General features: G+C 44.0%; 3 protein-coding genes across 11 annotated transcripts; 1 reads left to right on the plus strand and 2 right to left on the minus strand.

The window, feature by feature from the left end:
- The first annotated feature begins 1,135 nt into the window (after positions 1-1,135).
- On the plus strand, positions 1,136-13,657 carry ZYX (zyxin). 6 transcript variants are annotated; one of them, XM_071558482.1, is made up of 10 exons: positions 1,136-1,402; positions 5,010-5,270; positions 8,590-8,786; positions 9,739-9,831; positions 10,129-10,632; positions 10,934-11,075; positions 11,160-11,329; positions 11,485-11,663; positions 11,930-12,050; positions 12,470-13,657. In XM_071558482.1, the coding sequence occupies exons 1-10, from the start codon at positions 1,147-1,149 to the stop codon at positions 12,578-12,580; spliced, it is 2,034 nt and encodes a 677-aa protein (XP_071414583.1). In that variant the 5' UTR covers positions 1,136-1,146; the 3' UTR covers positions 12,581-13,657. The 6 variants fall into 6 exon arrangements, with proteins under 6 accessions (XP_071414583.1, XP_071414603.1, XP_071414593.1 ...); XM_071558492.1 differs by lacking the exon at positions 1,136-1,402 and adding an exon at positions 1,430-1,716; XM_071558522.1 differs by lacking the exon at positions 1,136-1,402 and adding an exon at positions 1,904-1,920.
- Positions 13,658-17,282: 3,625 nt separating this feature from the next.
- EPHA1 (EPH receptor A1) lies at positions 17,283-50,332 on the minus strand. Of its 2 annotated transcripts, XM_071558457.1 has the most exons (18): positions 50,005-50,332; positions 46,985-47,052; positions 35,229-35,504; positions 33,210-33,600; positions 28,078-28,233; positions 26,830-27,162; positions 25,493-25,617; positions 25,234-25,393; positions 23,744-23,837; positions 22,959-23,014; positions 22,562-22,684; positions 22,273-22,458; positions 21,764-21,825; positions 21,159-21,368; positions 20,456-20,605; positions 19,600-19,793; positions 19,143-19,298; positions 17,283-18,314 (listed from the first exon to the last, which is right to left on the minus strand). In XM_071558457.1, exons 1-18 carry the CDS (start codon positions 50,090-50,092, stop codon positions 18,236-18,238), a joined length of 2,907 nt encoding a protein of 968 aa, XP_071414558.1. In that variant the 5' UTR covers positions 50,093-50,332; the 3' UTR covers positions 17,283-18,235. The 2 variants fall into 2 exon arrangements, with proteins under 2 accessions (XP_071414558.1, XP_071414568.1); XM_071558467.1 differs by lacking the exon at positions 46,985-47,052 and having other exon boundaries at positions 50,005-50,072.
- Positions 50,333-60,982: 10,650 nt separating this feature from the next.
- On the minus strand, positions 60,983-66,935 carry LOC139679825 (olfactory receptor 10AC1-like). Of its 3 annotated transcripts, none has more exons than XM_071571923.1 (3): positions 66,919-66,935; positions 64,176-64,288; positions 60,983-61,993 (listed from the first exon to the last, which is right to left on the minus strand). In XM_071571923.1, the coding sequence occupies exons 2-3, from the start codon at positions 64,188-64,190 to the stop codon at positions 60,983-60,985; spliced, it is 1,026 nt and encodes a 341-aa protein (XP_071428024.1). In that variant the 5' UTR covers positions 64,191-64,288; positions 66,919-66,935. The 3 variants fall into 3 exon arrangements, with proteins under 3 accessions (XP_071428024.1, XP_071428016.1, XP_071428034.1); XM_071571915.1 differs by lacking the exon at positions 66,919-66,935 and adding an exon at positions 66,660-66,690; XM_071571933.1 differs by lacking the exons at positions 64,176-64,288; positions 66,919-66,935 and adding an exon at positions 63,992-64,065.
- Positions 66,936-70,644: the final 3,709 nt, after the last annotated feature.

Here is a 70,644-nt window from a genome sequence, read left to right on the forward strand (position 1 = left end):
GCTAGTCTAATAGTGGCAGAGTTCTCTGACATCAGGCTGATTGTGTAAAGGGTGCTGTGACGTTCCAGAATTTGCTTAGCAATTGCGCAGTGAAATCTTTTTAGATCTGCAGTGGTATCTTTACCTAAGCAAGAGGAAAAAGGACTCAGTGCACTAGAAAAGTGACAGTGTTAGAAGACCCAGCAGAGAGATACCTTCCTTATCCTATATAGTTACTTTGTGCATTAATCATGGCAGGTAACTGAGCTGATGCCATGCCTACAAAAGCAGCAGAAACTTCAGGATTCTTTAGTACCCACAGAAGAGCTACGTATGTCTAAGAAATTCACAGCTATACATCAATGGTTGCAGCTATGTGAGTAGTGAGATGCTTAGTGCCACACATTGCTGTGGGTGGCATTTTCATATGGTATGTAACACTGAAAAACCTCAGCCACATTTTGCCAATTGTATTGTCTGGTTAAATAAAAGATGTAACCCGTTTGTACAAACCTAACTTGTAAAATTAATGATTGGTTTATACTGGATTTAAGCCTTGGATGAATCTCGTTGCATAGCCCCCTAATTGTGAGCGTTTTGCAGCAGTGCAGACTGGGAGGCTCACTGGTGTGATCTGTGGCTTACTCACCTGTGAGTAAATTACTAGTACTGAAAGGTATCTGTGTTAAGTCTTAGGAGCAGACAAGCCCCAAATCCCCTGAGCATTACCAAATACAGTAATTCTCCAGGGCATTTGCAACAGTAGGGGTATTAACCCCAATATTAAGGCCAGGTTCCAAAGTACAAGTATAATGATTGCACAAAACAGAGGAATTCTGTTTTTATTAGTGCTCCTCCTCCCTGGGAGGCTTTGAAGCAAGAAGAAGCAGCAAACGCAGGGACTGAAAATTACTTGTTCTGTTGTGCTGGGTCAGGTTGACCCCGTTGTACAGCAGGGCTGAAACCCCAGCCAGCACTGGGATAAAAATAAAACCAATGTTCAGCACTGGCAACCCAACACTGTAATTCCTATGGATAGTATTTGATATAAACCAGCTTATAGTGTTTGCCTTGCAGCCAGTGCAAGGAGAACAAGTCGCTTTTCTGCATGGTGGAGTCATCTGATGTTTGCTTTAATTTCTGGCAGACTGGGGGAGCGTGAGTCAGATGCTCTCACAGCTGGCTCGGCCAAGGAAGAGGCCAGCAGGGACCCTGACTCACCAGAACTGCCGCAATTCTTCTGAAAATCCAGCTCAGCGACTGGAAGTGAAATCACGGGCCGGGGGCAGCTCCAAGGTTAGGGAAGGCGGGAGGAGCACAGGGCTCTGTAGGGGGGGCAGTGAGCGAGCCCAGCCCAGCGTCGTGCCGAGGGGAAACCCCGACAGAAAGACAGACGACACGTCTCGTTCGCGACCGCCAGCAGGTAGAGAACAACCCCCTCCCCAGCCGACACAGCCCGAGGCCACTGCCCCAGCAAGCCCCGTCCCCCCGTTACCTCATTGCCACATTCCCCAGCGAGTGAGCTCAGCTGTGCGCGCAGCCTCGCGCCTTTTATGGTCAAACAACTTTGCCTGGGCGAGGCTTTTTTCGCGAGTTGGGAGGAAGCGCCGGGGCGCAGCCTCTCCCCCGCCTCCAGTGCTACTGCCTCTCCCGGCAGGCGGGCCGGGGCACTCGAGGAGCCCGGCCCGAGCTCCGGCAGCCCTAGTACCGGAGGTGGCATTTCCCGCTCCCCCAGAGGTGAGTCTCTCCGCTCGGCTTAGCGACACGGCTTTTGTCCTTCGCCCTGGGACTGGCGCGGGGCGTGCAGGGGTGTGCGGGTTTCCTGCCGCTTGCCCGGCTCTTCGTCTCGGACATAGCCCTTCGCTCTCTGTGGGGCTGACTTACGGCTGCGACTCGGGCGGGCATTTGCCCCACCGCAGAAAGGAGCTTTGCGTGTGTGGGGTGGGTTTTCTTCTCTCCTGGCGCAATGGAGGAGGCTCAGCGTTCCCGCACAGCCAAGAGTGGGGGAGAGGGAGGGGGTGCTGCCCGGCTTTACTCGGGACAAGCTCTCTTTTGTGTGCGCATGGATGAGCGAGACACCTCGGGAGCCTTTTTCCAGATGTGCTGGAGAGAGGAATCTGGGGCCCTTTGTGCATGAAATTTGCTTAATTTATGAGTTTCTGTCTCTCTGGGAGTGCCCTGAGAAAGCGAAGACTCAAAGGCTTGCAAAGTCGTAGAACTTCCTAACGTTTTACATATGTTTGCATAGATTTTGGAGTTTTTCCTCGCTTTTTTCCTCCCTTGGCAGAGGGAGGAGGCAAGCCCAGCATCTATAAGAGAAGTTTGTCTCTCCGAATGCCCCCCTCCCCCAGCCTGGCTGATTTAAGATTCTACCTTGCAGCTTGCATAGCTGACAGACTTTGCTCTCTTTGAAGCTTTGTGACTTTGGGGCAGGCTGGGAGAACTTTCTGGATGAAAATAAGCATAACTCCTAAATCCGTTGAATCTGTTCTTAATACTTTCTTTTTTTTTTCCCCTCCTTTCTGTAGTTCTCTTTCTGACCCCCTCAGCTGGGAGGAAGTTGGGAAATAGGGGAAGTATGGATGCCGTGTGTGGAGCCACGGCGCTGGGCTGGGTTTTATGGGGGCTCCCACTGTGGCTGGAGCCAAACTGCTTTTATCAGCAAAGGTGAAAAACGGCGCTCAGCTCTGCTTCTTCAGGTCCTTTCTGCTTTTCCCCAGGAAAGGAGCAGAGCGGTTGAAAGCGGTGTCATGGGATCAAGGAACGGAAAGCTCTCTGGGTGCATAAGTGGTGCCAGACCCACCATGGCACCTTTTGGGAGGTGACCCTGGTGAGGGAGGTGTCACTTTGGTTCTGTCCTCCTACTTTTCCTTGCTCTCAGAAACAGTGTATGAGGCAACAAGGTATCCCAGCTGTGTCCTTTGGGGGCATCTTTCTTCATAGCTCCACTTGAGTCATCTTAAATGCTATTAGAGCAGGTAGAAAAATCTTTCCCCTCAGGGAAAACATGAGGACGAGAAGAATTTAGGTCTGTTGGCGGGACACTCCCTCTCCCAGAGCTTTCACAAACTGCACCACAGGACTTGCATGAGCTGTGTGTTTCTGCAAAGGCTTAGATGGCTTTGGCAGTGCCCCAGGGTTGGGGGGGAGGTGATTCTGCAAGACCAGCCTTTCTCAGCCCGTTTGGTTTGTGTGGGGGTGGACTGACAAACAGAAATAAGGATGAGCAGGGGCAGCTGTTGGATGGAGACAGCCCTGTGCAGAAAGAGCCCTAAGCGCAACGTGACATACCAGGAAATGGGCTGCTTTGGGTTGCAGGAGATAGCAGCTGCTGGTAGCAAAGGCAGTGGGTTTTTTTGTGAAGCAGTCAGTGTCCCAAGACGGTATGTTGACTAACTCTGGTGTGGATTGTGGTTAGAAGTGACATTGTCACTGTAGCATTCTGCTCATAATGCTGTCAAAGCTGGTAGAACGCCTGTTCTACCACGTGGTTCACTACACCATACTGAAATAGTGGAGCACGAGGCAGAAGTATCTAAAGAAAAGCTGGAGGTCTTTTTAATAGCTTCTGTAGCTCGGCTGGAAGCTGTAGTATGGAGAGAGCTGCTAAGTTCTTTCTGACTTGCAAGTCTACTGACCCCTACAAGTTTGAGGGGTTGAGGACAGGCGTTGCCAATTATTCTTCTGCCTTGGCCTTTTCCTCATACTGGATGAAGTGGGAGATGCTCAGTACTGCTGTTTCAGCCTCTTTCTCCCTTTGAAAAGCCCAGAAGAGTTTGTCCAAGCGTGTGCAACTCACCAGCCCTTCACAAATGCAGCAGCATGGATCTTGTGTTCGTCTGTGTTGATGCACGCTTGTGACCTGGGGAAGCTGTGACAGGTTACTGTATCGTGCCACGCTGCACTGAGTCATGGGAACGATTAGAATGGGGCGTGCAGGTCTTATCAGCATCCAGGGGCTAATCGGGGGTGGGCGGATGTTTGTGGCACCAGGGCTGTCCGTCCTGGCAGCTGTTATTGTCCGTGAGAGAGGCCGGCAGTGTGGAGGGGCACTGATTTGGACATGCCAACGTGAAATGCTGGCACGGAGCCCCTGTGCTGACGGCAGCCCTATTGTGCTGTGGTGTTAGAAGGGCTATAGGCATGCCAGGCTTTACAACAAAGCGTCTGGCTCCATGGAGGCTTCTCGCACGAGTGACATTGCTGGCCTGGACCGTAGGACTGGGGGAATCCTGGAGATACGCCTCTCTCTCCTCAGGAGACCTGCGGTTCCCCCCGCAGGCGGCTCGGTGCGGGTATACCCCGGCTGCTCGAGCCGAGCGAGCAGGTTGGCAGCCCCGCAGGAGGCTTGGCCAAGGCGAGCCGCGGGTGCGGTGCTGCCCGCGCCCCTCGCAGCCCGAAGGGGCGGGCGGGGGCGGCGGCGGCATCCGGGGAGCGCTTCCTGGCGGGGGCGGAGCGGGCGGCGGAGCCGCGGCCAGCCTGGCCGGGGGCAGAGAGCAGGGACAGCGGGGGCTCTGCCCGGGGATGTGACACCGGGGAGACCCCCACCCACCCCCTTGTTCTGGCTCTGCCAGCATGGAGAGGCCTGGAGGTAAAGGGTGGGGATGCCGTGGGTTAGGGAGGGTGAGGGGCTGTGACAGCCAGAGGTCCAGAGGAGCTGTCTGGCGTCATCGGCTGAAGGGGGAGAGGAAATGCTCCCGGTTCTGGGAGCACCCCTTGATGCGGGGGATCGCTCTCCTGGCCAGCACAGTCCCTGCGGCGTGTGGGGCTCTGGTGCAGCAGATATCTGGGTTTTCTCTGTCGAGAACCCCTTTGTGGTTAATGCCATCCTGAGTTGAAGTGGTGAAGTATGATGGCTCGTTTGAGCTGTCCACAGTTTCTCTTCCTCCTTTTTCTTCTGCTTAGGCACCTCAGCCTCTGGCCTGACTTAAATTCCTATATACCTCTGTTTCACATATTCCTCTCTGTTAATTTCCACTCTGGCCCAAGGATGACTTCATGTAGGTTTCCTCCCTCTTCTCTCCTGCCAGGTGCTGAGAAGATGGCCTCCCCTGGGGCCCCAGGGACCCGCATGACGTCCACAGTCAGCATCAACATTTCTACCCCCTCCTTCTACAACCCGCAGAAGAAATTTGCACCCGTGGTTGCCCCTAAACCCAAAGTGAACCCCTTCAAGTCTGGGGGAGCATCAGAGTCATCACTGCCACCGCCTCCTGGACCTGGTGGCCAGCGTGCTCAGATAGGAAAGGTGGGGGAGATTCCATCATCATCCATGCCCCTGCTGGTGGAAGGTAGGTGAGGGTTGGCATGGTAGATGTGAATATGGATTTCTAAGTTCTGAGGATATGAGGTCTGTAACTGGGCTAAATATGAGAACAGGGGCATAACTGCTATCAGTGGTGGATATTTGTGCTGTAGAGAGAGGCTGGCAGGTTCCAGAACAAGACAAATGAATTGGAAAGGGATCTCAAAGTACGTAGTATTTCCATTAGGAAAGGGGGTGGGAGTGCAGTCCTGCATTGCACTAATGCTGGAGGAACGCAATGGATTTTCACAGTATTCCCTGGGTGCATGGTTGTGTAATTGCAGCCAGTTTCTGTCCAGCATTTCTGAGAGCAAGTATGTTGCAGGAAAGTTGACCCTGATAGAGATGAATCATGCTGTTCTTGTTGATTGGTTCCAGCTTAAGTTGGTTATCTCTGACTGTGGAGATCCTTTTTTTGGACTCTGCAATTGCCATCTTTGCTTCTGAAGAAGAGGGAGCAAAAATGCATGAAAAAATGGTAGTAGTGATCATAAACAGGAAGTGAGACTTCGAGTTTGTATGGCTTGTACAGTTTTGTACTTTTTCATAGTGATTTGGGTTGGGTGTGTTTTCCTGTGTAGAATGACTTCTTGATTCGCTGTGGTTTTCTTTTTTTCTTTCTTTCTTTCTTTTTTTTTATGTGTGTTATTTTTATTTCCTGTGCTGGTGGTGTGTTTCTTTTGTTTCATATTTTGTTGCTTGTTTGGTTTTGTGTTCTCTAAGACGCAGAAGGTTACTGGTTGTGTGGCTCTGTAATTGGAACTGATCAGCATGGGGCCATCAGAAATTTCTCTGGGGATCCCTTGCTAATTCTTGATGCTGCACATTACCCCAAGGCTCTGTCAAGTCTAGTGTCACCTCAGTCAGGACACGCATGTTCAGATAATACTGTTTTAAATTTCTTTCACTGTTTAGCGTAGACTGTGCAACACTGATGTTTTCTAGGTTAGCATGCTAGGTTAGTGGACAGCTGACCTGATGGTAGGAAGCCTGTTTCTGTGCTTAGAGAAGAGAAATTAAGCCATTTTTCCCATTTCTCAAGCCACAAGGGTATGCTGGTGCTTGTGTCTCCTAGAATTGTACCAGCTAACTGTGGTGACCTGTTTCCTGTATGTCGTTGGCTGGAATCTTGTATCTCTGGAAACCAAAGCCCCATCTTAGGCTTTATAGTCTTCTGCTATAGTTGTATGGATTAGGGATGTGTCTATCAGAAGGTCTCAAGCTGACACAAATACATTACATGAAGTACAAAAGTGGGCAGATGTTAAAGATTATTTTTCAATATATAGCACGAGTGGAACCTTGGATGTTGTTTGCTCTGCTTCTTTGTTTCTTAAAATGTGTATTGTGAAGGAGCTAGGCAGAAAGATTAGCAAAAGAACCATTTGTCATAGACTGCTATGTCATCATCATTTGAGGGCTGCCAGTGAGACATCTGAAGTACAGATGAGCGACCAAAACTCAGTCATGAGAGAAATGTGTCTGATTTGATCGTTCTCTGCCTTTCTCATACACTCCTCAAACAAAATGTAGTATAATATATAGCTGTAGCAATTGGTCTCTTTGTCTTAAATGACAGGATGGCTAAGTTAGTATTGCTGTAGGAATATTATACTTATATTGATTATTCTATAAATCTGGTATAACAACTTTGTGGGCAGCTTTTTTTGTTTCTATGAATAATTCATAAAACAGGCTTTTAGTGTATCTGAAACAACGTGACAACAGATCAGAGCTTTGTTTCTGCAATATTCTTTATGATTTCAGTAAACCAACAGATAGGTATGTATAATCTTGATCCCAAACTGTAATTTCATAGAAAAAGTACATAGTATTACTCCTTCCCCCAAGAGAATTTCTGTGTTGCAAAGGCTTGGAAGAGGTGTTGCATACCAGGGCAGTTTATGCATTCCACAGGCTAATAAGATTTTGGCTTTCATTTTCTGAAAGGTCAGTATCGTCTCCCTTAGGTTACAGATAAGTCCTTATAAAGCCTGTTGACAACAGCTGGATATGAAGATGAGACAATTCAATTACTTCTGTTAACATTTACACTTGGAGTAGCTGGAATGAAAACTTTGGTCCTTTACTGTACTGCTCTTTGGGGCTAGCTAAGAAAAGAGGTGGATGTCCAGAAGAAGGGATGTGGAAGTTACGCTGCCTTGCCTTTGGTGTTCTTTGCTGCATGGTTGATAAACTTCTCCCATAGAGGGTGAAAGGAAGAGGATTCACATTTATTTGTCTGTGTTGTAGTAGAAAATGTCTGGTTTTGCCTGTTCCACATCTTTGACAAGTATAAATAGGTGGAAGCAATGGAGTTTTCTTCTAGAAGACTGAGATGCTGTGGTGCTTCTTTTAGCCTGCTTAAGAAGGTTCTGGAAAATTTCACGTGTCCTAATACGCATTGGGTGTGAGGACATCTTGGCCTTCAAAACGAAAGCTGTTTTCATCCCCCAGAAAAGCAAATCAGTTTTAAAGAGCCTTCATGCACAATAATGGGCATTTTCTTCCCCTCGCTTGTTTTTTGTAGTGCTTACTAGCCTGCTGTGGGGTGCCAGCTAATTTTCCTGTAGAAACACTGACTCCTCAGGGTACTGGGTTGTCCAGTGGCACTGTGTCTGTGCTGGTCTGTATTCAGTAATCTGAGCAAGGGTGTGACCAGCAGGTTGAGGGAGATGATTCTGCCCCACTCTTGTGAGACCCCGCCTGGAGTGCTGCATCCAGCTCTGGGGTCCTCAGCACAAGAAAGACATGGACCTCTTGGAGTGGGTTCTGGGGAGGGCCACAAAGATGATCAGAGGGTGGGAGCACCTCTCCTATGGAGACAGGCTGAGAGATCTGGGATTGTTCAGCATGGAGAAGACTCTGGGGACACCTTATTGTGACCTTCCAGTACCTAAAGGGGGCTTACAAAAAGGAGGGAGAAAAACTTTTTATGTGGGCAGGTAGTGACAGAACAGCAGGCAATGGTTTTAAACTGAAACCAGGGTGAGTTTAGATTCGTTTAAATATTAGGAAGAAATTGTTTACTCAGTGGTTGATGAAGCCCTGAAACAGGTTGTCCAGAGAAGCTGTGAATGCCTCATCTCTAGAAGTCCACATTGGATGGGGCCCTGAGCCACCTGATCTAGTGAGTGGCATCTCTGTCCATGACAGGGGAGTAGGAACTAGATATTCTTTAAGGTCCCTTCCAATCCAAACCATTTTGTGATTCTGTGATTCTAGTTGCTGCAATACCTTTAAGAACCCATCTGGACAGGAGTAAGAAATAATGCCAACTTGCCTTTATTCTCATTCTTTCCCAGATCTGCCACTTCCACCTCCTCCTCCACCTGGAGAGGAAGACAGTTTCTCCTCAAACTGTGCATTTCCACCACCCCCACCACCCTTTGAAGAACCTTTTCCACCAGCTCCAGAAGAAGCTTTTCCTTCTCCGCCTTCTCCTCCTCCTCCACCACCAATGTTTGACGAAGGACCTGTGAGCAAGGTACCTGCCCCACAGGTGAGTGAGGTCAAAGGAAGTATGGTTTCTTTGTTGCTCTGTCAGTTGGGACAGCTTCTCATTACTCTCTGAACTCAGCAGCAGGAAGCCTTGAGATCTGGGAAAGCAGAAAGCACTACCACACCATGGACTAGCATAGGTTAGGGTCAGCTGGCTGGGCTGCAGCTCTGCAGATGAAGGAGCTGTGGTTCCTGGTGGACAGAGTTGAATGTGGGCAGCAATGCGCCCTTGTGGCAATAAAGGTCAACCACATGCTGGGCTGCACTTGTGAGAGAAGGACAAGGACAGTGATGAGAAGACTGTATCCAGTGGGGCTCTTCAGTATAACCCCAGTGGAATACTGAAGGAGATGCAATCCAGTAAAATGTCAGAGCAGTCACTGGGGGTTGGAACAGAAAAAGCGGCCAAGGCAGGGATCTAACTGCAGTCTGCAATACCTGAAGGAGGGCTGGACAGAAGACAGATTCTTCTTAATGGGACACAACAAGAGACAATGGACGGAAGTTGTGGCAAGGGAAATTCCTCTTGGACAGAAGAAAACCCTGTTCCACTCCAAGGGTGGCTCAACACTTGCACAGATGCCCAGAAAGACTGGGGAATCTGCATCCTTGGGAATGTTCAGAAATCATCTGGACAGGGCCCTGAGCAATTTGGGGTATCTTTGGAGTTATGCCTGCTGTGAGCAGCGTGTTGGATTATAGACCTCCAGATGTCTTTTCCCACCTAAATCTGTCTGAGAGCTTCTTTGGGCTGTGTGTTTTCCCACTGTTTGTAGACCTTGGAGACTGTGTCCTGTTCATCTTCACCAACTTGTTATCCACTCAAAGCAAGGAGCAAGATCTGTACCACAGTCTAAAGTATCAAAATCTGCTATTGTGAGGGGATACGCCCATTTCTCTGGCTGTTTCTGTAACATGCTCTGCTCCCTTTTTCCTCATGGATGGCGGTATAGGTATGTGGCAAGATGAGCAGCATTGATCTTGAGATTGACTCACTGTCTGTAATGTTGGATGACATGGAGAAGAATGATCCCTTCAAATCCCGGGTGAGCTCTCTGGAATGTTGCAGGTGGAAGAAGAAATGACTGGTTTGCCAAACAGAGGTAGTGAGAAGGGTGCTGCTGAAGATTAAAATGTCTGAATAAATCATAGCATGGAATTGTTCATGAAGGACCAGAAAGCACAGATTTTGCAACATGTCACAACTACTAAATATGTAACAGTGTGGGAACTCCTCGTATTCTGGGTCTGGGATAGCTGCTGACTTACTACTGTAGACAGCATATTTTCTCTTCCACCTTGCTGATAACTGCCTGTTTTTTTTCTGCTGCTTCCTTTCACAGATAACCCCAGGTTCCACAGGTTCTCTGGAGAAACCATTGGCCCCAAAAGCCCATGCAGAAATACCATCTGCACCCAGAGATACTCCTCATTCCTTTCCTTCTAAGTTCACACCAAAGCCAAGTGGAAGCTCATCTTTCAAACCCCCTGCAGTGGATTTGAACCCCAGTCCAACTCCATGGACAGCCCCACAGCAACGCAAGGAGCCCCAAGCAGTCTCTCCACCCCCCTCCCTCCCTCCTGCGCAGCCTACCCCTAAATTCACCCCACCTTCTATTGCTGGCTCTCCTAAGTCTGTGTCCAAATCAGATGCCAGTGTTCCCATGGCTCCCTCAAACTCTACAAGATATCCTACCTCCCTTCAGACTCAGTTCACAGCCCCTTCACCTTCAGGTCCCTCGTCTCGACCACAGCCTCCCAATTTCACATATGCCCAGCAGAGGGAAAGACCCCAAGTGCAGATGAAGCCACATCCAACAGAACAACCTGCTGCTGCAAAGGACATGGTAAGGGAAAGAGCCATGAGTGTCTTTGGACAGGCACAGTGAAAGGGAAATCACAGGATGAGGGAGGTTCTGCCCCAGTCTGGGGGAGACTGTTACTCATCTGAGAGATGTAACTGTAGAGATAGTGGTGAAGAGGGATAGGACTTCTTGTAAAGCTGGAAAGAAGCAAGCACAGTGGATAGCAGATTGTTCCCTAGAGAGGGATAGAGAGGACCAGTAAAACTGAGAGAAGTAGCCTTATTAGGGCCAGGGTATATGTGTATATATGTCATTTGGAACTGAATGTTTCTTCTTCCTGCAGCATAGACCCACAGGCTCCAGTGTAGATCCACCTAGAGGGAATTCCTGTCTGACCATGAAGGAGGTTGAAGAGCTGGAGAAGCTGACCCAGAAACTAATGAAGGATATGGAGCATCCGCCTCCAACAGAGGCTGCTACTTCTGGTGCGTCCCCTCGGTGGACAGCAGTAGGACAAAGACTGTGTTGAGTTTCTATTTCTCCTAATCCCTTTTTTCTTGTATTGACAGAGCTGTGTGGCTTCTGCCGGAAGCCCCTGTCACGAACCCAGCCAGCTGTGAGGGCCCTAGACAGCCTCTTTCATGTGGAATGCTTCACCTGCTTCAAATGTGAGAAGCAGCTTCAGGGGCAGCAGTTCTACAATGTGGATGAGAAGCCCTTCTGTGAAGACTGCTATGCTGTGAGTCACTGGGGTAAAAGCTGCTGGAGAGAGCTGAGCTTGCTGTAGTTGCTCTCTTGCTTTCTCTTCCTCCTTCCATCCTGGGTCTCTGTGGCCTAGCCTTGCATGGGTGGGAGATTGAATTAATATGTATTTCTTGTTTCCTTTGGGCTCAGGGGACCTTGGAAAAGTGCAGTGTCTGCAAACAGACCATCACAGATCGGATGCTGAAGGCCACTGGTAACTCATACCATCCCCAATGCTTTACCTGTGTGATGTGCCATACTCCTCTTGAGGGGACCTCTTTTATCGTGGACCAGTCCAACCAGCCTCACTGTGTAGATGACTACCACAGGTATGGAGAGAGCACATGCACGTGGTATACGCGAGAAAGATTTCTGTTTATTTTTGCTGCAATATGGGATCGGGTTGCCCATGTCATTCATTGGACATGAAGTTAAAAATGAGTCAGCAGCATATCTTGTAGCAATTAGGTCTCTTCCCACCTAAACTAACTTGATTTATAATTCTCATGCTGCTAATACTATTGAACAGCAGTGAGAAGCTTGCCTTCTGTCACCATAGTGGTCATGGTGTCCTCCATGTTTTTGTTTGTTGCAGGAAATATGCTCCACGCTGCTCAGTCTGCAGTGAGCCTATCATGCCAGAGCCTGGAAAGGATGAGACTGTGCGTGTGGTGGCATTGGAGAAAAATTTCCACATGAAATGTTACAAGTGTGAGGTAAGCCTGGTGGCCCCAGTCCTCCCATCTGTCCTGTGCCCATCACAAGCAACTGGGCAGCTTTGTTGTCTTTTTTGACCAAATACTAAAGTTGTTTTGAATGAATCTGGAGCATTTTTGGAGCAAGTTGAGAAGATTAGACATTAACAGACCATGGGTCCATGAATGAGGACTATGCAGGGTGGCTGTATTCTCCACCACCCCTCATACAGCAGTTGTGGATACCAGGGAAATATGCTGGGATCACAGAAGGGGCTCGCTCTTCCCTCAAAATAGCATCTCCCATTAGCACAGTAAGAGAAAGAGCAGTGGGCTGTGTGCCATTGTCCTGATACACTGTGGGTGTTTCTCACATCCTTGAAGGCATTACTTCGCTATTGGCTGTTGTTGAGCTCAGTCTCTCTTCTTTCCCTGTTTAGGACTGTGGGAAGCCCTTATCCATTGAAGCAGATGAGAATGGGTGCTTTCCACTGGATGGGCACGTACTGTGTATCAAGTGTCACACTGTTCGTGCAAAAATGGCACGCTGAAGAGCTTGGAGTGGGCATATCCTTGAGGCCCCCCCCACTCCATTATTCCTCCCCTTCCTGCCATTGTCTTACCCTTCTGCTCAACAAGGCAGATTGCTACCAATGGAGACTATGCCAGTGCAGTTCTTTATTCATGTAGGATTCATTGCTCCTAGACTTCACTCTGCACACCCACCAAGGACCACTTCTCCTGTCACTGCGTCCTGGCCATAGTATATTCCAGGCCAGGGGCTATGATGAAGATGAGTGCACAATCACTATTCTCTCAAGACTCTGGAGGAGAAAGACCAGACCTCCACCACCTCCTGGTGGAAGTAGCAAGAACAACCTGGTGGCAGGTGCTGGAAAGGGCTGAGCATTCTTCAGTTCCATGGAGCCAAGAATGATGATCGGAGTTTAGAAGGTGGAAGTCTACATCTCAGCACCACTTCTGTCTTCAATTTTATATCTTGTGGCACCTCATTATCAGGATGTCTTCCCCTGCTCTGTACCTCACTCATTGGTTAGAGCGTGGAGGCAGAATGTGTTGGGAATCTGTTACTGTTGCTGGAAAAAGCTAACCTGCTATAGCTTTCTTGTTTTTAATGGATTTTACTGATTAACTGTCTTGCCTTTTTTTTTTCCTTAGCCAGACTAAGCTGGCAATATTTGAATTACTACTCTGTTCCTGAGTTTGGAAACTTTTTTTTTTTTTAAATCCTTTTCCCTTCCAAAGTGAATTGTTTCCCAGTGTGGTTTCTGGACAGCCAGGCTGGGTGCCAGAGTAGCAAAGCAGTCCAAAGAATGCATGTTTACAAATAAAGACTGTCAAGGATGGGCAGCACACAAAGAGGAGATGTCTCAGTGCACAGATGAGGATTCAGCAGACTGAGGAACGTTTCCCCATTCCAGTAAGGATTCTTTCACTGCTGTCAGCAAAAGCTGCGGTGTAATTGCAATGTACTGTCTGGCTCTAAGTGTTACTGCACTGAGCACCATTTCTGGACTAGAAACTATCAAACTGAACAGACCTTTCAAATAATAACACTGTCCAGCCACTGTTTGCATTCAATAAAATGTGTGGTTTTTTTCCATTAACCTGTGCTTGCTGTGTTTGTTCAGCTACCCATGAGAATTGCTGTCTTTGGCAGTAGAGAATGTATAGCTGCTCTTCCACCTGGCCTCCAGAGATGAGGAGTCTGAACATAGCTTTTCTCTCTCTGCATCTTGGACTCCTTTCCAGATGCTTAGTTTCCACTTCTCTTCGCCTGAAGAGTAGCTCTCATTTAAAGCAGTGGAAGACTGCATTTCAGTACAGCAATATTGTAGTCTGCTTGATGTGTCACTGGGAAGTAAGTATTCTAGTCTGATGCAATTGGATTGTAATAAAAGTGGTTAATTTGCTTGCTTTCCCCCAACTATTGCCACTCTGAAGGTGTTTGTGCTTGATGTTTATGGTTTTAAGCGTGGTACTGTAATGGTCACTGCAGGTGAAACTTCTCTTTGTGGTAGGCAGCAAGGTTTCTACACTTCAAAGACCTGAACTCTACTCTTGATGTCTTGCCAGTTTTTGGGAAATTTTTAATGACTCCTTGCAAATTGATCCAGTAAATGCTTTGAGGTTTTCTATAGGATGAACAAAGAATAAACAAATTGTACCTTTGATTTTTGTTTTTCTTACCTGAGTTGCTGCTGGTTTCTAGACATTGTTCTGAGAAGCTGTTTCTTGACTATGTAAAATTACATGTAATTTATATGTAAAACTTTTATATAAAAGCTTGCTCCACCCACCAAGGAGTGTGGAGGAGAGAAACTGTGATGAGATGAAGCACTCTAACCTAGCTTCTTCCAGAGCTATCAGAGGACCATAGCCCTGGTGTCTGGATAGGAAACCTGTCCCAACAGACTCAGTGGGAAGGACTCTCTGGATTACCTTGTAGAAAAGGGAGGTTAGTCCTTCTGAGGAATGTGGGGTGCAGGGAAAGAGCATTTGATGACCGTACAACACTGTTATAGGATGTGTAGGGGTGGGATTGAAGGCAGGAAAAGGGAGTGAGTAAGGACAGGAAGGACCATGGGAAAACTGAGGGGAAAGGGGCACAGAAGGAGGTGGCAGCACGTACAGAATGCACTTGTCTGGCCATGCCCTGTGCGTCATCAGTGCTGTTTGTCCTGCCTTTGCAATAGCTTTCTTTCCCCTGTGAATGGACTCTTCTGTGCATGTGGATCTAAGTGCCAGCAACTGGGAAATACCTGAGTCCATGCATATTGAGTGGGTGTGTATGCCCTTGTGTTACTGCTAGCAAACTCAGGTCAGAGTAGCTGGTGAGTTGGGAAAGAAACATGAGAGCTATGACATGATATGGCTCTGAGTTTGGCTAGAAGCTGTACAGATGTGTCTGAGAGGTAACTGCTAGAGCTCCTTGGAGGTCCAAGGCAGCTACTCTTGGGTCTGGAATTCAGCTACTGGACCAGCAACAAGAACAGTTTTCATCTGTGTGTGAGGTGACTGGGAGATCAGGGCCAGCTGCTGGGTAGAGCTAAAGTATGAGGGTAACTACTGGACGGCTCCAGGGTGTATGTGGGCATGTCTGAGTGCCCACCACTGCAGCAGGGCTGCCGGCCTTGATTTGTATGTCCTGGTGCCAGCAACTGAGAAGACTAGCTCACGCTCCTGGTCCTGGAGCCAGCTACTGGATAGCTGGTCTTGGACGCTAGAGGGATTCATAGTACATACGTATTTCCCTCTTAACAGGTTCATCCTGATCAGCCAGAGAAGGGAGTGGGATCAGGCTGGTTGTGCTGTGCTTGCATGACTGCTGTACTCTCTGCCTCAGGCCAGTCATGTACGCTGTGCGCTTTTATATACATGTACATATTATATACTTGTATTTTGTGTGCATGAGTGCCTATTGGGAATACATGCTTAGGCTTGCTGCTGGCTGTAACCTGAGGACATGGAACTGAACAGCCTCTTCTCTATCAGTCCAGCTGATTCAGCAGCTCCTAACAGTTGAATTTGGAAGGGACCTCCCTGCTTAGAGCAAGTCAACTAGAGCGGGTTGCTCAGGAATATACCCCCTCTATTTTTTAATACCTCTAAGGATGAGAACTTTATAGCATTCCCAGATAACCTGTTCTAGCTACTCTCAGTAATTATTTTTCTAACATTCAAATTTAATTTACTGCATTTTGATGTGCTCTTACTGCTGCTCCTTTCACTGGATACCACTGAGGAGTGTCTGGCTCCTTTTTCACTCTCTCCCATTAGGTATTTTATACACAGTAACAGCAACCCAATCCTTCTTAAGGCTGAACAGTCCCAGCTCTCTCAGGCTCTCCTTGTATATCATTATCCAATCCCTTCAAAATGATAGTGGCTTTTCACTGTACTTGCTCCAGTAAATCCATGTCCTTCTTTGTACTGAGGAGCCTAGACCTGGACGTAACACTCCAGCTGTCTGACCAATGCTTGAATAAAGAGGAAGACTTGCCTCCTTCCAGTTACTGGTGATGCATTTGCTAATGCAGCCCAGATACTATTGTCTTCCTTTGCTACAAGGTCTCAGGTGCAACTTGCTGTTCGCTATGATGTGCAAGTCCTTCCCTGCAAAGCTGCTTTCCAGCCAGTCATTCCCCAGCTTGTACTGGTGCATGCGGCTATTCTTACCCTGTTGCAAGGCTCTGCCTTTACCTTTGTTCAACTTCCTGAATCTCCTCTCTTGCCATTTCTCCCCTCTATTAAAGTCCCTCTGAGTGGCAGCTCAGCTATCTGATATATCAACCTCCCACTTTTCTATCACCTGCAATGGCCAGAGTTCACATGTGCATGACACAAGCTTGTAAGGGTTTATCTGCTAGCCTGAGTATCTGTCAGGTAGCAACTTTATTATCTGTATTTCATGTTAAAGACATCTACGACTAAGGCTGAGCTTACTGATATATTAATGATTCACAGTAAATTCAGTCTGTCAGCTCTATTTTCTACTATAGTTCCCAGTGACTTGAATAGCTGTGGTATGTGTAAACTGTGATACCTTGTGTATATTCTGCTGTTTCTCATGTTGAACAGAAACCAGCTTTCTTGCTTTAGGATGAAGTTCTTCAGATCTCTGCTTTTTAACCCTTCTGTCATTTATGGTTAAGCAAGATTTTCATAGGAGCAGGAGTGTTAACTTACAGCCATAAGAATCTGGAGCATTATACAGTTATGGAAACATTGATAGTTATCTCTAGCAAGTAACTGATAGCTGAATGTGTAGCACTCACCTTCACCAAACTAGACCTGAAAAATAAATCCCGAGGTAGCTACTCTTTCTAAAAGATAGACAGTCTTAAGAACATGAATGAGAATTTTTTTCCCCCTGGACAGTCTGGTCTTCAGGAGATGGAAGTACTACTCATATGTATTTCATAAAACTACAGCAGTAGCTGCTAATCTTTCTTACGATTTAGGTGTAATCACAGCTGTAAAAAGATGGACTTGGATATTAGATAGGCATGTCTGTAACTGGGTTGAAAGAAAAAATCGGAAGTGACCAGCTGCATAGGTATCCTTTAATCCTAATGCAATTGCACTTCCACATTAAATCTGCAGTTAAATGGACAAAGACCATTGGCTGAAACAACTAAACATGGATGTAAGGACCCTGATAAAGCTAATAATATGTATGCTAAAGGTCACAGTCATATTTTAAGTAAGCCAAAGAACTCCAGCACAGCCTGCTCTGCCACAGATTTATTTACAAAATAATATTTACAGACTATAACTGTCTTGAGATCTGATAAATAATATTTCCTCCACAGAGAAGGAATAAGACAGACCACCTATACATTTTTCTGTTACAAATACCCTATCCAGCCAAACAAGATTGTTCTCTCTTTTACAAAGGGGCAGAGAAAAATGAACACCTAAACAGTTTTCTGTCCATGGCATAAGGAAAGGTATTAAGCAGTTTGGAGAGATGAAAATCTCCCCTCTGGAGTGTGCATGTGCAAAACAGCAACATGCTGAAGTGACATGATTGCACAAGTTACAGCAGGATGTGCTGCTGCTCCCAATTTCTCCTCCGAAGAAAGAAGTACACCACGGGCTGGTGTTCAAAACAAGAACAGCTGAATTAAAAAATACATATTCCTTACCAGCAGCCTTGTTAAGGGCTGTATAATTTGTTTCAGTCGTAAAATAAAAAAGACAGAAGGCTGCTGAAGTGAGAAGGAATGTATGCCAGGGAGTGAATGAGCCCAGTCTCTACCTGTCTGTATCCTTGTGCCAGTTCCCAGAATGTCCCAGGCTATCTCTCTGAACCCTCATCTCCATCCTAAAACATCCACCACCCCCAGCCCATTTTGTATTCCATGTGATATGCGAAGGGTTTGAAACTCCAGTATGTGGACAGCAGGGACTACCCCGTGCCACACAAAATGGACTGTGAAGATAGGGCTGCAAACAGTTTCTAAGACCAGTGCTCTGAAACATACTGATGGCTGCTGTAGAACTAAAGTGAGGGGGAACAGAAATGAGAGCAGGTGGTGTTGCCTCATGAGCCTTTTCAGTTCTGGTTGTTTTGCTTCGCTTGTCCCAGTCACTCATTTGGAAGCAATTACCATAGGAATGATTCCAAGTGATATCTGGTAAGAACGGGCATTTTTCAAGCTTAAGACCACAACAACTGATCACTCCTTAAATCCTTGGATGCTGCACAGGATCCTCTTCTGGTGGCCTGGAAGTGACACTCCCATCTGTTTCAAGTCCCTGAAGGAAATGGAAAAAGAAAGATAAAAATGAATAGTTCTTATTCCTTGGGGATAAGGGTGTGGGTAATGGTTACCAAGCACTAGTTCAGAAAGCTTCCTTTCCTTCAGTGCCTCCTACTACACCTATTTTTTCTCTAGAGGAAAGAAACTTCTAGATGTTCCTACCCTTCCCTGGCAACCTCTGTCCACCCAGTCAACTAAAACTCTCCCACCTTGTGACCTGACCCGTGCTCTGAGTAAATCAGGACTTGTGATTAAACAGCTTGTGATATGGGCCATGTCTCAACCCTTTAGCATGTCTGTGCCTGCTCATTTGTTTTATGTAACGTCCCTGGTTGGAGCTGGCTGTACATCCCCAACCCTGTAACAGGACAAAACTGAGTCCCTCTATGGAGCCCAGAAAGATTTACTCTGGGAGAGAACAGTGCCTAGCTGATGGAGGCAGGGGGATATCACTAGCCCATATGGAGTTCACAGCAAGAAAATTATCTTACAAAGTCCTACAAGAGATGGGAAATGGTCAGGTTAGAGAACTATTTTCCATCTGCTGTTTCCCTTTGTTTGTGTCTGATGTGAGTTCAGAGCAGCTTAGACCCCTGAACAGCCTCAAGCATGGACACGGACAGTTAGGGAATTAGTCTCACAGTTTGGGCTGATCCCAGTTCTGGGCTGATTCTTCCCGTTTAGGGCAAGAAGCCAGTGCACTTCCATGTAGCTACATAGAAACGCCTTCCAAGTAAATCTCAGTGCCTGTTCAGAGAGCACAGGGGCAGACACAGCTATTCATAGCACAGCCTGAGGTGCCTAGTGGGTGGCCTGTGCTTACTCAGCAGTGAGCTCCAGGATGGACTCCATGGTGTCCAGGCCAGCAGTGCGAAAGTTGGAGATGTAGCGCTTCATACGAATAGATTCCAGCCACTCAGGGATGGAGCGGTAGGGGATTCCATCAGATCCACTGCAGCTGGGGAGACGGAGTGTTACCCTAGAGACAGATAAAACCATTAGTCAGGAAACTACCTTAAATGGCAAGCATTATGATGTAGTAGCAAGCACCCTCTGATAGGGCTAGGACAACTAATTGCTCTCTGCACAGTGAGGTCAGACCAGGCCAATGGCTATGCCCTCTGTCGCCAGGAGAGAGAGATGACTACTATCTTCTGCACACAGAGCACTCAAGGTGCTTCTGGCAGTCTGCACTGCTAGCACTGCCCCTCCTCCTGCTGGGGACAGGGGGGTCAAAACCTCCCAGTTAATCTCTCCTCCTCCAGTGACAGCCTGCCTACCTGGGATCAAAGTCTGCAACAGGCCGGAGGAGCTGGGGACTTGAGATGAAATGTTGCAGCTGTGCCCGAATTTCCTGAAAATGAGGCCTCCTCATCCGATCGTGTGACCAGCAACTCTTCATGAGTTCATAGAGGATTGATGGGCAGTCCACAGGTGGGGGAAGCCGGTACCCGTCCTCTAAGCTTTTCATCACCTGCACAGAGAAGAGAGAAATCTGGCCAGGAGCAGAGAGTGCAGAAGAGAAGACAGAGACCAGTGTGGGACTGGGAGCAGGCCATTCACTGTTTCACACAGTCAGGGAGGGGTTGAAACAGATTACACCTGTATGGCACAGGGTTTGGGCAGCACAGCACAAGATCAAGACACCTAAGGGATGTCAAATGTGAAGTGGCATGTGTATGTACTTTCAGTCCTTTACTAGCTTAGCTCCCATTTGCCAGTAGGACACGTGTTCATGAGAAGCAAGGACCAAATCATCCTGGCACAGGCATGGCAAGGAAAGAGGAAACAGACTTTGAGGAATAATTTCAACAGCATATGCTAACCTCACAGATGTGCTGAGCCTAGAATAAGACCAGACACAATACTCGAGAGCCAGAGGAAGAAGAAGATGAAACAAGAGAGAATTCTCCAGATACAAAGCCATAACTGATTTAACCACTGTTATATTTGGCTCATGGCTGTCAAACATTTATTGCCTTTGACTTGGTTGTATTGATTTTTAGCAGGGAGGGAGACGTATTATGTGTCCTAAAGAATATCAAGACTTCAGGCTGAGGGGGATCTACAAAAGTCAGGCCTACGTGCCTTGTTTATTTTTTTTTAAATCAGCCCTTGAGCTCAGTGCCTTGTTACCTCTTGATTGCTCATATGCCCATATGGCTTGTCACCAAATGACAGCACCTCCCACATGACAATTCCAAAGCTCCAGACATCACTGGCTGAGGTGAAAATCCTATGAGCAATGGCCTCTGGAGCTGTCCATCGGATGGGAATCTTACCACCCTGTGAAAGAGCAGAGACATAGCATATCCAGCATGTATCACTAAGTTGTATTTCTCCAGTGCTTTCACGCAAGGACATTAAAAAGTAATTCAGAGGCTGGGCCCACTTTACCTGAAGTGACATGTATCCACTCTGGGGAAATTTCTCAAAAGGACAGAAATATTCTCAGAAAGTAAATGAGTTTAAGCCCTCTGTTCAGTTGAAGACTACACAAAAATCACTGCTGTTGGAGTAAGAGCCTGACACCAGGCACAGCCCTACTTTGAAGGACAGCATGCATTAGAATCACTGGAACTTTCATTGAAAGAGACACAGAGATGTTTCTAGTCCAAAATCCTGATCACGGCAAGGCTATCTTCACAGTTAGATTTAGTAACTGAATCCAAGAGATCAGACCTGAATTTCTTAGCAAACAAAATCAATATCCAGAATCCAGAAAGAAAAATACAACCTTCTGAATCATCCACACTGTGACTTGCAGTTTTACTATGGATTTTCCTCAGATAGTACAGTTAATTTACAATACAAGACTGAAAGGTTGTTTTTGTGTTACCTTGGTTTCATAGGTTCCCTCTGCGTCATTCTCCAATATGCGTGAGAGACCAAAGTCAGACACCTTGCATTGAAGACTGCGTGTTACCAGGATGTTGCGAGCAGCCAGATCTCGGTGCACATAATTGTGTTCTGAGAGGTAGGTCATGCCAGAGGCTATTCCCTGCAGCATGCTCACAAGCTGCACAGGGCTAAATTTTTCCTCATTCTCCTGCATGGAAGAAGAAGTGACAGAAGGTCCCAGTCAAGTGACATCAAACTGCCTGGTTTCTAGTCATTGACCTTATCTACTTACAAAAGTGGGCATTGGTGAACAAGCAAAAAGGCAATGCTGCAGCCCAAAGGCCCCAAAAGGTTCTCCCTAAGGGACTGGTGGTGGTCTCCAGAGTCATCATTAGGCACCTGCACTTCAACTACCACAGACAGCACTTTGGTCACTGAGCAAATTGGATGGCATCAAGATTCAGCTGCTGAGACTGGAAATGTCAGTAAGTAAAAGTAAGTGGATGTCTGGATCTTGTTTCTAGTCTTATTTTACAGCCCTAAATCCAGGTCAAGTGCAAATTCTAGCAGTATACAAGCCTATTACGGACTGAGGTTTCTTACCCGGAGGAAGGTATCCAGTGCTCCATTCTCCATATACTCAGTGATAATCATCATTGGCCTCCCTTGAGGAAGACAAGAGGGTCTTAGTCGTTTTGAAATTCTACTCTTGCCTTTCAATGCTCTCCACATTGTCCCAATGCAGAGAATCATGTCCAGCCCCAGCTAACATCCACACTTCACTGGCATAGCTGGCTGCTCCCTTCCTTAGACAGCTCCCAGTGATCTTGTACTCCTCCTTGTGTCACATATATAACCTTGCAGCATCCCTTACACTATCCTGACTTCTTGTCTACCCACCAACCCAAGAAGATCTCTCCTAACACTGACTCAGGGCTCTGTTGAAAATCCATACCTCTCCTCTCTCCCTCATTTTCTGCCATATCATAACATGACAATGCCTGTCTTCTCCCAGCACAGCCCCTCTGACAGCAAACTCTCTAAGAAAGGCCTGAGAAATATGTCAGTTTCTGCTCTCATTCCAGGACACTTTCCCACACACTCTTACTTACTTTTGGTGACAACTCCTTCCAGACGCACAATGTTTGGGTGATTGAATTGCCCCATAATTGTTGCTTCACGCAGAAAGTTCCACCATTGTGAGTCTGAATACGTTGACTTCAGGGTCTTGATGGCAACCACGATTCGTTCTTTCCCTGGGAGCCGCAGGGATCCACGATAGACTTCCCCAAACTCCCCTGAGGACAACCAGGGGCAAAAGATCACAGATAAACTCAGGAATAGGCAGCAAAACAACAGCATGGGGTAACTGAAAGATGGGGAGAGCAATACATAACTCACCCTCTCCAATCACATTCTCCATAGTGACACAAGAAACATCCAGTTCCTTAGTGAACTCCAACACTCCTCTGCTGGGGTCATCATACGGTTGCAGGTCTACATAGGGTTTCAACCAGACCTTCTCTGTGGTAAACAGACATAAAAGAGCAAACAAGCCACTCAACTCTTTGGACAAGCCTTGTAAAGCAAAACTACAAAAGCATAAGTGAATCCATGGGATTCTGACAATGGCAGCAAACAAATCTACCAAACATGCAGTGAAGAGTAGAACTGCTGTGGGAAGAGGCAAATTAATGAGAAAAGCCATGTTCATGTCTGGTTTGAAACAAATGTTTCTTTTCATTCCTTCCACCCATTCCAGGCTTCCCCCTGGTTTTACTACCCCTTTGAAGCTCACCTCGATCAAAGCCTGAAGTATTGTAATCTGGCCGTGCATGTCTCCGACGAGCCCTCCTGGAATGTAAGAAGCAGCCATGAAAATAAAATGGTCAGTAGATAGCAAAGAGAAAAAAGACACTTTCAGGGTGTCTCAGACAGAGTTCAGGGGAGCACAGAGCAAAATGAAACCAGACCCTGCACCTATTTGGAAAAGTACAGCTGGCTACAAAATGTGATGCTTCATTTACATTTAGAAATGGAGCTTTGTTTCCATACAGGTAGTTTTGTGCTGAGATACAGATGAATTTTATGCTTTCTGTACACTTTCAGTGAAATACCCGATTTTCTTAAAACCAAGCAATAGCAGGCTGGAGAACAGAAGTAGAATTTTGTATATGGGTAGCAGGACCACTACAGTAAAAGTACATGGAAAATGGTTTGAAAAGACTGGATATATGTATTACCATTTTGTTGCTCAGCAGCTATAGAAATGATTGTACCATAACAATGTTTTTATTCCTCTGTCATGATAACAGTACAATAGTGCTGGATTATAAAAAAACTGAGAAATCACCACATTTTCCTCTGTTCCCAGCAGCAAACCATATCTTACAGACATCAATCAATTCTGCTATTCAAAATTACTTGCTGAGACCCTTTCCACCTTGCTGCAGCACACTGGTCTTTTTCTTCTCTAACTAACCTCAACATCCCATGAGAATTCAGGGCCTCCCTTTCTCAAGCTCCCACAGCTCAGCTATTCCTACATCTATACCTTTTTCAATACCAAAAATCAATACTTACTTTCGCCGAATGATAAGTCCCAGAACCAGTGCAATAAAAAGTAAAACTCCAAAGATAATGGAGACTATGACTCCACCAGACAGGGCTCCCGTGTCTGCAGAAACAAAGACAAAGGCCGTATCATTTAAAAGGACAAGTTCTATTTGTCTGGAATGTAGCAACAAACTTCTACCAGTTAATGGCATTAGGTAAGTTACAGCCATTTATCTTCCAGGCAGCCAAGTCACCACATTTGTGTCCTACCATACTGTTATTCATGTGCATGGAGCACCTTCTGGTGGTTATCTGGTTGACTCTTACCTACAATCTTGGTCTTGTGGTCAAGTTATTTATCCCTGTGTCTGAGAACTCTCACCAAAAGAATCGTTTCTGGAACTTCTTTTTAATGCCTTTCATATTCAAAATACCTATGTCTTGGCATGATAAAGTGATCAACTTTTATGTGAAACAAAGAATAATCTTGATGAAAGTATTTTCTAATATATTCTTCCATAATTAAAACAATTGTATATGTTAACTGACATAGAGCCTTTATAGGACATTATTATATTGGTTAAAGATCATTTATGTTATCATCATTTGGTGCTGTGACTTGAAAATTTTGCCAAAAGTTCCTGGCACTGAAAAGAACCCAGTCGTTATATTCCAGTCATGTCACCACAGCTCCTTAGCAGCTTTTACACTGCTATTCTAACTACTTATTTACATTAAGGTATGCCTTTGCTTTCTTCCATGTCCTCATTTCATTACAATAAAACTAGCCTTTCAGAAGTATCCCTTCAATGCATGTATTTCTAAAATTGTCCATAGGGCCAATAGGAGGACCTGTCAATCTGTGGAATAAAGAGAGAGCTTTTGATAAAGTGGAAGCCTCTGGGTAACACAGAGAAAGAGGAGTTTGGATGTAAGGTTTATATAAGATGTTCTTTGATACAGTAAATGGTATTCTTGTGGCCTCAATAGCTGGCATTCTACACAACGTGCTTTGGCTGAGTACTTTGTTAAGTGGCACATACCATCTTTTGGGGCAGAGCTACATTCAGGAGCTGTACTGCACACAGTGGGGCTGATGAAGCTGGAAAAAATAGTCTTGAGGTACTCTGAGTTCTCCTTTTCACTAGTAACTGGCACAAAAAAGGAGTTATATGGTAATCACTTGACTAACATTCAAACTTACAAACCTTAGCCAGAATCAAAATGTCTTTCAGGAGAGCTCAATGAAGAGTTGGTTAATGACTGTGCCAGTACAACACACTAACCTGAAAGTGATAAGGTCTGAATAGGAAAGCACAAGTGAATTCTATATGACTGCAAGGAAATAGGAAAAATGCCTTTCATGTTTACAAAGGAACAGACTTGGCCCTAGTGACAAGGAATTGGTGTCCATGCCTTGCAGCCAGCAGAAAACAAGAGACCTGTGTGCTATATGAATATACAGTCTGATGGAGAAGTTAGTTCTCCCAAATGAGATACCAGTGCTTGTTCTCTACCTGGTGGAAGAGTGCGGAATTCCTGCTCTGGAGAGTAGGGCCCAGGCCCAAGGGGTGTAATGGATCTCACACGAAGGAGGTAGGCTGTGTCTGGCTGCAGGTCTCTCAGTGTGACATTAGGCTCAACAAGGTGCTTCACAGTGTAACGTGCCTCCTCTCCCTGCAGAAATCAAACAGGGTCAAACAAATACACATTGAACAAGAGGACACTTACACCCCTTTGGGTGAAAGAGGGAAGAACAAATCATGCAGGCCTTACCTTCTCAAAAAACATGACCTCATACTCCACTGAGGTCCGGCTGCGTTGCCGTGGGGCAAGCCAAGAAACAGAAAGACTACTGTCATCTCTTTGTGTCAGGATAAAGTGGGACACTGTCACTGGAGCTGCGGGGGAGAGAACAGAGAACATAAGCAAGAAATACAAACATAATACAAAATACATTCTCTCTCCACCAGAAACTCTCTCCTTCCATCTCTGATCATACCATGCAACTGGAACTGACTCTCATTGCCACTGCCACTCATCCTTCACTTCTGTGGTGAAAGGGAAATGAGGTCTCTGGTTGCAATTAATTGCTTTCCGTGAATAGTATGCTTCTGCCCCAACACTGTTAGGCCCTCAACTTTGTTAGGCTCTCAAAACAAAACCAGTGGTCCAAAAAATTACATTTAACCCAGGACTGCACTGCAAGTGTTCCATTTAAAATAAAAACGTTAACAATTTTATGCTCATACAGCAGCAGTAGCACAACTACCCTATGTGATCATTTATGAATGCAGCTCCATTCCATAAGGGTACAGTGGAACTCAGACCTCAAAATCTCTCAGCTGACTACAAATGCATGCTGAATAATAAGATAATTCTCAAGAGTCTGCAAGGACTGAAGAGTTAAGCCTGGTTCTCTCCTTGTCCTTCATCATCACCAGGAAGTGATGAGGCAAGCCAAAAATATCTCCACTTTTTTAGCTCAGAGTTGTGCTGCTCCTGCACAGTGACAGGAAGATCTCATATTTTGCCACTGAATTAGAACCTGGGGAATGCACCAAGGGCTGTTGAGCACTGTGATGTTACTTTTCTACAATCACATTACACAGCACTCTGGAAGATGTTCCCAGGACAGCAAAACTAGCCAGCTCAAAGCTAAACTACACAAATGTGTCAAGAACTTGCATGTTTTTAACATGCTTATCTCTCCATGCTTTCAAAACTTTTTTTTTCAGTTTACAGCAGTGTTTATGTTTTGTATGTATTTTTGCAATATCCAAGTCATGGGAAACATTTCATGACACAGTCCTTGATCTTCCTGTCACACAGGTTAACAGTACTGAGGCTGGACTGCAACACTGTTTGACTGGGAGGGCTTCTTAAGTTCTTGGTGGATTCATAGGTTCTGGTGGGTAATGATTACTGCTACTTTGACTTGCAAGGGATATGACTGATGGACTTTACATGCCAGAGGCAGAGGTACTTTAGAATCCTTATCATACCATATAAACATATGTGGCAGACAGAAGATGAAAAAAGCTTATATATTCACAGAGATTCTTCTTCCTTTTTGTGATGAGCAGGAAGAGCTTCTCTCTGCTTCTGCTAACCTGCATGTCCAACTGAGACCCAGACAGGTGGAGCAGTTCTCTGTGGAGCAGGACCCATTCCTGAGACACCATTATGGGCTTCCACAGCAAATGTGTAGTTGGTGTAAGCTTCTAGGCCGTCCACATCCACAGCAGGTTTTGTGAGACCAGAAGCACTGGGGGAGAACACCACACCAGCCTCGCATGGCTCACATGACGGGAAATGGCAGCGCTGGCAGTAGACTGTGTAAGTCAGGTCCTTCCGCCCACCATGGTCACTGGGTGGCTGCCACCACAGGCTCAGCTGTGTGCCAAGAAGGGAGAAGCTGACATTGCGGGGAGCTGACGGGGGGCCTACAAGAAGCATGAAAGTGTTAGATCCAGCTATTGACACCCAAAGTACTGTGACAGTTTCCCATCTGCTGATGCATTTTGAATGGAGCCCTCTGTCCCCATCAGCCTCTCCCTCACTGATCTCTCATCCCACTTTCCTGACCTACTGTTTCTTCCCATGTCCTTGTTCATGGAATCATAAAATCGTTTGGGTTGGAATGAACCTTTAAGACCATCTAGTTCAAACCCCCATCACAGTCAGAGACACCTTCCTCCAGGTTATTCAAAGGCACATTCAGCCTAGCCTTGAACACTTCCAGGAATGGGGGATCCACAACTTCTCTGGGCAACCTGTTCCAGCACCTCACCACCCCCATAGTAAAAAATTTCTTACATATGTCCCATCCAGATCCACCCTCTTTCAATTTAAAACCATTGCCCCTTGTCCTGCCACTATAGGCCTTGCTAAAAGTCTTTCTTCCTCTCTCTCATATGCCCCATTAAAGAGTTGAAAGGCCACAATAAGATCTCCCTGGAGCATTCTCTACTCAGACTGGACAAGCCCAACTCTCTCAGCCTTTCCTCATAAAAGAGGTGTTCCATTCCTACAGTCATTTTCATGGCCCTCCTCTGGACCTGATCCAGCAAGTCCATGTCTCTCTTGTGCTGGGGCTTCCAGATGGGAATGCAGACCTCCAGCTGAGGTCTCTCAAGAGCAGAGTGGAGGGAGAAAATTAGCTCTCTCAATCTGCTGGCCATGTTACTTTTGATGCAGCCCAGGATACAGGGGGCTTTCTGGGCTCCAAGCACACCTGGCCAACTCATGTCCAATTTTTCACCCACGAGTACCCCTAAGCTCCTCTCTGTAGTGCTGCTCTCAATAGGTTCACCCTCACTCTGTGTAGATATTCTTCTTTCTTTCTATCTGCAACTCACGTGTGCAAGCAATGTTCTGGCCCTCTGAAGGTGCACGGTAGAAGCCTGCATTGCAGGAACAAGATGTAGCTCCTGAGTCGTTGGACATGCTGTTGGGGGGACACTTCAGGCAGCGTTTAGTCTCCAGGGAATGACGGTAAAATCCTCGCTGGCAGGCTGTGAAAGCACAAACAAGTCAACACAAATTAATCAGTAAACCAAGACCACCGAGAAAACACCTGGCAGTTTTGTTCAGCTTCTTGAACACCCCTTTACCTGTTTGCTTTTCTTCCATTTTCTTAGTTCACAGAAATGTTTATACTGAAAGGATCCCCTGGCAGTCACCTAGATCAATCATTTCAGAGCAGATAGGAGATGCAAACTCAAGGTTATGACAGGGGTTGTAGACTGAAGAAGGGGGATCTCATTCCTCACAGATGCTGTATGAATAGGGAATCCAGTCAACCTCAAAAACATCTTCCAACATAAACCCAAACTGGTCCCTACCTTGCGCTTCAAGCTTTCCACACTACAAATAAGAGCCATAAATAGTAGCTCCAAATCCTTGTACTCGCAAGAGTCCTCTGCTTGCTGACTTCATATGGGATAGCCAGTGGGATTTTTAACAGAAGCATCTTTGCTGACTTCAAGTGTTTTACCAGACCATCACTCAGCAGGATCACGGGGGATATCTAGGTAACTATCAGTTCACCTAAAAGCGTTGAGTATAACTGGCTTTAGGGTCAACAGACACTGCAAGAGAATAGGCCTCACATGATTTCTATTTCCATTTCTAAAAAAATAAGCAGCCATGTTCTTTAAGTATACCGTCTGACAATCTGTCTTTGCTGTGTTACTACTATTAGCTTGATCTACAGAAGCACTGGTCAGTTTACCAGTTGTCTCAAGGATGACGCTTCACCTCTATAGCTGTGAGCAAGGAGAAAATGAGTGAGGGAGGTTGAAGCAATCTGTGAATTTAATGGCTTACCAGCCTGTGCTAAATGAGTCTATCAAATGTTCTTAAACTAAAGAAACAACCAATCTATTGCTAATCAGATGGTTGAGGAATGCATATGCTAATTTTCTACCACAGCTACCACCTTGCATTTAACTTGAACATTGAGGGAATGACCCTTTTCCTATTGCACTATAAAAGAAACAATGTCCTGAAAAATCCCTCAGGAGAACCCAATAGAGAAAACCATCTGTTCAGGAGCCTCACATAAAATGGTTTACTGTGATGGAGCATAGCATAGGAAATGATCCTTTATCCAGAAGACAAGAAAACAATCTAGTCATTCATAATATGTAACACAGAGGAACACCTAAGGGACCTTAAAAACTTTCTACTAACAAAGACCAAACAAGACTATTCATCATCAGTCTGCAGCAGTGACTCCCAAAGAGAACAGAAAGGAGAAATAATCACAGGAAGAAGGAGCAACCAGCACCTTCTGACTTTGAAAAATAACAGAATCACTCAGGAAAGTCTATCATTCTGAGACACAATCACGCAACTATGTGATCAATGATAGCAAAAGCTGTTGATGGTCACCAGCCCAAAGAGATTCCATTCATATTTCAGACCAAATCACTTCTTCGAGAAACAGTCAATAAAAGCTACGTTGAACTCCTGGCTGCTCACAACTGAGAACAGTTCTACATACTGGAGTGAAGATGGAAGCTTTGAGGCCTCTTGCCATTTTGCTCCAGCATAAGATTTCAAAATTTCTCATATTGGTTCAGTTCAGGTCAGGAAAGCTTTGAAGGCAATGTGAAAAACAAAGGCAGCACAGAGCCACAGACTTTTATAACACGGAGGTTCTGATGTTGCCTGTATAATACTACCTGCCATAAATACGAAACAATGCACACACTCTCTTATTATCAGGCTGCGACTGTCTGCAAGTAAATTGTGGAAATTTGGGCTCTTTCTTTGCAAGAATCATGGAATCACAGAATCAGTTAGGTTGGAAAAGACCTCTGAGATTGAGTCAAACCTATGACTGAACACCATCACGTCAACTAGACCATGGCACTGAGTGCTACATCCAGTCTTTCCTTAAACACCTCCAGGACGGTGATTTCACCACCTCCCTGGCAGTCAATTCCAATGTTTAATCACCCTTTCTGTGAAGAAATTCTTCCTTATGTCCAACCTAAACCTCCCCTGGGACAGCTTAAGAGAATATCCTCTTGTCACTCATTGCCTGGGAGACGAGGCTGACCACCACCTGGCTACAACCTCCTGTCAGGTAGTTGCAGAGAGGGCTGAGGTCACCCCTGAGCCTCCTCTTCTCCAAGCTGAACACCCCCAGCTCCCTCAGCCTCTCCTCACAGGACTGGTGCTCCACAACAGCGCCTTCCATCTCCGGAAAGCTTCTGTTCCTCCAGACTCAAGCTCCGCTGTCACACACCCGCTGTTCCTGCCGGTGGTGCTGAGCCTCTCCAGGCAACTGAGCTGCCCCGCAGGGAGACAACACCCTGGCGGGCAGAGGGAGCTGGACGGGGGAGAAACGCCGCAGGTAACGGCGGACCGGACCGGGTCACACACCAAAACAGCCACCTAAAGCTGGGAGAGACGTGCGGGCTGCAGCGGGGGACGGGAGAGAGGGACGGGAGCGGGGGACGGGTTGGGGGGTACGGGAGCGGGGGACGGGAGCGGGGACAGCAGAGGGGTACGGCAGAGGGGGGATGGCAGAGGGGGGACGGCAGAGGGGACGAGAGCGGGGGACGGGAGCGGGGAACGGGAGCGGGGGGCAAGGAGCAGGGACAGCAGAGGGGGACAGGAGCTGGGGACGGGAGAGGGGGACACCGGCCCTCGGGCGGCGGTGCCGGCAAGGGCCGGCAGGGGGCGGCATCGGCCCAGCGCGTTGCCCCGAGCCGAGCCTGGCCCCGTCCCGGGGGTGGTGCGGAGCCTGGCCCCGCCCCGGGGGTGGTGCGGAGCCTGCCCCCGGGGCTGCGCCTGCCGAGCTCCCACCGCCCTTCATTAGATCCCCGGTCAGAAGTAGGTGGGCGGCTTCCCCAGCAGCGCGCCCGGCGGCGGAGGCCGCGCACAGGCAACAGTCTGGGCTTCCGCCCAGCCCCTCTGGCCCCCGGGCACCCGCTGCTCCAGGTGACATGATGGGAAAAGCAAGCCTGGGAAAGGGCCTGCTCACTGGGCCCCAGAGGGCAGAGAGGATGAGTGTGGTGCTTCCTTCATTCCTTATTCCTCGGGAGTCTGAGTGCCAGCCTGCAGACAACTGAGCTAACAGGATGCTCAGCTCACCTGCCACCGTGCAGAGCCCATCAAGCAACCGTAACACAGGACAGAGCACAGCCAGCCTCCGTGTTCACGGTAGATGACATACTTGAGGAAGTTCATCACGAGCTCTGTTTATCGACAGCAAAGTCTGAGACACTGTGAGAGGCTGAGATGTGATGCTCTGGGCAGACACAGTTCTGCGCCCATGGGATGGCTGAGCCATTCTGCACCCGGCAGACTTTGTATGCATGGGAATTCACCAAGAGTTTGAGTGATCTAGTTAAGAACCTCATCCTCTGGCTTTCTCTTGTCTTCTGTCCTGTAACAGAGGTCAAATTCTTTTCCCTGTTACAAGGCAAGGGTTCAGCCTTCTTTGTTTTTTTGGTTCCCACTTTAGGCAAAACTCAGAATCAGATGACACTGCCAGAAGGTCTTCCATCCTGTCCCACTTTACATGTCGGAAGGAGAAGTCCTTCCATATTCTGAGGACAAAGAAAAAGCTGTAATCTCGGTCTCTATCCTGACCTGGATTGCTCCCAGTCCATTGCACAATATCAAGTCTTTTCTTCTGAGGGAGAGAACCAATCCCAAGATATGACCAAGCAGACAACCTACATTTTCCTTTTCCTCTGATCCTCCAATAAAGAGACTGCTCTGATCATGAAGTACCTTTTTCTACTCCTGCTAGGTTCTCTGCTCTTCCCTTCCTCTCCTGGGAGACCCCCCCCCAGTTTCAGCTAATCCTGCAAAAGATACTTCTGGCTGCAGCTGTACTTGGGTGGAGTGGGATGAAAGCATAGATGTAGAATGAACCTGTGCTGTGATAGCAGTCGAGGCTTGTCCAGACATGACAACTTCCCTGCCCCTTCCCAGAGGAGTGCTCTCAGGAGGGCGGGGAGAGCTCTGTAGCACCCAAGTGGAAAAACTGGCTGGGCTGTGCAGGGAGAGAGGATTGCTGGAGGAGGGCAAGGATTTTGTGCTTCAACCTTCATAGCTCCCTAAGCGAATCAAGCAGTAGGCAGTGAGGATTCATAGAGGCACCAGATCCTTGTAGCAGAGCAAAGCAGAGACACAGAGCACCTGCTGAACCTGAGAGCATTACATGGATTCCTTTTTCTATGTGCCTTAACCTTTTGCTGTGTGGCTCTGACAAAAGCAGCAGAGATGTGCTGTCTTTTACCTCCTTCTCTACAGTAATGCATATCTCCCCAAACACCTCACATATCCTCTCCCATGACAAACAAAGTTGCCCAGAGAAGATAATCTTGTCCACTCAGTGGCCAGGGCAGAGCCCTGTGCTGCCTGCTTCAACAGCCCTTGCTCGCTGTGACTCCAGCATCCTGGTGACTCTTTTGCTTGCTATGCTCACTCTTCCATGATGAGCAGACACCACGGTATTGTGCAATTTGCTTTACATGGTTTCCCGTGGCAAAAGAGCCATCTCAGTCCAAGAAGAAGGGACCACGGAGGAGAAACATGTCCCCCTCTGTCTCTCAGCTTTCTAGTCACGGGACAAATACACTGTTCTGTGTATCTGACCCATCTGCCCTGGGAGAACAAGGCTTCTGTTTAAAGGTTGAGAACCAGTTGTTGAGTGAGTCACTGTCAATCACATAGTTACAGCTCGCAGAAACTAGCTCCAGAGCTGAAAGCTCCTGGATGAAGCCCAGGAGGGAGTGGAGAGGTGTGTACAGGTCTTACACCTGACACATAAAGAAAAATCACAATTGAAAAAGAGAAGCTAAGGAGGGGAGGAAAGGTGTAAGACAACACCTGGCAGGCACAGAGGGTGGGCAAGAAGTAGACCACACTAGCTCCCCTGATCCCACTCTGTGCTTACAGATACTCTGATCTCTAGCTCTCTGGAACCTCTCCCATGGCCTACAGCTAGTGTCTGCATACTCACCTACGCAGCTCCCATCGACTTCCTCGAACCCCACAGCACAAAGGCATCGGCCCACTGGTACCAGCCACTCCCCATCAGTGCTGCAGTGCATCCTGGGGGGAGAGCCCACTTCTTCAGCTGCATACTCCACGCAGACCCCAGGCACTTCTGTCAGCCCCTCTGAACCTGCCAGTGTTTCTGGAAAGCGGGCCAGGCCCCGCACCGCCTCCGGGCAAATCTTGTAGTACACTCGGACGGACACCAATGCTACGCAAGCTCCAGAGTTCTGGAAAGCCAAGTAGAAGCCCCGGCGAGAGAGTTTACCAATGGAGCACACTTCTGTGTTCAGCTGCATGGCCCCTGATTCAATGTCTCTGCTTGTGAAACTTCGATCTGCTGCCACAGTGTTGAGCTAAGAGAAAAAGAGAGAGACAACAGCTTTAAGATCTAAGCAGGCCACAGCAGCTCAGATGCCCATGTTTCTTCTTTTACACTAAGCCCTCTTAGGGCATGTATGGTCAACCGCTTCTAATGCAAGTGCTTTCTTTGCACTTGGAAGAGGTATTAACAAAGCATCTTTTCCTGTATCCATACTTCCATCGTCTCCTTCAACTGCTTTGTAGTCATTCACCGGTCTTCTACAGTATCCTATGTTCTGAGTCTCTGATTTCAGAGGTGTTTAGGAACTGCCCCTAAAGGAGCAAATCTCTCTTCTGTGATAATTCTCTTTGTTTGCAAATAGTATACAGTAAGGTCACAATGACACTTCGAGTTGTGCTTTTAAACTGACCAGTGAATTACAGCCACCTGTTTTTAGGCTGTACTTGTTGCAGTTCAGATCATGTACTGCAAGGTACTTCTCATGCAGCACTCAACACATTTCAGCACTGTAGATGCCTGGATGAGAAATGCACCCACTCTTCTGCATTCCCACTGCCTCAACAAACAAAAGATGAGTGTGAGTGAGAGATACTTTCCATGCTTGAGCAAATGGGAAAGGTCTCTGTGGCATCCTGTAATATGGAACAGCTGAACTGCAGGTGGGGTAGCCTTTCTTCTCAGAGGGAGAGCATGGTAACTGATCCCCTCCTCCACAGGCCCATCCCCATTGCATGACACCACCCACTCCCTGTAGCTGGATGGGAGATGAAAGGATCAGTAGAGCAGCTGCATCTGGCAGTGGGATCATAAGGCATGTGTAGAAATTGTGGACATATCTCACAAATTGTAGGCTGCAGAGGAGGTGGAGGAACACTGGGAAGGGAGGGAAATCAATTACTAGAGTCCTGCTCTGCCTGTGGTGGCCTTTACTGCTCTTTGTTTTTATCACATACCATTTAAACTGCCATGAAAAGGGCAGTCAAATAATTTGGGTCTGTGCCTTCTTTTAGTGCAAAACTGGATTGTAGAATTTCCTCTGCAAAAAGAGTAGAGGTTCCCTATTCTGCAATTCAAATATTTCCATGAAAAGAGGGCACTATGTTGAGGAAAACAAAAGGCAAAAAATGGCAGTGCTAAATACTTTCACACCAGGGAGAATTTCCCTATAGCAAGACATCACTTCTAGTTTTGTAAAATACTACCCTATATCTCACAGCATTCAGAGTAAATGATCAGGACCACAGAGACTTGAACTGGACTCTGTGCTTTACTTGGTCTAATCTTGTTTTATTACCTAAGGCAAATCAAATTCCTTTGGTCTCTGCCTTACTGTTTCTAAAGATTGGTGTAACCATCCAACATCATCACAACCCTTTAGAACCCTTAGCTTGTGTCTGGCTAAACAGTGGTTATGCAGAATGGAGGACTGATTTCATTGGAAAACTCCTGTGCCTCCTTTGGCAAAGACTGCTCTGAGCATCACAGAGGGCACTGGGGGCAAAGTTTATTCTAAGGACAAGGTTTACTATCCATGCCCTTCCCCAGATGCTGGTTCTCCTGGCCTCTCCCAGCCAGCAGGACACACCTAGTTTAAGCTAAAAGATACAACTAGTTTAAACTGAAAGATATGACTCAGTCTTCACCCCCAGCGATACGGACCTTGATGAACAGTGGGCGGCGGAACTGGATCCCAACATCTTGTTCAGACTCCATGTAATAGAGATTGAAGGTCTCTTTGCAGGTCACCACTTCACCTTTGAAGCTCTTGCAGTCCCTCACAGTAAACTTTAGCTCCACATAAATGCGGGAGGCTGCCTCACCACGATAAATCCAGTTGGTGCGAAGCCAGTGGTCAGTGTCACCCTCGGAGAGTACACTGCAATCCTGGTACATATAGATCGGGGTACCATTTATCATCTGCTGCACTTCACTCCACTGCTCCCAGGGCAGAAGAAAACACACTTTGTTAGATATGAGAAACAAGTTTCACTTCAAATATGACAAAATCTTGCCTAAAAGTCAAATTCTCATATAGGGTTCAGGGCTCAAAGCCTGTTTAGCTAAAAGGTCTCTTACACTCAGAAAAAGCTGTGTCTGGTCTAGAGCTCCATGGCTGCATAAACAGTACATAGAGAGCAAAGAGGATACTGTAATTAGGATCTGACTTATATGAACCCTTGTACATCCCCTTCATCTTACCTTGGTTGCAATTTATTTCTTTCATGCATTGCTTTATCTTAGAGATTGAGAAAAAGACCCACTACTCCCATATATTTGCTACTTCTCTCTGCCACAGTTTACATTCAAAATGTGCAGGAGGACCAACCAGACCAGGACTATTATTTGCCCCTGGAAATAACACACAGCATTTGGGAGTTAGAGAAAAATGGCCTGACATTACAGGAAGGTAAATTGCAGAAGGACTGCGGTAGAGCAAGCACTTATTAATTTGGAGTTCAAGCTTCTTTAAGTGGATGTTCTGCAAACCCTAATTTAACTATTAAAACTCAGTTGATTTTCCTGACTTCACACTGCATTTAGGTTCTGCATCTTCCCCAGCAAATAATGGCTGAGCGGAGGACATAGGCCCAACTGGTTATATGGAACTCACTAATACTATTGGCATGAATTCAGTAAGGTTTGATACTGATTTTAACATACATTTTTGCCAAATTTTATGTGCTTCTAGTTTTGTTACTTTACCTCAAGTCAGATACAAAATGCAGAGAACAGTCTCTCCGAGTAGGTCACATATGAGAACTGAAAATTTGGAAGCCAAACTTCTGTCCACAGGGAAAATAACAAATCCTTTTTCACCCATGCTGACTGCCTTTCTCGTTATTCTTTAAATGTTCAGTCAAATTGAAACTTGTGCCCACATAGGTATTGGCACAAGTTTAAGCATCTTGGTTTAAAACCACACCTCAGGTTAAGATGCAATTGAAACAAGGTCTCAGTCTGTGTATTACTCCAGGCTTGTCAAGTCTCATGGGCTGAGCATGAGTTTCATACATTTCTCCAGCACCACCATGTCCTGTGTTCACAGCACAACAGCTTCTCTCCCAGCTTCTGATCCCACAGACCAGGTTACTCTGCCAGTGGAATACAAGAGATGGACCCACAGAGTGCCACAGGAGGTTCTGTTTTTATACCATGACTTAGAGCATACCTCCTACACAGCCCCACTCTGAAAAGTATCAGAGTGCTTTCTCCAAGACAGCAAGCCCTGCTGATGGCACAAGCTCGTATCTGGATGATTTCAGCCTTTTACCTAAGTGCATACTAACAGTCTCCTCCCAGGAAGTTCTGTGGATGGTATCTATGTGTCCCTTCTTGTTCCCTTTTTTCTCCACATAATTAACCTCTAGTGTTACCCCACCCTCTTAATCTGATCCAGCTGGCATATACCTGCACCACACAGGATTTACACTTATTTCACTAACTGGAGGTCAAAGGACTTACAATGGCAAAAGAAAGACTGATAGATCAATCACAACTGATCGACCAGAAGGGACAATCACTTAATCATGTTTTGCACTATTTAATTGAAAATCTTCTGGGAAATGCTACAGAACAGAATTTCCAACACATCCTGAAGTGTACTGAAGAAATGAAGTTAGAAAGGAGAATAAGAGAAAAGTAGCTTTCATAAGGACCTGCAAATGTTAAGATTGGCTCTTAGAAGCATTTTTCAATGGCTTTTCAATGGCTGCCTGTCTCACCAAAAGACATGAGCTGTTGTGATGCATGTCCTGAACACACTGTTTTCAAAACTTAACTGATACAACAACAAATTTTCATGTTCAATAGTGACAACTCTAGCACAAAAAAAAAATAGACTTCCTTTAAACTCTACTTCTGGAAAAACTCCTACTGCTAACCTCTGTGTTTCTTTGCTCATCTCAGCCCAGTCTCTTCCAGACTGAGCTCTTCAGGGCAAAGATGCTTGACACTAACTATTACACAGTTTCATATGCAGTGTGGTGCAAAGAAATAACAAGGGAGTCAGACACGTTTTTTCGAGACTCTACTGCTGATGGGTAAAGGAAGTAAAATGAGGATATTATTTATGCTAACAATACAGAACTATTGTTAAATATTCTTCTGACTTCTTTTCATTATTCAGTGAAGCTTTTAAATTCAAACTAGCAGAGGAAAACTGTTATATACAGCACTTAATGAAAGGGTGATGAGACCAGAAGTAGCTAGGCAACTGTCTCACATCCTCAAAGAATCTGCTACAAAATCAAAATGTATGCCTCTGATTTTTAATGTAATGTTCTTAATAAGCATGTGTGGTAAAGTCTGACCCAATCAGTATTAATTACTTGGCTCTCCCGTTTGTCTGCCAATGACATTGAATCAGCCTCCTTTGATAATATAACTTTCTACCCACTTCATTCCAGGCACTGTGCCCTTACTCCAGTCATCAGTTTGCCTATAGGATGGGCCACATTCTTCGTGGGGACAGTGTCAGTCAGACTTCTTTGTTTTAGCAGTTAGTGTACTTGTGGTTTTATGATGCTAAAGAAAACTTTCTCATGAGATTCAGAATCATGAAAACACTCAGGTTGGAAAGGACCCTTGGAGATAGATCATCTAGCCCAATTCCCAGCTTGAAGCAAACTAAAAAGTTCTTAAATTCTTTAAATTTTACTCTTGAAAACTCCTTTTAAACTTTTTTGTTGCTGTTGTTAAAGTCTAAACTGTCTTTAAACTAAACTGTTTTTAAACTAGTTCTTCAAACTTTTAAAATCAAATAGAGTTCTTTGGGAGTTGCTAAGAAAACATTTGCCAAAGCATTCAGGAGAGGGCCATAACTTAGTACTTCGACTTCTTAAGCAGCCTAAGGATGTAGCCATTGGATTTGAGATTAAAAATGTTCTGTACTTCTCAGGAATCCATGTGGTATAATACAGAGCAAAATAATTCCAGCACAGCAATTAGTGTTAAGTTACTGACAACCTCAAAGCAAAAATACTATCTCAATAACCTCAGAACACTGCAAATTTAGGAAAAAGGAAGACAATTTTCCTCCCATTGGTTGGATTCCATATAAAGAAAGCAGTGATGGAGATAATCTGTCTTTATGAAGGCAGTTCAAAATTACTTGAATGAGAATCTGTAAGGGCACCAACAGATATTTGTAGTAAACAGTATTGGTTTGGCCTCCCATGTGAGTAAAAATCCAAAGATAAGATAAGGTATATGCCTTTTAATATCTGTCTCGATCCACTCTGAATTGATGATACAGTTTGAAGCTCTGAAGCCTAAGGAAATCTTACTCTGCTTTTTCTATATAATGAGCCTTCTCTAGGTTAGGTCTGTGTCAAGGTTCCTATCTAGGACAATCTGTGATTCCTGTATCCATCTGTGAGCTACTCTTCCTAGAAACTGAGATAGCTCACACATCTTCTTGGAGTCACTGTCTCAGGCTCTGCTGGCATTAGTGCAGTGGTCTCTTTTGATTTTAGTCTTGGCTTGTTTTTTTGGGGGAGGGGGGGGATTAAAGCAAAGAAGCTTTTGATGAGTGCAAAACTTATCCCTGCTAATGAAGAGGTAGACTACCAGTGTAGAGGCAGCAGACTGTGACAGTATTGCAAATTGTTTGGCTCAGACTGGAGTCAAAAGAGCTTGTGACTGAGTAAGAATGCTGTCTCCATCTCCAGCTTGCCAGGGACTTGCCCTGTTCTCCTTTCAGATAAGAGCCTGCATCCTGTGACCTGTATCTCATTTGCTTTCATAATAGCATAGCAGAGTGGCTTCCAATCTGTGGCTGGGAGACCCCTAAGGAAAAGCACAGTGATACTCTTCAGATTTACAACAATACGGCAAGCATCTTGCCAATAGGTTTAAAGTAACTAAACTAAGATGCATGTCTCCACTGGAAAAGTTAAGGGTTCCTACTGTAAAAGTTCAGAGTTCATATGCTGAAATCCAGTAACTTGGTTAACTTTGGGTTACAAAGTTCCAGTAAGATAAGACTGGCTAAGTTAGTACGGCCAGCTACAGTGTACCTGTGCTTAGCAAATGCATCTCTTTACCACCTAATTTTCAGAGAATTGAAGAGATTTAAATCTCTTTCTGAAGAAAAACTGCAAGGCCCAAAACAGCAATCTTTTCCAACAGCAATACATCACTGCTGTGCCAAGCCTGAAACCGCCTAGCAGAACATGTGTCGCTGAACAGTTTCTTTCCCTGTCTGAACTCTTGCCTGAGAAGTGTCTTTGACTTTTGTGTAGTAGCATTTGCATGCTACCGCGACCAAAAGACCTTCCTGGAACAGATTCAGAGTGGAAGGCAATTGCAACTGTACTACAATCTTAGTGTAGTGCCTCATAGAAAAGCCTGTGACAATAGAGGCACTTTGCTGGCACCTGCTGTGATACGATGAAGAGCTTCTCTTTAGCCAAAATAATCTGACAAAAATCTGTAAGTAGGTAAAGCTAGAGCAGCCAGCCAAGAATAGCAGCACCACAGTGGTGTATTCCAGAATGAAGCTTCTGTGTCCCTTCACTGAAAGTTTCTCAATATACTTTGAAGTTCGTTTGCTGGTGTGGAAGACAATTTAGATGACAATGTTGAAAGAAGTGTGGTGACATCTAGACACTTCATGAGTCCTGTAACTTTAAATCTGAAAACAGCCAAGGCTGCTTTTATTTCTTTGATCATTTGGTTATGGTCAGGCAATTTTGATTTCATCACATCATCTTGGAGCCTTTGACACAAATGAACATAGAAGTGATGTTTGCTTATCTACAGTATCTTTATGGGTGGGATGATATATTTTTCCCCGCAATGATCCATTGATTATTTTCAGGGAGGAGCAACTGCTTTATGTAATTACTCTTTCTTTAGGGCAGTAGCACACAGGTCTCCATCCCACCCATGTTATTTTAATTTAACTCATGTTCTTAAAGGAAGATAAGGTGCTAATGTGAGCCACAGAGCTCCAGCACATTGATTACAATACCTGTTTATCAAACCCAGGTTTTACTGTCTGCTCATTGTCTGAACTGTCTGGCCCCATTAAGGTCTTGCATGAAAACAGTTCTGGTCACAAGAGATGCTACTAGATGAGAGATAATGATACTCTAGTCCAACATTTCACCTAGATATTTTGGAACATTTGTATATACCTATTTTGCTAACACTAATTATATCAGTAACTACAAAAAGGAGAGGAGTGGAAAATCAGACAGTGCATCTTAGGAGTTCAGAATTCATAGCTAAGGTCATATTACCACTAAAGAAAATGTTAGCTCTCTGTTATTTTTGCACTACATTGTACATTGCACAGGATCCACTGTAAATGGAAGTGATTTTTTAAACTTTTTCAAGGTAAAGGGCTTTGTATTGTGAGTTGTGGCTTTGTATGGTGTGTCAAGTATACTTCGAGTATTTACAGAGAACCTGGGAATGAGTCTGATGGCAATGGGCAATACTTGCTCTGTTTGTGTAAGTTCCTTTTAATGATGAATCAGGTGGAATCCCACAGAGGACTGGAGTAATTGTACCTTTTTCTTGAGATGATCAAACCTGCCTGGAGAAAAGAAGCTGCAGGAGATGGCAGCATGGAAGTCATGTGAGGAGCTGGTAAGCTTCGGGTCAAACACAGAGAAGCCAAAAACTATGCCTTAAAAACAGTGGAAGTAATCTTCCAAGGAATCAGGAGCATATTTTTCCTCAGATCCACCTCTGAGATAGTAAGAATCATACTTCAAAGCATAGGTTTATCTAGCAAGGATGCAGAAGGCAACAATAAATATGAAGCCCTTTTTTTCTAACCTGCTTGCCTGCAAACTCACCAGTATTCTGGTTGGTATTATAATAAAAGTTATTTTGTTTTGGTGTTTTGTTTGTTTGGTTAGGGTTTTATTATTATTATTTTATTATTATTTTTATAATAACAACAACAACAACAATATTTTTTTTAAAAATAGCCTAATAGTCTCCTCGGAGGACCATGCTATAGGCAGATAAATCTCAAAGCTCCAGCTGACTTGTGCTGCTTTTGTGTTGACGTGAGGAAGTTCAGTGGACCTTGTCCATTCATTCAAAAGCTATAAAAGGGTGAATCAGCTTTCTGAAGAAGCTACTAGGCAACAGTGCTGTCACCACCATAGTGCCCAAGCAGCAATGGTAATGAATGTCACGGTTATACAGCATTTTCACTTTGTCTCAGAATGTGCTCTTTTCTGCCCTTCAGATCACAACACTGAGTGCACTGGCTGAGTGCACTACTTGGGTCTGTGGCAGTGACTGCATCCTAGGCTACACAGTTGGTACCATACAGCTGTTAATTTACACTTGCTCTCGTCTCATTGGTCTTTATTTCCCCTTCTCACCCTTCTCAGTATAGTGTATGTGGATATGCATAACATTTTTATTCCTTCTCTCCCAAATCCACACAAAATAACTCATTTTCAATTATCAGAATACCATCAACAAGTACCTCCACCCAGTCAACACATCAAGAGCAGCAGGTCATGTCAGGATACAAATAGGAGCTGTTCCTATTTCCAGATAGCTGTTGAGTTTACAAAGCATTTGCCCATTATTTCTGTACAGATCCTGTTCACTTGGAGGAACTAATCCCCTGTGCATGATACTTAAGCTGAGAGCAGCCTGAGGTGTATGCTGCTTCTCCACTCCAGCTTCAGAGGTGATGACACCCCGTTGAGTTAGCTCTTAAAGGACATACATTGCTGACAGTTGTGGGAGGAGGTACACAGAAAATGTGTGATGGCTATTTTTCACACCACTTTCCAATGCTACAAAGAGCTGACTGGCTGAAACTCATTCCAGGTAAGACTGAGTAAGATACCAAGGAGTCTGACGAAGTGATCTGTCCAGGCTTAACGAGATATCAGTGCTGTGCTGGAACTGCTTGCAGGTTGAAGGTTGTGTGGGCCAACAGCACTATTTCCTTCATGACCAGGCCTATCTCTCTGACCAGAAGTGGTAGAAACAGAAACCAGCCATCAGCTTATATCAGCATCTGGGACCTCTTAGGGTGGTAGAACACAACACTGCCTTGCTAGAACCTGAAGGCATATAAATGCTGTTGTGTGGTCAGTGATACAGAAGAAAATAATTTAGCAGTTTAGAATTTGAACTATGCCTGGGTTTCAATATGACAACAAGGCATAAATTTAAAAAAATCTGATTTTTAGCTCACTCAGATTGTATTCACATAGCTTTGGCAGCTCCTATGGTCATAATTAGACCTCCTGTGAAACACAGGGTGCAGAACTGAACAAGAATCACATAATTTCCTAACTTTTCGAGTGTTTTTGGAGCTCCAAGAGTTGTAGCTAGTAACTATTTATTAATAGTCTCTGGGATACATTAGGCCATCAGGATTAAATGCACATCTTTTGTCTTGTTTGAAAGTAGACTTTGGAAAAGATGAGCAGGTCAAGTGCCATGCACACTGGAAAACATGATAGAAAGTTTGACAGCTATGCTTTGAAGTATTGTGTGGAAGCAAGCAAGAATGGAATAGGCAGGAAAAAAAATTATGGCCTCCTCCTCACCATGATAGGAGATTGAGAATTATGGCAGCCTGGAAAAGAGACTAAGAAAATAATCTGGAAGTTTTAACAATGGTATGATCCATGCAGGAATGAATATTGGGAAAAATAAGCTCCCTAAACCAGCTACCAGTGGAGAACTGAGCCTTGCTGAACCTTTAATATGGAATAAATATGACATGCTTTGGCAATTATTGGCAGCAGCAGAGTTCATGTGATTCCTAAAATAACATACATTGAATTGAAAACAACGTTACTATGAAACAGGACCCTTTTACAAGGAAAGAACTGGTAGAAGCACAACTCCCAAGAAAACATAGCAGCTAAAAATGAATAGTGTGTGTTTAATTTACAATCCATTCAACTACATAGAGAGAGAAAGTCATATTGAGAAGCCCAGTGTGCAGCATACCCCAGTACAAATGGCTTGGAACTTTAGTAGTCACATATACTCATGAAAGTATGACTGGATTATGCAAATACTAATCATATACACAGAAAGGAAATTGGAAATTGTGGATAAAAGGAAAATTTCAAGACAGACCCACAAGGTGAGGGTGAGATAATCATAGCATTAGAGACAAATATTGGATTGCCCAATACATTGTATTGTAGGCCTATATCAACTGATACAGAAAATCCATAGGAATAGTTATTACAGAGTTCAAAACATAAAATCATGTAAAACTGGAAGGACCTTTTGTCCCTCGGCTAAAATTTCAACCTTAGAATTCTAATGAACAAACAATTCAAAATATCGCACAAACACAAAGATATAGGTGGGAAAGGACCTTTGGGTCTCTCCTCCAATCCCCTGCTCAGAACAAAGCTAACTTCAAAGCCAAGCTGGGTGGCTCAGGGCCTAGTCTATTAAAGACAAAATGCAAGAGGATAACATGATTCCACATAACAATCTGTTCAAAGCTGATGCAGTTATACCTGAAAGAAAATTAGAGATAAATAACTTTTTATACTGTTACTTTACAAACTGCCAGAAAGCAATGCTACTATGCTTGATAACTGAATTTGCTCATGATAGGATTTGGGAAGTCTTTTTTTGAACAGTTTCAGTGATTTTTGAAATCAGTTCAAGTAGCTAGACTGTTTGTGCAGCATGAGAAGTCTTAAAGAAATTTCAGAGCAAGTAAATTCCATACTCCTGACACCTTCAAAGTCATCATCATTAGCTCTCTACTGTATGTTAGAAGGTGGAAATCAACACTAGTATTGTAATAACCTCCCTAAGCCCAACTGCTGTTGCTGTTGCAAAATTTCAGAGACAAAACAGAATTATCAATAAATTTGTTAGATGATGGAGGAGAGGGGTGGGGGATGGTAAGGCAGATAAAAGGGGATTATAGGAACTCTTGTCTTCATTTTTAAAAGCCTGGTTTCCAATAGTAGCGTAAAATGAATGAAACCCTTTCTGAAGAGCTACTATTAAGCAAGCCAGCATGAACCATTTAACAAACAAAACTCGAAAGACATTTTAAGTACAGACATTTTCACTTAAAGACTACCTTTAAGCTTAGGGAAGATGCCAGTTAATGTAATCCAGAAGTTCTGAACTACTAGAGGTACTGTCCAAAACTGACTGGTGCACATCTCGGTGTCCTTAGGCTGAGCATGTGTTAGCAGAAGCATGGCCTATGCTGGATATGGACCAAGTCTGGCCTAAAACAACCACCCATGGCAAGCCACTTCATCCACTGCCATTGGCTAAAAGTGAGGAAAAAACAAAAGTGTAATTCTGCCTCCAGAGACTTATCCAACCTCTCTGGGCTACGCCTCAGAGGCCTTGTCCATATAAAGCATAAAAATTCCTCTAAGCAAATTCCTTCTGTGTACAGTAAGTATATTGACACAAATCCAGCTCATAGATGACAGATCTCTGGCATTTGAGGTGAGGTACAACTACCACTGTTACATGAAATACACCCTTCAATTTTGTATGCAATATAGTTCAGGTGTTTCCAGCCTGTTAGTAATCAAGCTAGTCAGACTATTCAGTATTAATCTTAACTCATTTGTGTCAAAAAATGTTCTGAATTAATTTCAGTTCTTTTTCAAACATATTTACTTCTTCATTTTAGAAGGATGGTTTCAGAAACAGTTGTTCAAAGTTCTGATTACAAGAGAATCATCCATTGTTCCCTTTTTGCTTGTGGCAGTTTATCAGCCTTCTACCGAGCAGTTATTGGGAAATGATGTCATTAGACAAACCTCTGCAAAAGTGTTGCTCATTGGAAGTCAATGAATCTATTTTTCATACTCTGTTATTTTATCAGTCATCAGCATCCTGATCAATTAGTTTTGATTGCTCTCAGGCCATGTTTTCCAGCATTTTCTACAACTCTCAGTTACAGTTCCATTTTGAATACACATATTTTAAAAAGCAGATGTAGCACAAGTCGATGGGTATGCAAACTCCTTGCACTGCTGCGAACCTATTGTGAAAAAATCAGATGTTCTGTAACAAAGGTTTTATTTTCTTCCTATCAGATTTTTTTTTCAGAGTGCACTATTCAGTGTTTTTTTCCAGTCTCTTCAAGAGGCAGACTTCATCCTGAACATGCCTAGAGCCTAGAATTGGGATAAAATTACCACATAAGACAGTTGATGGGACAACAAAGGGAACAATGGGCAAAACATGATCTACATGTATGTCTCACTAGGGCACCTGTTTTGAGTAAGGTATGGTAATAATAATAACCCAAACAGCTTTACTAATGAAACGAATGCAGTTATGCCAGTACAGGAGAACCTCACTGTCTGGTTCTACTTCACCCAACAAGACTATCGGGAGGAGAAGGCGGAGGCGGGGTGTGAATTTAAACCAGCCACAGCACATTACAGAGGAAAATTATGAACATGAGTTAGGAACAGGCTGAACCCAGGTCTACTTTATATGCAGCAAGGGCAAAGACTCTCTCTCCATAGGAGAGCTTGGAGTTTGCTAGAAAGACAAGATCATGGATGCGGGACTGAAATTAACATATGTCCTTCTAACTACTGCAGTGTAGCCCCTAAATTCCCTTTTCTTTGTACCTTCCACCACTCCCACAGTCCTGCTGTTACAAAGGAAACCATCTTTGACAACGTTGGTTGTGACACTAGAGGGACTGCTCAACTGTACTTCATACAAGATAGCTGTACATGTACAAAAATAGCTGGGAGTTCAGCTGTCTTTTGGGGTCCAATTTTGCAGCGGTTTCTGCAGTAGATTTTTAAGCACTTCCATTAACTCAATTCTACAGTCATGAAACCAAGGGGAATGCTTCTTTCATTATCAGCTGTCTGGACCAAACACAGCATTAGGACTAGGTGTAAGGTCTTAGAATCTTGCAGCCCACCCATATGGGCAGATTGTTGCCCCATGAATTAACTGTTATTTCTTCATTCTGCTGAATTAAAAAATATGTAATGTGTTCCTAATTTCTTAAGAGGCTCTGAAACAGAAATACTTTTGCTATGCCTATTTGCTTAGTAAAAGAGAAACAAGATTTATTTGCAACATGACAGCATGAAAAGCTGGGTGATGATTTGATTTTTTTTCCTTTTTCTCCATTATTTTTTTACTTCATGGAAACAATATATTTCAAGGATATGTTTAATCAATGAGAGCTAATGGAAGTCAATAGGCACCAGAAGAGTTACTGAAAGTCAATGAGGCATAAGTCCTTAAAAAGCTGGCTAGTGGATGAGGCTGCAGAGGTGAAGCAGCAGCAAGGAAGAGAGATTTACAAAGAATAAAATGTTCAGGAGAGTGGAGCTACAGAAGCTTGATTCAGGAGGGTAGGCTGAAAGTCCAACATCGATTATGCTTTTCCATCATTTAGTACCGTCCGTGGCTCTCCTTCCCTGAATGTGTGTACTCACCCCTACTTCTGGAGGGTCTGGAAGCCAGCCCAGTTCACCCTGCGCAGTGCTTGTGTCAAGTAGATCCACTGAAAACCGTAAGAAGAGGGGGGAAAATAATAAATCAGTGACCCAGCTCATATGGCACATAGAATGGTTTCATCCTTGTTCTGTCACAGAAGACAAAGCCTGACTAGAGGAAAGACGGAAAGATGTAAGACAGTACAGCTAGTCATGAGTTAAAAGTTTTTACTCAAGTCCAACACCCCTTCCCACACACATCCAAAAAATGCAACCCTGACGAATTTTATTACTTCCTAAAGTTGCCCCAAAAGGGAAGGAGAAGGCTGAAGTCTATTCAAATGGGAACCAAGCATTAGCAGCTGAACACATTTTCCATGGAATAGGAAAGCAGCAGACTAAATGGATGAAGAGGAAGGCAATCAAACAAATTACCAACACAAAAGATCAATCAGTGTCGCCTAGAGACACTATTCAGTGCTTGAAACACATTGGGAAAGTACAGAGGTAGTGCGAAGTTGTAGAAGGGACTTGCCATTGTCACAGTATCCAAAAGCCACGAGTTGCATCAGTTGTGCAAACAGAAGCCCACTACTTCTGACGCAGGCTGTCCACATCTGATGGTGGCCTAGAAGTCGTTTAACTCTTTACCTCTTTGCCTTCAGCCAGGACATCAAGAGAGTAACAGCTCTAGCCACGGCATGGCCATCTCTTGGAGACTTGCCCATACGGCTGTGCTAAGCTTTGGCTGCTGGAGTCATGTGACAAATTTGTATGTTCATTTTTAGCCCTCAGAGACACTGGAAAATGTGATCAGAGTTTGCCCTCAAATGCTGATCTGAAGAGATGTTATAAATGTATTACATTGCAGGCAAACAGGGGAAGAGTTGGAATAAGCCATACTGCAAGATGTGCAGCTTTTTGCCTGCCTTTGGGTCTGTTGGTGCTGCCAGAATAGACTACTGCTTCCCGTGCACCTATCACAGCCCCAGCTCGGGAACATAGGAAGCAGGAAAAATTCTTTGGATTCCCTTTTAGATTCCTGTGGGTATATTCAGAGGGGTCATTTTTAAACAACTCAGAAAAGAATTTGGGGGTGAAAGGTAGGAGGGGGGAAATTTTAAATGGCATTTAAATAGCCAGGTTTCCTCCCCCTCATCTGACTGCTTTACAAATACTGCCTGCCAACTATAAGTAATGGAGTGTAAAGTGCAGATCAGCAAGAGTCCTGTGGAATGAGGAAGCAGGCTGTGGGCCCAGAATCAGAGATAAGAGGGATTGTGCTGCTGTTCTCACCTCTGAAACACCCTTTCAGAATTGGGAGAAGGGAAAAGCAGGAATCCAGGTTTTGCAAGTTCACAGTGCTCACAGTATGGTCACAGGGCAAAACCTTCCCAGCCACAGACTCCCTGTCCAGACAAGGCTCCTCATTCACTTCCCTACTACTCTCAATCTCTCTGTTTGAGATAGTATTCTTCTGTGGTTAGCTCCAAAGACTCCAAGAATTTGGAGGTAGGCTATCCTGCCAGAACCACCACCCAGATAACATCTATCCCGTGCTCTTCAGGCCTGAAGCAGCTATATGGAAGTGAGAGGGGCCGCATGGCGAGTTCTATCAGAGCAAGGGAAAAGGAACTTGGAAGTGGCCAGGACAAGAACCCTGCAGAGTCCATGTGCCATGTTCTGCAATGTCAGCAAGGCCAACTCCTTCAGCTGCTGAGTGCCCACTGGAGGGATGAAGTCCATTGGCAAGCAAGGGAAGACTACAAAAATACAGGGAATACAAGTACTCAGGGATTGCTGGCTATTTGGTCCACAGCCTCACTGCTAGGAATCTCATGTGGCTGTCCAGCCACATGGGTGGAGATGTCCTCAAAAAGAAGAAAGGCTTCGGATAAGAGAAGACGCTGGGAAAATGAGCTGTTTCCCAAACAGACAAGTTAAGGAAGAGTGGATCACAGACACAGCCCAAAGGAGATGGTTGAGATAGGGGAGAAGCTGGCAGACTGGTCCCTGAGTGTTACTGCCAACTACTGGGCACAAACATCAGCGTGGTGCTACCTGATGTTACTTCTCACCTAGGCCGGCCTTCTACACCATGTCTGCTACCTGCATCCATGTGGCTGGAGCCTTAATAGAAACGTGCTTGTCAAGAATGCTTTAAAAGAGCACTCAGCATTGGCAGACTCTGAGATGAGCCCATGGCTGAACTGCCAGCTATGAGTAAGACCTCTTGATTGAGAGCCTGGAGAAGCAAAGGAGAGCTGTCCTTGGGATGGAAAAGCCCCAACATCTCTCACTGTGCGATACAGAAGTTGCTGTCAGGAATTAACTGCAGGAGGAGGTAGGAAACAGAGGTTTACACTTCCTCACCTCTCTGTTAAAAGTTACCATTCTCCCAGGTTTCATAACCACTGTGCAACTACTAGAAAGATGGAAGGAGAAAAGATCACTACATCTAATAAATATGAGTTAAGTGGAACAGACGGAACTCATTAGAAGTGGGAGAGGAAATTTTAAAGCCCAGCTCTGGCTTCCAGCAAGGGTAGGTAGCTGACTGATGACTGTCCGCTTGCTCACAAGGGTTAACTCCCAAGAGGGCTTCCTAAGGAAACTGCGGGGGTGTTGGCGGAGCAGAGGAAGAAACTTCTGAGTTTGTGTTTAAACTTGTTATCTGCAAGGTCCATATTTGAGGGAAACGGGCAAGAATTCTCTTGGATCACTGGATTCACTGGATATGCCGAGGCATTTGTGCTTCAACTGGGAGGAGGTGGAGAAGTGGGAGAACATACCTGGACTCGTTCACTGAGCCACCGAGATCTGATTGGGGTTTGCTCCAAGCCTTGCTGCCCGCACACCCACCAGCCCTTCCCTGATACCCCAGTCCCTCTGTGGTGTCCTTGGAGCCTCAGGCGCTTGGGCCAGGTCCCATTCCCTGCCCCTTAGCGAGCTCCCACTCCGCCTGCCCGCCCCAGCCCAGCCCTCCAGGCAGAGGGACCGGCGGCGGGTCCCACGCTTACCTTCTTTCCCAGGCACCTCGGGAGGAAGGAGAGCCCAGAAGAGAAGGAGCCCGAGGGAGAGCTCCATCCCGCCGCTCCAGGCGCTCATCTCCACGCTGGCCGGGGAGGGGGCCCGGCTCGCAGCCCCCGCCGGCTCCGGCCTCCGCGCCCGGGCTGCTGCGGGCAGCGCATGGGCCTCTCCCGCAGCTCCCGAGCGCAGCGCGCACGTTGCACAAGCGCCCGCCTGGCCCACGGTGGTGATGAAAGATCAAGGCGAGTGGGTGGAGAAGCCTTACTGCCTTTACCTGTTCTAAAGGGGCCGGTCACAGACTTCCCATCTGGCAGGCAAATAAACCCACCTTAAAGGCAGCCACCTCTTCTTGGGAGCCTCCCTCCACCTTTGCTCCACTCCTGTAAGAGGCTCCCGATTGCCACCTCCTGGGCAGCCCTCGCCATCCTTCCCGCTCCCGCCGGCTCCGGCAATGGCTTCAAACTGAAATTCGAGAAAGAAATACTTTAATGTGAGCGTAGTGCAGCACTGGAACAGGTAGTCCAAGGGGCTGTCGCCACCCTATCCCCCGAAATGTTCAAGGCCAGGTTAGATGGGGCTCTAAGAAACCTGGTCTGAGTGGAAGATCTAGTTCCAAACCTCATGACAAGAGAGTTGGAAAGAGATTAAGGTTCCTTCCAGCCCAAACTGTTCTGTGATTCTGTGATCTCTGATATTGGGGCTAAAACCACAGAGCCATCCTTGCTGCATAGGTTCAGGAAATCCATCTGTACACCAGGGCAGTGGCCCATTTAATTCCCCAAGCATGTCACAGAGCAACAGCCATACCACTTTGTCTGGCAGAATTACTGTTGGAATTGATCAGCATTGATGGAAGGTGCCTGCTTTTCAGTTAAAAACAAAAAAAAAAAAGAAAAAGAGAGGAACCGAGCTGTAAGGGTTCTATCTATGTGTAGGAAAACCTCATGGGACTTTCAGTTTTCTTCCTGAGGGACATATATATGAAAGAACTTGCCTTTGTTCTGTCTCTTCTGCTATTCATCAAGGATGTTACTCCCACCCATACATAGCTATTACACCCCTCCTCATAAGATACAGATGGTATTATTACACTTACACTTGCTGTAAGACTGCATTCCTCCTGCTCTCTTCCTCCTCCTCCCCAAGGAAGGCTAAAGAAAGGACCTTGTCAGGTTGCTTAGAGGAGCTGGGGGATCTCCACCCTTGGAGATGTTCCATATTCTCCAGGACACAGCCATGAGCAACATAGCCACCTCTGGAGTCAGACCTGCTGTGAAGAGGGTTTGGGACTATGAGCTTTCTGAGTTTTGTGATTCTCTGACCATGCATCTTGAAAACCAAAATCTATCCCACGAAGTTTGAACACAGGCAAAATAAATTTGAGGTAAAACACTTAAAATACTAACCTTTATATTTTACATAGAACATGAAGTAATAGTTCAGTGCAAATAGTTTAAATGTTAATGGCATTCCGAGTAGTTGTATCTTAAATTTCTTCCGGATTAATCCTGTCTAAAGTGCATTTTATCAGTCTACAGTGCTAAGTCTCAGATTTTTATGCCCATTTTTCCCCACATTTGAATTCCTGTTGCAGTACCAATATAAGGTTTTCTCATCTACAACCCACAAGTTGAGTATGCACTAGTGGAATGTATCCATTTCTGTCTTCCTTTGTACAGTATTGTGCCTTCTTCAGTCTATGATGTGTCAGTGGGGCAGATAGACCCACAGCTAACTTCTCTGTGATGGGATAACATAGGTGAGGCTTCCACAGACATGAAATGGGAAAGAGCCATTTGCACTCTGGAGGACAAGGCTCTAGGGCAGGTCAGGATCCCATGTCCTTCCTCAGGAAAAAGTAAAATAAAAAGAAATCAATGCTGAGGCCTGATCTTTGGTTTCTCAGTGCTACCAGAGTTTTCATCTGTAGAATCTCAGAAGTGTCAAGCTCTGGACTGAAGCACCTGGGGATGTTCTATCTCGTTTCATTGGTGTGCAGATACTCAGAACATTTGAGCTAAGAACAGATTTACTAGGGCTTATTAGAAAAGATGTCATAAAAAGAAGTATTTCTTTTCCCCCCACTTGCCAACATAAGCAAGTGGGGGGAAAAGAAATACTTCTTTTTATGACATCTTTTCTAATTATGTTGGCTGATGGGGGTTAGAAATTGGAATATTCCAGAGAACAGTGATCAGAAATAGTATGTACCACTTTCTGCTTTTGTAAGTTGTAGATCACCTAGTGTAGCTCCCAGTCAGAATGTCTACAAGGAGAGTGAAACGAAATACAACCTAATGTTACAACAGGGTTGGCATCTGAAGAAAATCTATAAAAAAGTGGGAGTATGGAAAAGTAGAAACACCAAATGCCTAGAACTTTGCTGATATCTATAAAAGTTCAGCTAGAATGCTTTGCCATGTGTCCTCTGTCCTCTGCACAAAAAAGCAGATCCAAAGGGAAAAAGAGGGTATATACGCACAGGCTGTACACAATAGAGTGAAGTACTACATGTGAATTTTCATACAACTCTCTTGAGTATTTTGTAGAGTGTTCTTCTGCTTTTGCATCACAAGGTTGGATTTTGTCTTTGCAAACTGTTAGGCAAAACTAATTCCCTGAGCATCTAGTAAAAAAAACCAAACAAAAAACACAAACAATAAAAAAACCAAGAACAAACAACACCCATCCTAACAACAAACAGACAAACAAAACTAAAAGAACTTAATTAAAAAAATAATTTTGTGTTTACAATCATATTCTATGATTCTGTGATTTACATCTCCACAAATTCTCACTGTCATGGCTTGCCAGTGAGCTTCTTACATCTGGCATGCCTTTTGGTGGTAAGAAGATAACTGCATCTTTTAAACTTACTCTCAGCATGTCTTTGAGTTGAGTCTCATCTTGTGTTTCTTGTCCCTCTGTGAATTTCTGAATTGCAGGACATATTTTTTCCTTCCATTCCCCGGTATCCTGTTTTGATTACCATTGAGATTAGGTATCTAGCTGGAAAATATCACTACACAACACACCTGGGCTTTCCTCCTACAGATATGTGGGCTTGTGGTGAGGGACGTGAGGAGGAAGGGTATACACCAGCTCTTGTTTTGATGTACTATTGGGAAAGTCAAAGAGCACTCCCAAGGCTGAGTTGGGACATGCTTCTTTTGAACTACAGTTAAGACAGAACTCTTTCATATGTTTCTTACAAATTCTTGATTACTGTGTTTGCTGCCCCTGACATTTTAGAAAGAGCTGTGAGTTTCACCATTGTGCTATTAAATCCCCTTATAGATGATGAATGAAACTGAACCTAGAAATCTGTAGAGTTCCTCACTTGATATATTACTTCCAAAACTACCAAGGCATCCCTTTGGTACTGGTAACTTGAATCTGCACATCCTGAACTGGCTTCCAGTAAAGTATCATAGTAACATAAATATATAGGTCTTCCAGTGGCCTCAAACACCTTTTGCAACAAGCCGCATTTCAGTCTAAAGGGGAAACTTGTTCTTTCTCTGTCGTCTCTGATTCTCTCCTTTTATCCACTATCTCTGCAACTCTAAGAAAAATCTATGACAGCTCTGTAGAGCATAAGGTATGCTCTGTTTCAATGCTTTATTCCCTGTGGAGAATTCATGCTCTCTTTTATTCTCACCTCCATGACCATGGGTTAATATTTTAGTGTTTTCAATTGTATCTTGGAAAGTTTTCTGGCTCTACTCCACCAGCAATAGTCCTAGAGTATTTCAAACAGCTGACTTTAGACTGTTTTTTCTGCAGAAAATAGACTTCTACCATATAGTGGTTTAAGTTAAATTAGTTTTGTACATGGACTTTTTTCATTCAGAACCTCAGATTTTATTTTAAATAGGTATTTTAAACTCCTGCGAAGAAGCACAAGTGATTCCTCTTGATCACAAACCAGGCACCCCTAGATTAGGTACCTGAAGACTTGACTGCACAAGTAGTCAAGCTGGGTATCTTTCTCTCTCAAGAAGAATAATAAGGCAAGAGAATGAATGAAGCTGATGGAGACAAGGCATAAATTTGGGGTTTCATACCCAGAAGAAGCAGGGGACACTCCCTCATTCTTCACAACAAATGCAGAAATAAACACCCTTGGAGATGTTCAACCTTTGCCTGAGATGCCCAAGCAACCTGACACAATTTTCATGTTAACCCTGCTGTGAGTAGGTATTTGGGCTAAAGACCTCCAGTTACCCCTTCCCGCCTTAATAATTTTTTGATTCAGTTTATCATTGGTAGATGAACAATCACATCTTCTTTCACCAGGAATGTAGACTGTTCCTTACTTGGGATCCAGGCAGAAAACAAGGCCAGCTTCCCATATGTATACTCTGCCTAACAGAGATGTCATACCAGTGCATGGATTACAAGTCCCGAATCTGAGCATAAAACTCCACTTGTTTGTTCATCAGCAACATACTCCTGTGTTTCTGTACCTACTGATGCCCTGGGTGGACACCTAAATTAGAGAAGTGTGTTTCAATTGCTAACTGAACTGCAGGCTTTCTGGCCTCTGTCTCTGGGTAAGTTTATCCTGCACATGGTCTGCTATGCTCTTATTTGGCTTGCAAAACAGGATTAAATGTAATTATTGCACCGTCTTGTAAATGAAGAGGAGGAACTTTCTTTTCCGCAGAAATTGCCTGAGATAATTCTCTTGCCTTCGTATCCGAGCTCTGCTCCCCCTCGTGGCTGCGGAGCTCAGAGGTCCCAGCTGCCTCCAGGAGAGCGCAGCCGAACTCACCCTTCAGGACCATGCGAAGTTTAAGAGTGATGCAATCCATTTTGTCTGGGGATGGCAGGGATTTTGCACTTTGGGTCAACAGTAAAGCCATGAAAGACTGAGAGACCTATTACGAAAAAAACCAAAAACAAACAAAAAACCTCACCCAAAACCAAACCAAAACAAAAAACCCAAACAAACAACAACCCCCCCAAACAACAACAGCAAAACAAAAAAAAAAAACAAAAAAAACCAACAAGAACAACAAAAAAACCAAACCGAGCTTCACTTACATTAAGGTGTGACATTTTGGACAGACAAGTGGAAAGCAATGCAAACCCAGTCATAATGCAATCTGAATCATGTTCCCATTCATAAGTGGCAGAAATCTGGGTCACAGGAGTTAGTTACTTTTTATTATATTATTATAACACATTATATACTTATAAACAATAAAAATGCTGTTCTACACTTAAAACTCCTCTTCAAAAGCACTTTCTTTTTGGGCACATTCGAAGATTTTAATTTATCTTGGTGACATGAAGTTTTCACGAGATGATTCAATTTCTCCTTAAGCATTACTAACACAACAGCACATATATATGATAAACATAAAATTTGACCCAGATATATTTGATTTCCAATAAAAATGCTCATGACTTCTTCAACTAGGTTGTAGAAAAACAGGATTATGATACTTTTAGTATTTGAATCATAGCTGAAAATATAGTGATAGCAATCTTTTAATGGCAAATAGCTCTCTGTAATTTGTAATTTGTTCATATTTTCTAGCTGCTCTTCCCCATTTTTGGATTAATTATGCTAAAGTGTGAAAATACCTACCAACACTGAAAAAAATCATTAGCATTAATAACATACAGTAAGCAGCCATATCACTAGTCACTTTGACAGTGTGATTTTAAATTTCTTTGTTCTACAATTACAGCTGTATGTGTGAATTGATCTTTTATTTTCTGGGTGGTTATAATAGATATTTTAAAGCTTTTATGTCTATTTCAAGTCTGCAGTTATTTGTATGGTCCTCTTCTTGACGAATTACAGCTGCGTCCACAATTTCACACAAGTTTGCGTTTATTCCTTGATGTTGTACCTTAATCTTGGTGTTGTAGTTTTACTCTCCTGTGCAGATATTATGTAGTTACCACTGGTTATTGTGTTAGCAACCAGTGTTATTCCTGAGAGACTTCAATGTGGGCATGAAGAGAAAATATTTGAAACACATACCTTGTTGCATTGCAGGTGGAAAGAGGTCATTGAACGTGTTAACATCTTTTCTATTCACTGCCAACTCTACTCACAGTTCAGCCTCCCACTTGATTTTTGAAATCTGAACTCTTAATTAAATCGAAACATGAAAACTAAAATGAATGCTGAGAGCAACTGTACACCAAAACCACAATGAAACACGACACAGACTTCAGGAGACCTGATTTTCAGCAGTGACTAGGCTAGAGGCCATATGCTGCTCAGCCATCTGCTCTTCCCTCAACTTTACATGCCAGTTTGTAGAACCAGACAGTCTTATTTCTTTACATACCAATTTGTAAAACCAGACTGTCTCATATCCTAGCATTTAAGCAGGTGAAGCCAAGGGTATGCACTGGGTGGATATTGACCTTCCCATTCTCACTTTCACCTGGACTTTCCTGGAAGACAACAGCAGGATCTTTGGAGTGAAGAGCTCTAGGTTAGGGATACAATGCTGGAATTATTAATAACACCTTCAGTCAGCTTTTTGATGTGGAGGTTCTTGCAGGACAAAGTGAAACTGACTCTGAAACCAACCAGCTTGCACAGAGCCTCACCTTGTTCTTCAGCTTTGGTCTCCTGATTATTTCTTGTCCTACATTCCTGGTTGCTTCCCAAAATAATCCATTAAAGGAAACTTAAGGACTGCACAACAAGCCAGTTGATAAATAAAAAGTCTAGAAATTTTTGATCTGGGGGAGAAATGGAAGGTATTTTAAGCATATTTCTTCCCCATTAGCCTGTTTAGAAGGGTGTGGACTGTATTTTTTCATACCATATAGGAACCTATCAGATTTGGTATGCAGGGTACATAATTTCATGTAGTAGTGCAAGACAATGTCAGGATGGATTCATCTCTCTTTAAGTCTTCTATCTATAAATATCTGTAAAAGAAATTCCTATAGCATTCTAGTTTTTGTCATAGTAAAGTATGTAAAGAGTAAAGCACAGTAAAAATTGCTGTTGCCTCTGCTGTGTTCAATAGAAAACAGGGACTTTTTGTCAATAAAGCATTTCACCATCTTTGACAGTTTTTCACCCTTTTGATACTAATATCCACTTTCTAGGTTTACTACTATCCCCACATCTGTTTCATTTTACAACTCCATTGTTGTAAATAGCTGTATTTATTTCACCTTGGTGCTTTCTTTCTGCTTCAGATCAAAGGACAAAAAAAGCTACTTGGATAAACATAGGATTATCTGCAGGCTTAGAAAACCAAAAAATCCAAAAGAAAGGAGGCTGGTGGACTCTCTTGCTGTGTAAGCCAAAATGGATAGGTTGTTATAACATGACTTTGTCAAGGGGAGGTGAATACATTGAAACTTCTTCCAAGCACTTAAAATTGGACTTTTGGCAGTTTTTCAACTTCCCTTACCCATAATAGAGACAAATCCTCTTTTTGTATTGGGCTTCTAGGAAAACAAAGAAATATTTTTAATGTAAGGGCATTTAATTCTTTTAGGAGCTTGATTATTTGTAAGAACATATTTAGGAAATGTCTTACCTGGATGGCCAGCAAAACATGACTGCATCAAAAAACCACCCCAAAACAGCCCCCCCAAAGCAAAACAAAAAAACCTCTCCACATTTTTCACTGATTTCTCTCTACACAGAAAGGGAGATTTCATTGTATCCTACCAGTATCACTGGTACTGATAGTAGCACTCAAGATGCCACCTTGAAGTATCTCCTTGACTGGAGGTACCTCTTTGAATATCATGTACTATTCAAGTTGCTGGACCTTGAGTATCCTGAATGCTATTCAATGTCTGTGCCATCATTCTCCAAACTCTGTTTATTTTTAAGAATATGGACAACACTGATGTGATCTTACAGGCCTTACAGTTTGAGATACAGTGCTCAATCACTGATAAGATCTGTGTTCTCATACAGTCTTTGCTCAGGGATACCTTTACTAAATAGATTTCAAGGGTGAATACTCTGTTTTTATGGCTGTGTAAATCATGAAGCGATTCTTAGGGATGTCTTAGTTGAGTTTCAGTGGAAAATTCATGACACCTGTGTTTGCCAGATCTCATGTCTCTGCAAATTTGGGAGTGTAAGCATTCTTCTTCCAAGAAACGACAAGACCATTTGTGAAACCTAGGTGCCCAACTGTACTCAGTCTCTGGGTAAATTTGAGACCCTACATAACCCAAAAATTTAAAATGCCCATGGAAAGATCTTTGCCATATTTATCTTTGGTTGAAGGTGGAAATGAACTTATATAACTCTGTGCTGCCTGACTGGATCCTGCTGTTCCCTGCAAAGTTCTGAAAAAGACTTAGAAATTGCATTTTTCTTTTTTCTTTTTTTTTTTTAATTTTGTGCTCATTGCCTGTGCCAGGGATGTTGTCTTATTTCTATTAAACACTCTCCAGCTCTCAGCTCACAGCACACTGAGTCAACAGGGCTGAAACAACCACTTGCAATTGTGGGTGGGGTTGGGTGGAAAAGAGACCTCAGGCAGCTCCTGTCAATTGAAAGATAACGTTTCAAAAAGAAAGTGGTTCTGATATCTCTTACACATTTATGTTGCTCTCACCGTATAAGCCACCTGTCTTCCCACTCTTATCCTTAGTCCTCTCTACAGACCTGTACAATGCTCAACTCAACTGGCCATGGGAGAGGGGGAAAAGGTGTTGTGAATGGGTGTGAGGATACTCATGGGGATAGCCTTGGACGAATGGGTATGGGAATACTGTGGAGGATAGTCTTGGGCTCTGGGATATCTCTTCACTCAATTCATCTGTAAAGATATTGGGTGGAGAGAGTGTCTTTGCAGAAATCATCCACCGCTTGATGTGTTTCCCACATGCATCTCAGAACAGAAGAGCCATAGTCTAGCATAGCTGCCATTTCAGTCATGTCATCCCTTCCAAAGGCATCATCTGTATCCTTATAGTGAGGAGAGATCTGCTAAGGTGCTTCTGATTGGCAGTGATTCATGAGAAACATCCCTAGTTCAGGACAGAGCCCTGCTATCTTCCCACAGCTAGCAGCAGATAAGAGTTATCTTGATGCTATCCCATGCCCACAGCTACCAGAAACATGTGAGAGCCTCTTCCAAGGTTTTGATCATAATGGTGTAAACCTCAGTGTCTTTCTGTCCCTCAGTTTTATTGCCAGGCATTTGAGCGTGTTAAGACCTCCTAGCAAGTAAGTTAGAAACCTCTGCTGTAAAATGCTGCTAGTCTCAGGAAGGACCTCTGGAGGTCTCAAATCCAGCTGGCTGTTTGCAGCAGGATTAACTTCAAAGCTTGATTTGACTTTACAGGATTTAGAATTGATGCTTCAGATTTGTCCTGTGCTCATTACAGTTATTTAATAGTATTTGATTCAAATACTTCTCTAACGTACTTCTAAAGTACTTCTCTATTAGTGAGTAATGTGCTATTATTGAGACCCTGCCCTTCTCATTCTTGGAAGACCTGGAAGGTGATTAAAATGTTCGCTACAACTTTGATCATTTTAAGTAATGCAGCTAAACGTTTGCTCACAGCAGCAATTAGGTATTCATTGACGTGAGAGCCAGTATTCTGTGTTAATGTTTTAGGCAGGCTAGGCTGTCAGCTTGAAGACAGCTTTTAATGTCAGTTTTAAATTCCACATTTCTCTTTTGTCAGATGGCTCCAAGTTAACTTCCTTAGTTATGGTGCCAATTTTTTACATTAGTCAAATCCATTTACCATAATTTTTAATGATTGCAGCCCAGAGAAAGCAAATACCACTTTGCTCTCTCAATCTACCAAGGGAGAGAGCTGAGGGCAGCTGGGGTGTCAAAATTCCTTTGGATCAGAGAGAGAAACAGAAGCAAGAAGTTTATTTTTTTTCACAACAATTTGCTATGTAAGAGGTGAGTTCTGAATCAAAGGGTCGGTCTGGGCTTTAAAGACCTATGAGAAAGGGAAGTATTAAATAAAATAATGAAGTTGCTTCTTTGCCCTCTGTTCCTGTCCAAAATTGATCTTCCCTAATTTGTCTGAATCATCCTGTTTCTCCCACAGGTAGGAAACTCATAAAATAACGCTGCTTTGCACCTTTCAGACTCCTGCCTGTTGCAGTCCAGCTTGTGCTGTAGCTCTCACTGGGTTTGCTAAAGAAATTGCAGTAACTGCGGCAGCAATATTATTGCTCTTACAGTGATAGACTTCAACACTCCCCAGGCATCCTTATTTATAAGATGCAGTTCTTCCTGATAAAAGTCACATGGTAACACCAATATCTTGGTCTTTATGTTGCCATAGGAACAATCTAAATGTAAAGCATCTCTCCATAAAAGGAAAGCTTGCTTCCTGCAAAAGGGGTATAGGAAAGTCGTACTCTTGTCAAACCAGTGGCACTTGAATTTTCAGTATCTAGAATAATTCAAGATTAGATGAGTTTACACTAATGATGTTTCCATTTGTGATGGGATGCTGGAGTGCAATCTTCTGTTAAATTTGGAGAAAACCAGAGGTCTTTTCCCCTTTTTTCTAGCCATGGACTTTCTTCTTCTAACTTTTCAATAATCCTCTTTAGATTAATTGTGCTACTAAACTTACTAGACTAAAATTTTTATTGACTTCCCAGTTTCTACTGCTGTGTTGATAGAAAAATAATGAAACCAATACTTTAATATTTGTTTATTTGCTTTAAATATTTTTTGTTGAACACTGGATTGTGCTGAGATGACCATGAATGTATGCATGAATATGTATGTGTGGGAACACAGAAGTGAGACCACGAATTGATCAAAGCTCTTCATGCTCATAAGTCATTAAACCATTTTCCTTTAGATCAAGTGTTATGTTGGAGTCCTATAATTTTTTTCTTTTGACAGAGATTTCTTTTTCTCATAAATGTAGTGATGCATGTAGAATTCTGCCTGGATATTTGCCATAGTGAAGTTTATGGTGATCTGGTCTTAACATGGTTATGGGGCTGTTTTGCAACAAGCACTAAAATTTTCCACACACACACATCACAATTCTGATAGTATCCCAGTTCAGCTGAACTATTTTCTTCCTCCTCAACATTTTCCTGAGGATCCTTCTGATTTCCTTGTTCCTCAGGCTATAAATGAGGGGATACAATAGTGGAGTAATGTTAGTGTAAACCAGAGACACCACCTTGTCTTGAGCTGGTGAGTAACTGGACTTAGGACGAATGTAAATGAAAGTGGCACATCCATAGTGTAGTAAGGTGATGGCCAAGTGTGAAACACAGGTGGAAAAGGCCTTGCCCCTTCCTACAGAGGAGGTGACATGTAACAAAGCCACAGCAATGCAAACATACGAGGTCAGGATTAGGAGCAAGAGGAGCAGCAGGAGGAGCACGCAGGCAGCCAGCAAGGGCAGCTCAGGGGCATAGCTTTGTGTACAGGCCAGATGCAAGACAGCAGGGACATCACAGAAGAAGTGGTTGATACGATGAGACTGACAGAAGGGTAAGCGGAAAACAGCCACTGTCAATCCCAGGGCAACAGCAAAGGCTCCCAGGCAGGACACCACAGCCAGCCTGAGGCAGAATGCCTCGCTCATCACAGCCATGTAGTGAAGTGGCTGGCAGATGGCAACATAGCGGTCATAGGACATGGCTACCAGAAGGAAGCACTCAGCCCCACCAAGTGCCACAAAAAGGTGCATCTGTGCAGCACAGCCTATGAAAGAAATGGTGCTGCCATCCACCACCATCAGGCCAAGGAGTGCCTTCGGGACAATGACTAAGTTATAGCAGAGCTCAATGACAGAGAGCTGGCAGAGGAAGAAAAGCATGGGGGGACGTGAAGGCTCCATAACTACTGCCACGAAGACCATCATATTCCCTGCCAGTGTGACCAAATGAACAATGAGGAAAATAAGGAAAAGTAGGAACCGCAGACACAGCAGCTCAGAGAAGCCGAGCAGGAGGAACTCCATGGTTGCATCAGAGCTCATATTGTGCCTCTCCATGCAGCCTTCACATGGCATCTACAGGGAGAGAAGCAAAAGTGAGACAGTTGAATTTGGCTTGATGCTTGGTGATCAATTCCATATAGGAAATAGTGTTGCAGTACTATAGAACCAGTGTAGTAAAGCTCATTGGGTAGGGAAGAAGGTGATTTTATTAAAAAGAAAACAAACAGGTTTCACTCAGTCACATTCAGCACATTCTCAGACCCATATCCTCACAACCACCCAGGTCCTTGTGCCCAAATGATCTCCCTAGAATTCTTTGCCATTACTTTGATGACAAAGTAATGTCTTTGTTGTGTCAACTGTTGTGTCTTCATGACTTTTCCTGAGTTGTTTTTAGGTTTGTGACCATGTGCAGGTTTTGCACATGCATTAGGTGCCCCTTAGAAGTTAACACTGATTAGTCTCTCTGTCCTGTCCTTCCTGATCTGAGTATCGTAAGAAGCTACAGACAGATGTGTTTGGATCTTGATGACCATTGACATGTAGGTCTTGGAGACATTCTGCTACTGTTTCTTTGGGTACTTCCACTTGCGGGCAGACCAATTTGTTCTCTATTCACATCTCTATTGCAATCCTCTACATCTGTGCCAGAGATCTACAAAGGCAACCAGACAGAGAGCCGGAGCTTCTGTGCTACCACCCACCTGACTCCAATTTATGGGAATACCAGTTGTTCACTGACTGGCTTTTCCCTCCCCCACAGTGGATCTGCCATGAAGTTCACACAGAAGCAGAGCTTCAGTGATTAGACATGAGGATTGCAAAATTAGAGCTGACATTTTGGCTGCTTACATCTTTATGCTTGGCTCAGCCCTATGGCATCAGAGTTAAAGTAAACAACCAAAGATTTCCATGACAACATACTCTATCAGTTTTGTGAAGAAAATGCTAAGCTAATGTCTTGGACTTAGAGAGAATGAGATCTTGCTTTTCACAGGAAGAACGAAAATTTCCTAGGAATGTGAAGTGATACAGAGTTATTTAAGTTGAAAAATCTGGGAAAGGTAAGGATGTAGAGAGCCATACAATAATAAATTGCATATACTGGTCACAGTCAGTGTTCATTGCTCAGGTGTTCATCATGGAATACATTATTTACTACAAGGAATAATTCCAACTCTTTCTACACTTTGCTGTAAAATAGGAATAAAAACAGTGATTCCTTGAAGACTTCTGCTTATATCAAAACCCCAGCAATATTTAAGTGTGAAAGAAACTGGAAAATTACATCAAATGTCATCAAAGACAAATAAAAGGAATGGGAAATTGATAGAAAAGCTATTAGTGGAGACAGAGATTTTCCTGGGAAAAGCCTTCTCAAAAAACTCCAGAAAAAAAATCAATAAAATTGAGAAGGTGAATCTACTAAGCCTACAGACCTTTGCCTTTATTTTTGCCCTAAGGTTTCCTTGTGATTCAGTATCTCAGCAGGATTAAAAACATCTGGGGACTCAGGTGAATAATGAAAATATCCACAATTATACTACCTCAGGTGCAAAACTAAGAATTAAATCTATCCACTTCAGAGCATGAATCAGCAAAATTTGCAAGTTAGGAAGAAACTACTGGAAACTCCAAGACAAAAAAATGAACAGTCAGTGAAGACCAAGAAGGAGCTCTTTAGAGAATTTAGAAGGAACAGCAATCCTGCAAAAACAGGTAACTCAACAAAGACTACTGCTAGACACAGTTCCCAGTAGCTATAAGGCCATGGCTAACTCCTACATCCACCTTTTGCTGCTGCAAGACCTTCCCAACAGCTATTCTAAATAGTCTGAATATAAAGCTTTCTGGACACTCTATGCAAGTAGTAGGTCTTCACAGAAAACAGGAGTAACAGGTTAATACATGACTGTGGACTCAGTCATTGAGGACCAGCTGGGACTCCCCTCATATGAGTACTGAGACTTCTAAGAGGATTCTACTAAACACAACAAAGCTACAAAGTGGGGAATAAAGAGGTGTTACCCTTCCTTTTGTTTGGAGCCGATCATGTCAGTGGCAACATACCATCTCTGAGTTAGAAAGTAAGGTAATAGAGACTTCTTCCCCTGGATGATGCACACTGTTCAGTCTGGGCTGAGACTCTTGTTTCTTGCCCGGTCTGGGGTCCCTCTGGCTGTGAGTGTCCTTAGGGCTAATGTTTTCTTTCAGCAGCTCATAGTAATCCTTTCTCGTCTTCTGCAGGACTCACCTCCTTATATACCATATGACACAGAAGTCTGTCCTCTTCCCTGCTGCCTCTGCCCTCCCTGCGTGAAAGACAGGAAGTTCCATTCCTTCCAAGAAAAGGGGGTTTAGTTTTTCCTGTAAATCAAACAATAGGATGTAATTGCACCTTCAGAGGAAGACAGGATTGTAACACCCTTCTTTCTTCCTCCTTTCACTGAAGCAATTGAAAGTACCTGATTGGGCTAGTTTATACCTTGAGTGCCAACATTTTAATTAACAGAATGCATTGCTGCTCTTCTTAAATGAAAATAAGTCTGTGAGTCTTTAAGCAAGTTTAAACTAAACTCACACATAAGTGCAAAGCAAAGCATATATAAAAACTTAAAACCCATCTGTGCGTGGAGTTTTGACCAGTTCAGATGACCCATTATTTCGTATTTAGTCAGATGAAATCTCTGTTTAGCAGTTAATAGGACTGAGATATTTGAGCCTAATTTATTTTTATTGCCATTGTTACATTCATTCCTGGCCACTTACACTGAAATAGTTAGAGATCTGTATGCTTATGTGAGTAGAAAAGAGATGCAAAGTCAGATTTTTGACCACTAAAATGGATCTGCTTTCTATTATCTCAACCTGGCAGAAGCACATGAATATGGCACCTTAAGATTTTTCACATGACTTGGTTTAGAAGTCCTTTCAAAATACTATTCTATAATATTTTGTTTATAAGGCATAGTCATTTTGGGACAAAACTGCCTCATGCATCAGTCCAGTATGGGGACCAGTTGTGTTGGGAGCAGCTCTGCAGAGAAGAACCTGGGCTTCAAGTGGACAGCAAGATTAACAGCAGCCAGGAAGAGACAAGAAAGACCAATCACATACTAGGCTGCAATAGCAAGAATGTACCCAGCGGGGAAGGAAATTGATTATTCCCCATTATCTATCACCCATGTAGCCACATCTGGAACACTGAGTCCACTGTTGATGACAACAGGCTCAAGAGTAACATGTGGTATCCAAGGAAAGGCTAAGGGAGTTAGGTTTGTTCAGCCTGGCAAAGACAAGGCCAAAGGGGGAATCTGATGACTAGCTAGATATTAGGAGGCTACAGAGACAACAGAGCCAGAGCTCTCTTGGGGAGGCAAAACATTTGAATCAGAGAAAATTTTGGTTAGCCATAAAGACAAAACTGTTTCTCCTCACAATGGTTCAGCACTGAAACAGATGTCCTGAGAGGCTGGGAGATCTTCTTCCTTGGAGATGTTCACAGGTTGTCTGGACAAGACCATGAGCACCCTGATCAAGCTCTGGAGCTACCTATACTGGAAGCAGGGTATTGGAACAGAGATCTCAATACGTCTCCTTCCATCTAACTCTTTCTTCGAGTCTATGATTCTGTACAGCCTTGGTCAGACATCCGGTATAGGCAGGAGCAGAACTATGTGTACACAAGGAACTTTAAAGAACTTTGCTGTCATTGACTGAAATACTTGTGGAGTTTTGGCTCTTCCAAGGCCACTGTCTGGGATTTTCTGATGTCACAATTTTTAAATTAGATGGAACTTAAATGCTGAAGTTGTATTTAGGTATTTGTACTCTTTTGTAAAACCTGTCACTTAAGTTCTTAGAATTAAAGCTATAACAGTGGAGTCTATCCTTTTTAATCTCTCAATTAATTTGCTTAACTTTCAATTTTTTTTAATTATTTCATTTTTTCCCCCCATACTTCTTTTTGTTTAAGATTCTGCAAACAATGCAGGGCACAGAATGTCCTTAGAGCATTTACAAAACTGAATTCTGAATCCGACTGTGATTTCTAGATACTGCTGTATAATACTGGACAAAACAAGAACCCTGAAGCCTCTCTCTGGTATGTTGTCTCTGCAGATGAAACAGGAGGAAAATTGAAGAGCTGGTTATTTTCTAATTACACCTAGCAAATTGGGGAGATTATAAATGGAAGCAAATCTTTACAGTGAAGTCTATTTTAGTCAAATGCTTTGCAGAGTAAGATTACTCCCTCTAGTAAACTGTGAGAATTTAGGAACATCAGCTGATTACCTCATGTATAGTTTTTCTTTGTGTTATAAAATAAAGTGCAGGGGCTTAGGTGCCATTTCTTACTTTATATTTATCCTCTTCTCTAATCCAAACTGCAGGAGAAAATCTGCTGCCTCAGTAATAATCCAAAAATAATTACAAGGAATTATTTTGACAAGTCTGTTCCAACTTTCTCATCTTCAGATGGTCCTTTACTCCTGCTGGACTGGAGGTGAACTGAGGTGAGTCAACGCATACCCAGTAACCAATACCACACTGTCAGCAGTTATATGTACTAATTTTTTTTTTACCATAGTGCCCAGCCTTACACTGAAACAAGTAAGGCAAATTACTGTTTCAGTTTGTGTGTGTGTAGATAAGCTGTCATTTATTAACATGTAACTTACACCTCCCCCCAACGTTTCAACACACTCCCACACGTTACCTCCAAAACATGGCTCACCAAGCAGGGGAGCGTTAGCTGGAATGAGGTATGCATCTTGGTGCCAGAACACACAGCAACAAGACAAACAACAAGCAGGAGAGGATGAGAATATGCATGTCAAAGCGACTCCATACTTCCTCCTTTAGCCCACACCTTTCAGGTTCCCAGCACTTTCATTGCATCAGCTTACAGCCAAATTCATAATAGATTATTAAAAGCTGCATGTTGGCATTGGTGTTTGCATGTCTTGAGTCTGCAGCATGTTAGAGAGAAGTACCTTCCTTGCTGCAGAGTTCAGTGCTGCTCTCCTCCCCCGCACTCTGTGTGATTTTTTTTCAGTATGTGCCTGCAAGGCTTTGGGACTGGCCTGCCTTAGCCCGAATTTGTATAAAGAGTTTCTTGGAATCCAGCTACGGTTAATGAATCACACCATATCAGCTTCTATCAGCAGTTGCAACATACTTCAGAGGATGTTCCCCTTGGTCTTCAGAGAAAGGACCAGCGCTGGGCTTGCCTATCCACACCCGTGGATCGCCAGCATGCTCCAGAGAAGGCAAGAGAAACTGGTAAATTTAGCGTAATCTGGAGCAATCTGGACAAAATGGAAACAACCGAGACAAGTACCAGGAAACCTGGAAGCGAGGGACAGCCAGTACAACCGATGGCCAAGGAAATGGCATGCTCAGCCCAGACAGCCCTGTGGCTCTGGCGCAACAGCGAGACACAAAACTTTTCAGCAGGCTGCAAATAATGTTCAGCAACATGAAGTAACTAGCCAGTGGTAAAAGAGAAGAAAGAGGATAAAAAATATTGCAGATCTTTCTTGTGTGCAAAAGCACACTGATATCAATCCTCAGTGGGTATCATACCATTGGAGAAAGCAAAGATTTTGGCTTTAGCTGCTGCACTGATTGTCTGCTGCAGGTATGTTCAGTAGCAGAAGCTACTCTGTTTTCAGAAACGTTACAGTAACTTATCTGATTAGAGAACTTTAGGCAGTTTTAAGGCCGATTGCTTAAATTGGTTTTAGTGGTTGAATAAATGTAAGATTCGCTCTAATGAAAATGTTAAGAGTGGCAATGTTAAAATAAGTGTTACTATCATTTGAGAAAGTGTATTTGGGACTCTAGTAAGGCTGATTATGATCAGAATATAGCAGGGCCAAGGGGTGAAAATCACAGCATCTTGACGAAGACTTTTTAACAGGTACAGGATCCCCATTCTGTAGTCAATAGGCACCAATAAATGCTGCCTCCCACAGATGCAAGACACTGAAACAGTTGTGCATAGCCTTTAGGAAGGGCAGTGTTTCCTTATTCCTATAATGTTCAGAGCTTTCTGGAAACTGGGAACTGAAACTGGCTAAGGTGGTAAGAGCAGGATGACTGGCATCAATTTGCCTTGGTGAAGAAAAGTATCACCCTTGTCTTGTTGAGTTTCTGTTGTTTGGCTTGATAAACACTGTCTGGCAATTCAGTCTGGGAAAGCTGCTGAACCATAAACCAACCTAAACAGAGTTTTGCAAAAAAACAGGTAGGCAGCCTGGCAGCTGACTACTCCTCATGATTTGTTAAAGGTGGGGCATTTCTTTTGCCTTGCTGTACTTACTCATAGTCTAACCAAGCCAAAGGCATTTTCTTGCATCTCTACTAAAACAATTAGATCCCTTAAAAGTATCGTAAACATTCAAGCTTTTCCTATTTGGAAAAAAAATAAAGTTACTGTAAGAAACCTAGTTTAGAACTAGAGAGAGAAAGGACAAATCTAAAAGTGGAATTCATGAATGAAAGAATGAAAGGATTTAACCTGAAAACAGTAAGTGAAAATGAAAAAAAAAAAGAAAACAAAGTGAAAATTAGGCTACAGGTCCTGGAAAAGATTAACTTGAACCCCAGAAGTTAAGGCAAGAAAGGTGAGGGTAACAAGGAAGGCTCACATTCTGAAAACAGATCTAAGTTTTCTTTTTTCATCTGAAGTTAGTTTCAGATTCGTGTAACAACTTTGTGGATGTCTCCATGGATCTAATTAAAAGTTTGTTTTTCAACTCTGCCACCATAGGAGCTCATCTGGAAAGGAATGGAGTAACTACAACTCTCATAGCCCTTGAAGGATCTCAGCAGTGCTCAGACCCTCTTGGGATATTGCTGAGAATCATGGTTGACTTCAGAAAATCTTGTTTTTATTGTTCCCTGTGCAATGGCAGATGAGGCATTGTCCCACCTGAGCTCTTCCTTAGGGTGGCAATGCCTGAGACACTCCACCTGGGGACATAATTTGTTTTTGCCTAATTTTTTCTGATGCAACTGCAGCTCCTGGGAGAAAAGGAAGAAAAGCTCATTCTTTTGTGAAGTTCTCCACAGGAGACACCATCCCTGCGCACACTTCATCCTCAATGTACCCAGGCTGCTATTCATTTCATTCGTCTCATCCCATCTCATTTGGCCATCTAGATTAACATTTTGCATCTATGTCACTTAGGAGCTCAAAGCTCATTTTCAGGGTAGTGAGGTAAATAACTATTAGACCAATATGCTTTTCCAAAGAGAAATCAGCACCTCAGACTGAATTAACAAAATCTAGGTGAACTGGAACTGATTTAGACAGAAGAACTGCAGTAGACAGTCAATATGTGTGGTCAGAGTCAGCAGGTGGGCTGCAGAATCCATTCTAGCACTGAACTCTTGAGGTTTTTTCAAGCTGATTTTAAAGCAAGTTAGTTGGAGGTGATACAAAAGAGCAATCTGTCATTAATGGTGGAAAACCCCTATGTTTTAGAAACCATATATAGCTGCTTGTTGGACTCAATAGCAAGGGAGCAGGTGCTCAAAGAGCCAACCAGCCGTTGCCTTCAGCATTCTCTATCATCATTGACACTTGTTTTGTCACAGAATTACATACACATTATCTATCTCTATTATTTTGTTTCTTGTGTTCGCATCATCTTTTTATACTTACCTACCATAAGAGCAAAAACTAAAACAACTCAGTGAGAACTTAGCAAACTATTCTTCATACAAAGCCAAGCATTGCAGCACCACTGCAGAATCTGGGTAAGATGCAGCACAGTGTTACTAGTCCAAGTGTCCATGAACACAGATTTACAGGAAATAGTTTCAAGACTAGTGGATGTAAGAGAAAGAGACTTTTAATAGCTTTTCTGCATAAGGACCTGTTAGAGGTAGGGAAAGACCTATCAGCCTGCAGGGATCCCTGCCTATAGATGTGTCCTATATTTAATTTCTTCATTGTGTTCCATGGGTGACCAAAGCCCTTATCTGAAAAGGAGACATTGCATGGCACAATGAAATCATGAGCTGCATGGAGGAACAGGGGGAAGAAGAGGACAGCAGACCTATTATTCTTCCAATGAGCAGGCAAGTCTGCTTAACTGCCCATTCCCATCTAGTTTTATTATTGGGACTCTCCTAGTGTAAATAATTGGCAGGTGAGGTGACACTGAACCGTCATTGTAAACACAGGAGAAAAATATTAGGCCCTTATCACCTTCTGGGTGTCTCAGTGAAGAGTGACAGTAACAGAGATTTCTGCTTAGCTGAGGTCTCTGGAAATCCCAGGAATTGCACTTGATGATCCCTGGGGTCCCTTCCAGCTCAAGATTCTATTCTATTCTATTCTATTCTATTCTATTCTATTCTATTCTATTCTATTCTATTCTATTCTATTCTATTCTATTCTAACCTTGTATGGCTCCTTGTATTATAGTTCTGACAAACAACCCTCAGCTGTCAGAGTCCTGGACCCTGTTCTAGGCAAGAGAACTATGGCACACATATATTTTGCAAGAGACCACACTCATGTTTACATGTTTATTCACCAATATAGTAGCTCCAGGCCTTGGATGGGTGATCAAAAGCCTGATACCTCTGGTGCCCCTAATGTTTTCCAAGCTGTATTTTTGTGGATCTATTTGGTGCAAAGGCTTGTATTCAGAAACAAACTGCTTGTTAGAGCACATGCTAGCTGATGTGCATATTTATGCCCT

This window comes from Pithys albifrons, chromosome 1 (genome assembly GCF_047495875.1).
Source record: "Pithys albifrons albifrons isolate INPA30051 chromosome 1, PitAlb_v1, whole genome shotgun sequence".
In the NCBI taxonomy this organism is placed as follows: Eukaryota; Metazoa; Chordata; class Aves; order Passeriformes; family Thamnophilidae; genus Pithys; species Pithys albifrons.

Excerpts from the sequence above, each read along its gene's own strand:
- ZYX (XM_071558482.1), top strand. The coding sequence starts at position 1,147 with ATGCTCTCACAGCTGGCTCGGCCAAGGAAGAGGCCAGCAGGGACCCTG. Across the intron at positions 8,787-9,738 it reads GCAAGGTACCTGCCCCACAG|GTATGTGGCAAGATGAGCAG; the intron begins GTGAGTGAGGTC and ends ATGGCGGTATAG. Across the intron at positions 11,076-11,159 it reads AACAGAGGCTGCTACTTCTG|AGCTGTGTGGCTTCTGCCGG; the intron begins GTGCGTCCCCTC and ends TTGTATTGACAG.
- EPHA1 (XM_071558457.1), bottom strand. The coding sequence starts at position 50,092 with ATGAGCGCCTGGAGCGGCGGGATGGAGCTCTCCCTCGGGCTCCTTCTC. Across the intron at positions 28,234-33,209 it reads AGTCGATGGGAGCTGCGTAG|CCTGCCAGCGAGGATTTTAC; the intron begins GTGAGTATGCAG and ends GTGCTTTCACAG. Across the intron at positions 25,394-25,492 it reads AGGTCATGTTTTTTGAGAAG|GGAGAGGAGGCACGTTACAC; the intron begins GTAAGGCCTGCA and ends TGATTTCTGCAG.